Source organism: Loxodonta africana, chromosome 4 (genome assembly GCF_030014295.1).
Source record: "Loxodonta africana isolate mLoxAfr1 chromosome 4, mLoxAfr1.hap2, whole genome shotgun sequence".
NCBI lineage: Eukaryota > Metazoa > Chordata > Mammalia > Proboscidea > Elephantidae > Loxodonta > Loxodonta africana.
The window spans coordinates 93,870,213-93,942,301 of record NC_087345.1 but is presented as its reverse complement, the minus strand read 5'-3'; the positions used below and the strand labels follow the sequence as shown (position 1 = coordinate 93,942,301).

Genomic DNA, 72,089 nt, shown 5'->3' with positions numbered 1-72,089 from the left:
AGGCCACCGTGTAATCCATGCTTCAGCGACTCAACCAAATAGCCTATTAGATCCTTTCCTAACTTCTCCAGCTGAGACATTCAAGAATCTGTATGAGGGAAAGAGAAAGGGAGGGAGGAAAGAAGGAATGAGGAATGAAGAAAGAAGGAATGTGAGAAGGAAGGAGGGAAAACCTTGAGAGGTGGGAAAGACAGACAATTGTATCACAGAATTATTGCCTAACCCGTCTCTAACCTCCAATGTCCAGAAATATCTCTATAAGGATCTCACCTGTACCACTCCTGATTTTCAGGCGAGGCACACATTCTCCCAGCTGAGCTAGGCATCCCTTCATAATCTTATCACATTTTTAATAAAAATGTTTCACTCTCCCATTCCACCCCCACGTGTCTGTCAGTTTGTCGTACTGTGGGGGCTTCTGTGTTGCGGTGATGCTGGAAGCTATGCCACCGGTGTTCAGATACCAGCAGGGTCACCCATGGAGGACAGGTTTCAGTTGAGCTTCCAGACTAAGACAGACTAGGAAGAAGGACCCGGCAGTCTACTTCTGAAAAGCATTAGCCAGTGAAAACCTTATGAATAGCAGCGGGACATTGTCTGATATAGTACTGGAAGATGAGCCCCCCAGGTTGGAAGGCACTCAAAAGATGACTGGGGAAGAGCTGTCTCCTCAAAGTAGAGTCGACCTTAATGACGTGGATGGAGTAAAGCTTTCGGGGCCTTCATTTGCTGATGTGGTGCGACTCAAAATGAGAAGAAACAGCTGCAAACATCCATTAATAATCGGAACCTGGAATGTATGAAGTATGAATCTAGGAAAATTGGAAATCATCAAAAATGAAATGGAACACATAAAGATCGATATCCTAGGCATTAGTGAGCTGAAATGGACTGGTATTGGCCATTTTGAATCAGACAACCATATAGTCTACTATGCTGGGAATGACAACTTGAAGAGGAATGGTGTTCCATTCATCGTCAAAAAGAACGTTTCAAGATCTATCCTGAAGTACAATGCTGTCAGTGATAAGATAATGTCCATACGCCTACAAGGAATACCAGTTAATACTACTATTATTCAAATTTACGCACCAACCACTAGGGCCAAAGATGAAGAATTAGAAGACTTTTATCAGTTGTTGCAGTCTGAAATTGATCAAACATGAATCAAGATGCATTGATAATTATTGGCGATTGGAATGCAGAAGTTGGAAACAAAGAAGGATCAGTAGTTGGAAAATATGGCCTTGGTGACAGAAACAATGCCGGAGATCGAATGATAGAATTTTGCAAGACCAATGACTTCTTCAATGCAAATACCTTCTTTCACCAACATGAACGGTGACCATACACATGGACCTTGCCAGATGGAACACACAGAAATCAAATTGACTACATCTGTGGAAAGAGACGATGGAAAAGCTCAATATCATCTGTCAGAACAAGGCCAGGGGCCGACTGTGGAACAGACCATCAATTGCTCATATGCAAGTTCAAGCTGAAACTGAAGAAAATCAGAGCAAGTCCACAAGAGCCAAAATATGACTTTGAGTATATCCCACCTGAATTTAGAGACCATCTCAAGAATAGATTTGACACATTGAACACTAGTGACCGAAGACCAGACGAGTTGTGGAATGACATCATCCATGAAGAAAGCAAAAGGTCACTGAAAAGACAGGAAAGAAAGAAAAGACCAAGATGGATGTCAGAGGAGACTCTGAAACTTTCTCTTGTCCGTCGAGCAGCTAAAGCAAAAGGAAGAATTCATGATGTAAAAGAACTGAACAGAAGATTTCAAAGGGCCTCTCGAGAAGACAAAATAAAGTATTATAATGACATGTGCAAACAGCTGGAGATGGAAAACCAAAAGGGAAGAACACGCTCGGCATTTCTCAAGCTGAAAGAACTGAAGAAAAAATCCAAGCGTCGAGTTGCAATAGCTCAACTTTCTGTGAGATAGATTCCGTTATACAATCACTATCTTCCTACAAGGGTACAATCTAGTAAGATGAGATTTAGATATGCTCATTGTAAAAAAGTTTTTCATCTCTTGCTCTAGAAAACCAAAAGGGAAGAACATGCTCAGCACTTCTCAAGCTGAAAGAACTGAGGAAAAAATTCAAGCCTCGAGTTGCATTAGTGAAGGATTCCATGGGGAAAATATTAAATGACACAGGAAGCATCAAAAGAAAATGGAAGGAACACACAGAGTCATTACACCAAAAAGAATTAGTCGATATTCAACCATTTCAAGAGGTGGCATACGATCAGGAACCGATGGTACTGAAGGAAGAAGTCCAAGCTGCTCTGAAGGCACTGGCAAAAAACAAGGCTCCAGGAATTGATGGAATATCAATTGAGATGTTTCAACAAACAGATGCATCACTGGAGGTGCTCACTGGTCTATGCCAAGAAATATGGAAGACAGCTTCCTGGCCAACTGACTGGAAGAGATCCATATTTCTGCCTATTCCCAAGAAAGGTGATCCAACCGAATGTGGAAATTATAGAACAATATCACTAATATCACACGCAAGCAAAATTCTGCTGAAGATCATCCAAAAACGGCTACAGCAGTATATCGACAGGGAACTGACAAAAATTCAGGCTGGTTTCAGAAGAGGACGTGGAACCAGGGATATCATTGCTGATGTCAGGTGGATCCTGGCTGAAAGCAGAGAATACCAGAAGGATGTTTACCTGTGTTTTATTGATTATGCAAAGGCATTTGACTGTGTGGATCATAACAAACTGTGGATAACACCGCGAAGAATGGGAATTCCAGAACACTCAATTGTGCTCATGAGGAACCTTTACATAGGTCAAGAGGCAGTTGTTTGGACAGAACAAGGGGACACTGATTGGTTTAAAGTCAGGAAAGGTGTGAGTCAGGGCTGTATTCTTTCACCATACCTGTTTAATCTGTATGCTGAACAAATTATACGAGAAGCTGGACTTTACGAAGAAGAACGGGGCATCAGGATTGGAGGAAGACTCATTAACAACCTGCGTTATGCAGATGACACAACCCTGCTTACTGAAAGTGAAGAGGACTTGAAGCACTTACTAATGAAAATCAAAGGCCACAGCCTTCAGTATGGATTACACCTCAACATGAAGAAAACAAAAATCCTCACAACTGGACCAGTGAGCAACGTCATGATAAATGGAGAAAAGATTGAAGTTGTCAAGGATTTCATTTTTCTTGGATCCACAATCAACAGCCATGGAAGCAGCAGTCAAGAAATCAAAAGACGCATCGCATTGGGCAAATCTGCTGCAAAGAACCTCTTCAAAGCATTGAAGAGCAAAGATGTCACCCTGAAGACTAAGGTGTGCCTAACCCAAGCCATGGTATTTTCAATTGCATCATATGCATGTGAAAGCTGGACAAGGAATAAGGAAGGCTGAAGAAAAGTTGACGCCTTTGAATTGTGGTGTTGGTTAAGAATATCGAATATACCGTGGACTGCCAAAAGAACGAACAAATCTGTCTTAGAAGAAGTACAACCAGAAAGCTCCTTAGAAGCAAGGATGGCGAGACCGCGCCTTACATACTTTGGACATGTTGTCAGGAAGTATGAGTCCCCGGAGAAGGACATCATGCTTGGCAGAGTACAGGGTCAGCAGAAAAGAGGAAGACCCTCAAGGAGGTGGATTGACACAGTGGCTGCAACAATGAGCTCAAGCATGACAACGATTGTAAGAATGGCACGGGACTGGGCAGTGTTTCCTTCTGTTGTGCATAGGGTCGCTGAGTCGGAACCGACTCGACGGCACCTAACAACAACAACAACAACAACATCCCATTCCTAATAATTTACTACTCCATAGGCTTTAAGGAGTCCTTTTGATGCAACGGCCTTGTTAAAATATGTTCTTTGGTTCAATAAGATGCAGGTTATGGGTTCAAATTGGCATAAAATGCCTATTTCCAAGGCCCAAGGAGAAATGTGCCGATTTTTGTTGAAATCCTTTTGAATCCTCCAGAAAACATAGCAGTGACCCATCTGTCAGCTTTGCATCAGACTTTGTTCTTTAGGGATTCTCCCCAATGTCAATTTCAGACTCTTTTAATATTCAGGACAGTCTCCTGCCACATTCATGGCTTTGGTGGGTGACAGTGGAATATGTTGTTGTAACACTCAGTGTTGCGTTGCTTGGACACTACCATGCCTGCCCATCTCACGCATCCAAGTGGCTACCTCTAGAGGGCAGACCAAGGCATCCATCTTGGCATTCTAGTTCTTCTCTGAGCCAGTAATTTGTCTCTTTTGGTGGGCATCCACATGATCAACTTTTTTTTCCTGAATTGCCATAGGCCTTCCACAATTGCACTTTCCACATCACAGTAGTCTTTAACTGTCCATTCATTAAGCATTCATAAGCCAGACCATATGGCAATGCCATTGGCTGTGGCCTAGGAATCCGCGAATATCAAAAACAAACAAACAAAAAAACCCGTTGCCGTTGAGTCGATTCTGACTCATAGCGACCCTGTAAGACAGAGTAGAACTGCCTCATAGAGTTTCCAAGGAGCGCCTGGTGGATTTGAACTGCGAACTGCCACCCTTTTGGTTAGCAACTGCAGCTCTTAACCGCTATGCCACCAGTGTTTCTGTGAGTGTTCCAGACATCTTTAATATAGTATTTTATATCACTTAGAACTTTGCCTGAAGAGAAAAATGAAGTTCTTTTTGTATTGTTATGTACACTGCTTTCAGTTCAGCCTATCGGGCAGATTTAACTTTGCCTTTTTCAACTAGGATTTTACTGTATGGTGGAAAAAAAGCAGCAGACTTCCACATAAAATCTACAATACAGAAACTCCGATTGGTGAGGTGAATAGCCTGTTACACTTCAGTGGAAAGACAGTCATAAGGTTCAAACTATTCAACAACAGGAGAGGGTTGGTTGTTCCTTAGGCTGTTCTGTCATTAATCCTAGAGTTGGAAAGAGGCTACCTGCTCATAGATATGATGCACCCACTCCCATTCCCATTGCTGTTGAGACGATTCCAACTCATAGCAACCCTATAGAACAGAGTAGAACTGCCCATTAGGGTTTCCAAGGCTGTAATCCGTTTTTTTTTTTTTTTTTTAAATTGTATTTTAGATCCAAGTTTACAGAACAAACTGGCTTCTCATTAAACAATTAGTACACACACTGTTTTGTGACATTGGTTGCCAACACCACAACATGTCAACACTCTCCCTTTCTTGACTTTGGGTCTCCTCTTACCAGCTATCCTGTCCCCTTCTGCCTTCTCGCCCTTGTGCCTGGGCTGGTGTGCCCATTTAGTCTTGTTTTGTTTTATGGGTCTGTCTAATCTTTGGCTGAAGGGCAAACCTCAGGAGTGACTTTATTACTGAGCTAAAAGGGTGTTGGGGGGCCATATTCTCAGGGTTTCTCCAGTCTCTGCCAGACCAGTAAGTCTGGTCCTTTTTTTTTTTTTCTTTGGTGAGTTAGAATTTTGTTTTACATTTTTCTCCAGCTCTGTCTGGGACCCTCTTTTGTGATCCCTGTCAGGGCAGTTAGTGGTGGTAGCTGGGCGCCATCTAGTAGTGCTGGACTCAGTCTGGTGGAGGCTGTATTACTTGTGGTTCATTAGTCATTTGGACTAATCTTTCCCTTGTGTCTTTGATTTTCTCCGTTCTCCCTTGCTCCAGATGTAGTGAGACTAGTGGAGCATCTTAGATGGCCCTTTACAAGCTTTTAAGACCCCAGATGCTATTCATCAAAGAAGAATGTAGAACATTTTCTTTATAAATTATGTTATGCCAGTTGAGCTAGGTATTCCCTAGGACCATGGTCCCCACAGCTCTCAGTACAGTAATATGGTGCCTCTGGGAGTTTGGATGTGTCTCTGGAGCTTCCATAACCTTGCCTCCAAGGCTGTAACCGTTATGGAGGCAGACTGCCACATCTTTCTCCTGAGGAGTGGCTGGTGGGTTTTAGCCATCGACCTTTCAGTTTGCAGGAGAGGGCTTAACCACTGTGCCACCAGGGATCCTGCACCCACTCCACGTTAGCATATTCCTGAATTTAACATTTACACTTTATCAAAGAACTTTGTTGTACAGCTCCTTATTTGAATGCCTTTCTGACATTACTCATAATAAGATACATATCTTGGTAGAAAGATGTCCTTCAGCCATATGAGCTTTTTCCACCAGAGCTCAAGAGCATGCTAGTAAGTGTGTCTTGGATGGGTTGTACGTAGTCAAGCATGAGGGAGTTTTGCAATTCAAAATCCCAGGAGCTGCCATTGGGTGGCAGAATTAGACTTTTGCCAAGAACTCCAGTCTGCCTCGTTTTAGTAACAGGCACATCTAAAATCATTGGTCCATTAGGATTATATAGTCTCAGAGTACAGTTCATGCTATTACTCCTGGCATATATCTGAAAAGTTGCCTTTGTTCAAGATCCCATCCAAATTTAGTTCTTTTTTTCTAGGAACTGTACATATTGGGGACAACAGGATGCCCAAATGCATTTACCAGAATCTATATAGCTCCAAAAGACTTTGTACCTTTTTATTAGTAGTACCCAGAAGGGATAGTAATTTCTTTGTGAAATGTCCCTAGAGACCTCAATCTGGGATATTCCCAGCTATTTGACTGATTGCCCTTGGTCCTGAATCAGTCATAGGTGACTACCTCTGTGCGCTACAATTTTCAAGTGTTCTTGGCTTTCTCTTCCAAAGAGGAAATTATCATGATATCTTCAGTGTAATTAGTCAATTTACTTTTTACAATGTTGTTGTTGCTGTTAGGTGCCGTCGAGTCGGTTCCGACACATAGCGACTCTATGTACAACAGAACGAAACACTGCCTGGTCCTGCGCCATCCTCAAAATCGTTGTTATGCTTGAGCTCATTGTTGCAGCCACTGTGTCAATCCACCTCCTTGAGGGTCTTCCTCTTTTCCGCTGACCCTGTGCTCTGCCAAGCATGATGTCCTTCTCCAGGGACTCATCCCTCCTGACAACATGTCCAAAGTATGTAAGGCGCAGTCTCACCATCCTTGCTTCTAAGGAGCATTTTGGCTGCACTTCTACCAAGACAGACTTGTTCGTTCTTTTGGCAGTCCATTGTATATTCAATATTGTTCACCAACACCACAATTCAAAGGCGTCAACTCTTCTTTGGTCTTCCTTATTCCTTGTCCAGGTTTCACATGCATATGATGTGATTGAAAGTACCATGGCTTGGGTCAGGCACACCTTAGTCTTCAGGGTGACATCTTTGCTCTTCAATGCTTTGAAGAGGTTCTTTGCAGCAGATTTGCCCAATGCGATGCGTCTTTTGATTTCTTGACTGCTGCTTCCATGGCTGTTGATTGTGGATCCAAGTAAAATGAAATCCTTGACAACTTCAATCTTTTCTCCACTTATCATGACGTTGCTCATTGGTCCAGTTGTGAGGATTTTTGTTTTCTTCATGTTGAGGTGCAATCCATACGGAGGCTGTGGCCTTTGATTTTCATTAGTAAGTGCTTCAAGTCCTCTTCACTTTCAGTAAGCAGGGTTGTGTCATCTGCATAACGCAGGTTGTTAATGAGTCTTCCTCCAATCCTGATGCCCCGTTCTTCTTCGTAAAGTCCAGCTTCTCGTATAATTTGTTCAGCATACAGATTAAACAGGTATGGTGAAAGAATACAGCCCTGACTCACACCTTTCCTGACTTTAAACCAATCAGTGTCCCCTTGTTCTGTCCAAACAACTGCCTCTTGACCTATGTAAAGGTTCCTCATGAGCACAATTGAGTGTTCTGGAATTCCCATTCTTCGCGGTGTTATCCATAGTTTGTTATGATCCACACAGTCAAATGCCTTTGCATAATCAATAAAACACAGGTAAACATCCTTCTGGTATTCTCTGCTTTCAGCCAGGATCCACCTGACATCAGCAATGATATCCCTGGTTCCACGTCCTCTTCTGAAACCAGCCTGAATTTTTGTCAGTTCCCTGTCGATATACTGCTGTAGCCGTTTTTGGATGATCTTCAGCAGAATTTTGCTTGCGTGTGATATTAGTGATATTGTTCTATAATTTCCACATTCGGTTGGATCACCTTTCTTGGGAATAGGCAGAAATATGGATCACTTCCAGTCAGTTGGCCAGGAAGCTGTCTTCCATATTTCTTGGCATAGACCAGTGAGCACCTCCAGTGATGCATCTGTTTGTTGAAACATCTCAATTGATATTCCATCAATTCCTGGAGCCTTGTCTTTTGCCAGTGCCTTCAGAGCAGCTTGGACTTCTTCCTTCAGTACCATCGGTTCCTGATCGTATGCCACCTCTTGAAATGGTTGAATATCGACTAATTCTTTTTGGTGTAATGACTCTGTGTGTTCCTTCCATTTTCTTTTGATGCTTCCTGTGTCATTTAATATTTTCCCCATGGAATCCTTCACTAATGCAACTCGAGGCTTGAATTTTTTCCTCAGTTCTTTCAGCTTGAGAAGTGCTGAGCATGTTCTTCCCTTTTGGTTTTCTAGAGCAAGAGATGGAAAACTTTTTTACAATGAGCATATCTAAATCTCATCTTACTAGATTGTACCCTTGTAGGAAGATAGTGATTGTATAATGGAATCTATCTCACAGAAAGTTGAGCTATGCTTGAACTTCTTTCCATGAACGGGATACAAAAGCCAGGTCACCTTTAGCAGTCACTGTTAACCTACTGAACTCTTAAAATGTTTTCCTCACATCTGGCATAGCAAAGACTATTGAGAGGGAAATTTTATTTAAAATTCAACTGTCAGCCTTTAAGAGCTATGCAATTTTTTTCATAAACCATGCAGGATTATACAGTTTTCTTAATGAGGGCTGAGATTACCACTGTCCTCTTGGATTTGGGTACTGCTTCGTAATTACTATTGAGGAAGGTGTAGGCAATGCTAATGGATTCCATTTAGTACATAATTAGAACCCTTCAAAGGGTGAACTTACCCAGCATTTGGCTACAAGCTGGTAATGGCAAGGCCCTCAACTCATGACTCACCTCTTTTCCGTTTATACATTGGTGTCAATGCGATACCACCACTGGATATCTCTCACTTTCTCAGTTCTGTATCTGTACTTTTACTAAACTCTTGATACTATTTGCCACAGAATCAGCATACCATTCCAAGGTTTACTTTCAGTCCCTTAATATTGCCTTCTTAAATTTCCTGCACATATTGTAAACATTGTACACAAAATCTCTAGGGAAATTAATATGTTTTCAGTGTGAAACGCATGGAGATTATGATGTTCCTAATTTGGGGATGACAGACCGGCTCCTAACCAAAAGGTCGGCAGTTCGAATCCACCAGCCGCTCCTTGGGAACCCTATGGGGCAGTTCTACTCTGTCCTATAGGGTCGTTATGAGTCAGAATAGACTCCACGGCAATGGGTTTGATCTTTTTTTTTTTTTTTGGTATGGACAAATCTAGAAACCCTGGTGGTGCAACAGTTAAGCGCTTGGCTGCTAACTGGGAGCTCTGTGGGAGAAAAACCTGGCAATCTGCTTTGATGAAGATTACAGCCTATAAAACCCTATGAGGCAACTCTGCTTTGTCACATAGGGCCACTAAACCAAAGCAAACCCTCTAGAAGCAATGAGGAGTTTTGAATCTGGGTCATGAGGAAAACTGTCATCTTTTTGCAAACTATAGAAGTTAATTTTTTAGTAAACGAAAACAACCAAACCAGTTGCCACGGAGTTGATTTCAACCCATGTTGACCCAATGTGTTGCAGAGTAGAACAGCACTCCATAACGTTTTCAAGGCTGTGTTGTCTTGGAAGCAGATCGCCAGGCGTTTCTTCCATGGTGGCCCTGGGTGGATTCAAACTGCCAACCTTTTGGTTAGTAATCTAACACTTAACCATTTTCACCACCCAGGGACTACAAAATTGACTCTGGTTAGTTGAAGCAGAAATTTGATCTATTAGCATTTATTAGCTAGCTCACAGAATCTGGTACTTGACTGGAGAAATCAGGTTAAAACAACAGCTTCCAAAACAACTCTGGTAGCCACACCATAATTGTACTCTAACCAGATAGTAGCCATCACCACTGCCAACCCCAGAACTATGCCTCTCGTGCTACCACCTATATTAGTTTTCTATTGTCGTGTAGCAAATTACTACAAATTTAGAGGCTTAAAACAATACGTATTTATTACCTCACAGTCTGTTGGTGAAGAGTCAGATCACAACTTAGCTGGTCCTCCACTGAGAGTCTCACAAGGCTGCATTTGTGATGTTAGCCAGCTTGTGTTTTCATCTGGAGACTCAACTCAGGTTTTTGGCAGAATGCTTTTCTTTGCAGTTTCATGACTGAGGGCTCCAGCCTTTTAATGGCTGGTGGCCACCCTTAGCTCTGTGAAGTTGCCATCAGCTCACAGAGGCCACCAGCAATTAACATTGCCCCCTTTAAAGACAGTCACAATGTGGAAGTTTGCTTCTTCAAGATCAGCAGGAGAGCATCTCTGTTCACAAAAAGACCCAGTCCCTCTTCTAAGGGCTGAATATGTCAGACCATCCCATGATAATCTCCCTCCTCATCAGCTCAAAACAACTAACTGGGAACCTTAATTGCCTCTGAAAAATCGCTTCATCTTTGTCATATGATGAAACCTAATCAAGGAAGTGATGTCCATCATCTTTGTCTTATTCCATATGTCACATGTTCTGCCCACAATCAAGGGGAAGAAATTATACAAGGGTATAACTCACTCCATATACCATGAACTGCCAAAAGAATGAACAAATCTGTCTTGGAAGAAGTACAACCAGAATGTTCCTTCGAAGCAAAGGATGGCGAGACTACATCTTACACACTTTGGACATGTTGTCAGGAGAGATCAGTCCCTGGAAAAGGACATCATGCTTGGTAAAGTAGAGGGTAGGCCAGAAAGAAGAAGACCCTCAAGGAGATGGATCAACACAGTGCCTGGATCAATGGGCTCAAGCATAACAATTGTGGGCATGGTGCAGGACCGGGCAGTGTTTCGTTCTGTTGTACATAGGGTCGCTTTGAGTCAGAACCAACTCAATGGCACCTAAACAACAACAACAACACACAACATAACTCACTGAGGAGCCTTGGTGGTGCAATGGTTAAAAGCTCAGCAGCTAACTGAAAGGTCAGCATTTCGAACCCACCAGCCACTCTGTGGGAGAAAGATATGGCAGCCTACTTCTGCAAAGATTTACATTCTTGGAAACCCTGTGGGGTGGTTCTACTGTGTCCTGTGGAATCAATATAGGGTTTCTATGAGTCAAAATTGACTCAACAATGTCTTAGAGCAAAACAGCAGAGTTTTGAAATTAAAAATAAAGAGCTTTTATTGAGAGACAGGGCAATTGTAAATTGATAACCACAAGGTCCAGAGGGTTCCACACTAAGTGATCTGAGGAGGAGACAGTTCATGGAGTTTTTATAAGAAAATATAAAGAACTTCGGTAAAAATTCAATGGTTGGTTAACATTTAGGTAATGGTTACAATGAACTTCAGTAAAAATTCAGTGACTGGTTGATATTTAAGTAAAGGTTACAAAATTCAGTGAGGGTACATCTGATTGGTAGAAGATTACATACATGTCTAAAATTTTTTTTTTTAAGTTACAAGAAATAAAAAAATAAAAACCAAACCCATTGCCTTCAAGTCGATTTTGACTCAGTAACCCTATAGGACAGAACAGAATGGCTCCATAGGGTTTCTCAGGAGCAGCTGGTGGTATGAAACTGCTGACCTTTTGGCTAGGAGCTGAGCTCTTAACCACAGCACCACCATGGCTCTTAAAAGTTACAAAGAAATCATTAAACTGGGTATATGTGGCCTCAAAACAAACATGAGACCCTTCTTGTGGAACCACAGGGAAGACATGCGTTCTAAGGTTCTATCTTGAGTAAGCATCTGGTCTGAGAATTGTTTTGGATCCGGTTTCCTGAGCAGGTATATTCTTAAACAAGTGAAACCCTTAAGCAAAGGAAATCACATTGTTCTCTAAAATTATTTACCAAGTAATTTTCTCAGGGTACAGTGGAGAGTTACAGAATTACAGACTGCATTCTTGATGCAGAAGTATTTTCGATTCAAAATGGAGCTTTGGCCTAGGAACTTAACATAGCCACCATCTCATGTCGGGATCCCTAAGTTAATTTGAGGTGCTTTTACTCAATGGCAACAGGTTTTCTTTTTTTTTGGCTTGTGGCTCATTGGGGGTCAGTCACCTTAGGGTATTTCTGCCACACCACCATTGCTAGAAAAGGAGTTCCCTGCATTCAGTCTGTTTCCTCATCTTTATTTCTGGGTCAAAATATTGGGTTGCATTTGATGGTAGAATTTAAGTCTCATGCTTGCATCCTAGTTTCAATGGAAGTTAGATAATGTATTTTTTATATCATAATTTGGGAAAGCAGGACTTACAATGTAGAAATTATCAAAATGTAGAGAATACTTCAAAATGATGAGCTGTCACTGATGACATATCTACCACAAACGTAAATTATAATTGTCAAATGTATGAATAATATGCAATGTGTGATTTAATTGTGGCCGGAATGTTGCAACTCTGTGCTTATTTCCAGCGATGCCAAAGGCCAAGATTGATCAATCTAAAAGGAGTATACTAACCTGTGATTTATGTATTTTTGTGCTACTTTTAAAACAAACATATTGTAGGAAAACATGTGCCAGCTTATCGGCATCGTTTATAGAAAATGTACAGATTGAAGGTTTGCACTTGATTTTTGTTATGTTATCTTGAGCATGGTCATGCAGCCTGGTTTGAGCTGTGTGACCAAAAGGTATAAAAGACCATTTCTTGGATGAGGCTGTGACTTCTCTGAGGCCAATTTATCTTACCTATATCTTTCTGGGTCGTGGTTTGACGATAAAGCCTGTCCTGTGTGGTTGAGAAAGGACTTTGGAAACCACGCCTGGAATTCTTGGACCACTCGGATGTTTAGCTGTCCTTTCTTTCTCCTGCTGTGCTGTATTTTTTACGTTTATTGAAACATCGTATGCATGTACACTGTAGAGTTTTTTTTTTTTTTGCCCTTGCAGTAATCCATGTAGGCATAATTAACAAAATTGGTATAATTAATACATAACCAAAACCAAACCCACTGTCATCAAGTCAATTCCGACTCACAGCAATCCTGTAGGACAGAGTAGAACTCCTCCATAGGGTTTTCAAAGCTGTAATCTTTACGGAAGCAGACTGCCACATCTTTCTCCCAAAGAGCGACTGGTGGGTTCGAACTGCTGACCTTTCAGTTAGCAGCTGAGTGCTTAACCACTGCACCACCAGGGCTCCTAATTAACACATAAAGGGAGTGTTAAACGCTATAAAAGAATCACTTCCATAAAAGGTTTTATAGCTAGATAGATGATATACTGGTGAGTTATTTAGAAATTTAAAGGAGATAGTGATTCCTATTTTATAAAACTAATTTCAGGATATATTAAGTATGAAATGAGATTCAAGACATTTTATGAAGCAAGCAAAAAACAAATAAGACTGACAGAAATACAAAAGTAAATTATAATAAAAATCATACAAATGTTAATGAAAAATTCTTCATGTAATAGTTACAGCTAGATCTATCTACATTCAAATGACTTTATCAAGTAAAGATTACTCCAGAGATGGAAGAGATGATATGATATTAAAAAATCAATTACTATAACATTACATTAATACCTTAAACAGAAAAAAATATAAACAATGGAGGAATAAAAATATTCATTAAAATTTGAAATCCATATTTGGCACTAAGTATCTAGAATTAGAGGACTACCGTCTCAATGGGATAAATCATTTTATATTAAGCTGAAAATCAACATCAGACCTAATGCCAAACAAAGACCCTCCTATTAAGTTAAGAAACTTAAAAAGAATGCCAAGTATCCTCACTAATATTTAGAAATTCTGGATATTCTGGCTACTGCAACAATCCACACACAAAAAGATACTATGTCTCTTGAAAAGTGAAGACAGGGTTATAATTATATTCATATATGACTCTCTACTTTTAAAATCCAATAGAATAAATGGTAGAATTCCTGGATTTAATGAGAATTTAGTAAAATGACTGGAGAGACATCATCGGAGAAGAGTCAGAGCAAGGCCTTCTTATCCACAGGGCCCAGGTAGGGGCTTCTCTTGCCCAGGTCTTTGGGGGAACTTCTCATTTGTCATCTTCACATTAAGTCCCATCCTCCCATCCTGACCCCTTTACTTAGATAGCAACTCTTCCTGAACTGCCCATCCTGCTGACCATGCATTATTTTTTTTTCTCCAAAGCACTCTTCATCTCCTAGTGTACTGTGGCATTTTTTGTGCATTATGCTTGCTTTCCGTCTTTGCCAACAGGAATGTAAATTTCATAAGAGCAGAGATTTCTGTGGGTTTTGTTGATACCCAAAAAACAGTGCCTAGCACATGGTAGACACGAAAAAATTTGTTGAATGGATGTTTGTTAAATGAATACAAGAGTGGAGAATATAAATAATGAATAAATGTAATGCAATTTAGTAAGAATTTAAATTGCTATTTACATTAAATAGCAAAAGAACTATAAATATTTGAGTGACTATTGAGTGAATAAGAATGCATGCAGAAATTCAAAACAATAAAAGAATCAAAAGGACAAAATTACCATATTTGGTACCTAAAAATTAAATTCCTGCATGTGTCACTAGATATTATAAACATGATTAAAAAAAACCCTAAAGCTATTTGAAAATAACATAGCAATGATGTGGGATAAAATGTTTAGAAATAAACACATAGACATACCAAAAGTATTCAAAGAACACAATCCTGTAACACACAGAAGAAAAATTACAAATGGTCAATAAAAACATGAAAAAAAATTTACAGTAAATGATAATGAAATTAAAATGCAATTTCAGATTTAAAAAAATTAAGCATATTCATAGTATTCAATGTTGGTCAAACTCCAGAGGTAGGTAAATTCATATGCTGAAGGCAAAGGTATAAATGGTTGGACATTTCTGGAACATAATATGGCAACATGTTTCCGGACGTACAGCAAAGTTTACATTGTTTCCCCCAGTATTTCCAAATCTAAGGAAGTAATCAGAAATGACATCAAGTTTTATGTACAAGACTGCTTGTCATAGTACTATTCATAAAACACAACAAAAATTAGAAATTAACTGTTCTGTATGAGTAATTCATGCATAATACACCCAAGCAATGGAATATTAAATTTCAGATTTAGATTCATATTTTTGATAGTTATTCAATAAAAATGAATATCTTAAAATGTTAAGGGAAAACAAATGCAATACTTTATACATAGTATAACATCAATTATGAGGAAAAAAATAGTTATATTGGAAGGAAATTTACCAAAATATAAGTAGTATTTTTCTCTCAAGGTTGGAAAATAATTTATTTTACTTTCTTATTTATATTTCTGTATATCTGGGTGGCACAAATGATTAAGCACTTGATTATTGGCTGCAAGGGTGGCAGTTCAAACCCACCCAGAGGCACTCAGAAGATACGCCTGGTGATCTGCTTCTGAAAGGTCACTGCCTAGAAAACCCTATGGAGCGGTTCTACTCTGCACACATGAGGTTGCCATGAGTCAGAATAGACTTGACAGCAAATAGTAGCAACACGTTCTATTCAATTATGTATTACTTTAATTTGAATTTTTTTAAATAATAGACCAATGTATAAATAATAGAGGGAAAAGAAAAGATAATAAAAAGTATACCTAACACCATTTGAAGCCCTGGTGGCACAGAGGTTAAGAGCTCAGGCTGCTAATGAAAAGGTCGGCTGTTCGAATCCACCAACCGCTCCTTGGAAAACCTATATGGCAGTTCTACTCTGTCCTACAGAGTTGCTAAGAGTCAGAATTGACTTGATGGCAATTGATTTGGTTTTGGTTTTAACACCATTTACTTACTGTGTAAAGATCAAAGGCTACAGCCTTCGGTATGGATTACACTGCAACATAAAGAAAACAAAAATCCTCGAAACTAGACCAATAAGCAACATCATGATAAACAGAGAAAAGACTGAAGTTGTCAAGGATTTCCTGTTACTTTGATCCACATTCATTGCCACTGGAAACAGCAGTCAAGAAATCAAACAACATACTTCTTTAGGCAAATCTGCTGCAAAAGACTTCTTTAAATTGTTGAAAAGCAAATATGTCACTTTGAGGACTAAGGTGTGCTTGACCCAAGCCATGATATTTTCAATTGCCTCATATGCATGCAAAAGCTGGGCAGTGAATAAGGAAAATTGAAGAAGAATTGATGCCTTTGAATTATGGCATTGCTGAAGAATATTGAATATACTGTGGACTTCCAGAAGAGGGAACAAATCTGTCTTGGAAGAAGTACAGCCAGAATGTTCCTTAGAAGCAAGGATGGCAAGATTTCATCTCATGAACTTTGGACATGTTTTCAGGAGGGACCAGTCTCTGGAGAAGGACATCATGCTTGGTAGTGGGTAAGCAAAAGAGAGAAAGGCCCTCAACGAGATGGATTGACACGGTGGCTACAACAAAGGACTCAAGCATAACAATGATCATAAGGATGTCACAGAGTGGGACAGTGTTTCATTCTGTAGTACACAGGGTCACCATGAGTTGCAACCAACTAGATGGCACCTAACAGCAACATCATTTGCCTGGAAATAATTCATATCTTACTCTGGGCTCCTCAAGAAGTGGACAGTGAGGCAAGGATTTTGGTTCAGGTAGTTGACTTGTGTGATGGTTAATTTACCTGTTAACCTGGCTAGGCTATGGTTCCCAGCTGTTTGGTCAAACACTAGTTTAGATGCTATTATGAAATAGTTCACCGTAACCAAATCCATTGCCACCAAGTGGAGCCATCGAGTGGGTTCCAACTCATGGTGACCCCATGTGTTACAGAGTAGAACTACTCCATAGGGCTTTCTTGGCTGTATTCTTCACGGAAGCAGATCTCCAGGCCTTTCTTTTGTGAAACCACTGGCTGAGTTATAACCACCAGCCATTAGATTAGCAGCTGTCAGCAAACTGCTAGCACCACCTAGGCTCCTAAAAATATTATAAACCCCAAACCCGTTGCCTTCGAGTCCATTTCAACTTATAGCGCCCATATGCGACAGAGTAGAACTGCACAACAGGGTTTTTAAGGCTGTAATCTTTATCTAAGCACACCGCCATATCTTTCTTCCAAGGAGCAGCTGGTGGGTATGATAACCGACCTTTTGGTTAACAGCCAAATGCTTTAAGCACTGTGCCACCAAGGCTCCTTAACAACACTACAGCACATCATAAATAAGTAAGTGGAAATTTTGGCTTATTATAGCAATCTACTGTGACTCAAGGAGGCCTGGCAGTCTGATTGGAAACCCTAAGCAGCAGTTCAACTCTGTCCTATAGGGTTGCTATTGGATTTGCTTTAAATTTGTTATTTTTATTCACTCGTTTGATCATAAACTCACACATACACAGCAAATTAACCTGGGTAAAATAATCGTAGAGAGAAAACAAAACATTTAGTGTCGGCTAAAAAATATTTACTTCTTATAAAGAGAACAGTTAAATACCCATTGCTTTCTCTGTCTCCTATGAACTTTTTTATCAGGAGTTCACATTGGATTGTCCTAGTCGTGGCTTCAACCCAGAAGTTCCAAAGACAGCACTTATAGAGAACACTACTGGTATTTATAAAATTGCTTCATTCTTGACTACAGTGTCTGACTTCAAGTTGTGACTACAGGGAATAACCAGCATTGCCTCAGCCAACCTCTGGGCCACCACTGGTGCCTATGAGTCCAACCACAAGCTTCCTAAGCACAGCTGCTCTGAGGGTTAGTTAGACCATAGTATCCTATATATGGCAGGGACAAGAAAAGCAGAGGAACAAATGAAGAGATGCCAGAGTGATGGTGTTTGAAACCATATGAAAAAGAAAGAGCTCGCATGTGGCCATTTCACTTCAATAGTGAAGAATCCAAGAAAACATTTCGTTATTACCAGAATTTTATAACGTCAATCATAGCCAGGTATAGAAAATACATTCTCAACAAATTTTATTCTAGTAATTGAATCAAATACAAGACCATGCAGCCACATAGAGGAGTAGGTTGTCTTTTGGAGAAGATGTGCAGGTCTTATGTATTTGAGTTATGGGAAGGGAATAGGGATGTTTTGCTGCTTGAACAATTGAAAAGTAGGAACTCAAAGTTCCCCCTGGCTAGGTTTTGGGATTATTGTGAACAGGGCAGCAAAGGAATGGCCAGGACCAGGAAATGGACTTGGCTACCATGGTAAACCCTACGGGTGACCAAAAAGTACGATCTTGCACAACAGATCACAGCTGGAACTGATGGTTAAACACTTAGTATTCAAAATGGCAGAGCATTTTATAAACCAGACCTGAAAGTTGGGGCAAAACCAAACTCAACAGATGCGGAAGAGTCCAGCCCTCGAATACTGAGAAAAGATTCTTGGGATGAAAGTCAGAGGGTGAATGCAAATATCTGCACAACTGAGATATATAGAACTGAATGTTCTATATCCATCTATTTTACAAGGGCGTCTTAGATTCTGTAAAGAAAAATTATTCATTAAGAACCTCTTTCTGTAGGGGCAGGGAGCAGCAGCTTCTGATGATTCCATAATAATTTAGGTGTCCTGGCAAGCTATCAAAGTTCTAGGAGCACGGGTTCCTGAAATTCTACTCCTTCTTTCCTTCTTTCCCATTCTTCTGGGTAAGTGGTCCATGTCATGGTACTATCTCAAAGCCCCTCCTCCTTATTTGCCCCGGGGCTTGGCCCTTTACAAGGTACACTTTCTTTTCAGAAAGTGATTTCATGCCAGACTTAGGGGGTCCATCTTCTCTTTCCCTTGTCCTCTCTTGAGACTGGCTGCCCTTTACTTCTCGGTGACATTACCCTCAGTATAACTTCAAGGTACTTAGTCCTAAAGGGAAGGCTCCATTTGGATACCAAATGCCAAACTGCCTTTCAGTTGGGGAGGAAGGAAAAGGAGAGGAGCGATTTCAAGTGCTTTATTGTACCCCTTTCCCTAGAAAGAAACAATAATGGCAAGAACAGCTTTAACTCTGGCAGAGGATTATCCTGCATGGGGATTTATGATATTTCTTAGGCTACAATTACAATTTCAAATAATAATGATGACAATTTACAGTGAGCAATATTGTAGAGGTTTTTAAAATGTACTTTATATATGTTATCATATTTAATTCTCATAAAACCTAACAGGGTGGTATATTATTCCAGTTTTCAGAATGTAAACAAAGATCCAAGAGCTTGCATCCTTAATCATTGCACCACATTGTCTACCCACACTTTGGGCTCCAGTTATTGAGAAATGCGCATGTTCTATCAAACATACCTCGGTATTTCTCAATCCGGATACTTTGAATAGGCTGCTACCTCAATATAAATGTGCTTCCATTGCCTGGCTCCTTTGAGATATCATACTCACCTTTAAAATTTTTGCTCAGCTACCTTCAGTGTACTGCCATTACTGACTTGTTCTAAATCATACTTGGAGCTCCCATTACAGTTAATCACACTTTGATTTAATTGTTGTTTTTATTTTTGTGTTCTTCTTTGAACTATGATTTTTTTTTTAAGTATAGCTATTTTATCTTATCCATCTTTATGTTCCCAGTGACTGGCACAAAATCTGGCCCATATTTACTGGATGATTGTAATTTTAAATGAGAATCAGTGTAGTATGAAAATTGGTTGGAGTACAATAGAAATTTCACTGCCATGTTTTTCTGCATCATTTTTAGGGATAAAACTTTGTAAATGGCCTTGACGAACCACAGCACCATCACTGAATTCATCCTTCTTGGGCTGTCTGCTGACCCCAAGATCCAGCCTCTACTCTTCGTGTTCTTCCTGGGGATTTACCTCCAGACCATCCTGGGGAACCTGATGATGCTGCTGGTCATCAGGACTGATTCTCACCTCCACACACCCATGTACTTCTTCCTGAGTCACCTCTCTTTTATTGATCTCTGCTTCTCTACAGTCACCGTGCCCAAAATGCTGGAGAACCTTCTGTCTCAGAAGAAATCCATCTCAGTAAGGGGCTGCCTGGCTCAAATATTCTTTGTGTTTATTACTGGAGGGACTGAAATCTGTCTTCTCTCAGTGATGGCCTATGACCGCTATGCTGCCATCTGCCACCCTCTGCTCTATGGCCAGGTGATGAGTAAACAGCGGTGTATGCAGCTTGTATGTGGCTCATGGGGTCTAGGATTTCTGGACACACTAATCAATGTCCCTCTGGTGATGAAAATGGACTTCTGTGATACCTACATCATTCCACACTACAGCTGTGAGTTGCCCTCTATCTTCCTTCTGTCTTGCTCTGATGTCTCCACCAACCTCCTTATCATGCTCTGCTCTATTATCCCACATGCACTTATAACTTCCATTTTAATATTTTTCTCTTACATCTGCATCATCTTCACCATCCTTAGTATCACCTCCACCTCCGGCAGAAGCAAGGCCTTCTCCACGTGCTCCTCCCACCTCACTGCAGTGATCTTTTTCTATGTGTCAGCTCTTCTCCGCTATTTCATGCCAACCTCAGGCTCGTCCCTTGAGTTGACCTTCTCTGTGCAGTATAGTGTGATCACACCCATGCTGAACCCCCTCATCTATAGCCTAAAGAACAGGGAGGTGAAGGCAGCTGTGAGAAGACCACTGGCAAAGTGTTTACAACGTTTTCAGTGATAGAATAAAGGCCATGATGGGGAATTCAGAGAGAAATTCTTGTAGCAAGACACAGAGGAAAACATGCTGACTGTTCATTATATCAAATTTGGCAAAATAAATCAGAAATTCCTAAGAAAGCAACACAGACCTATTATAGAATTATCATTGAGTTCAAGCCCACTAGAGGCAAAAAAAATGTGCATGTTTGTTTTGTGTGCCTGTGTGTTTGCATATGTGTGTGTGTATGAAGTTTGGTTTGGTGTAAATTACCTGTTACTATTTGTAGTTAAGTTTGGGAAAGGCACTGAAAATTATAGTTTTTCTAAATAGAAAAGCACCTAAATCTTTTGAGGTGAAAGATTATAATGAGTTTATAGAGGCATAGGGTAATGTGATAAGGTTAGAGCCGCAGAAAGAGAAATTAAAGAGTCAACCTAATAGCAATGAAACCCTCCCAGATGTTTGCTGTTACATAGAGCTTAATCTGGGAAGTAATGCCTTTGGAGAAAACCACTCCTAGCATAACTGACCTCGTTGTACTCATTTGCCTGTCTTAGGTAGGCCCACAGCCTCAGGAAGAAGGAAGCTCTTAGGAAAACAGGACAGAAAGAACAGAAATACCAAGATAATGCAGAATCTGAGTGGATCTCATGTAATCACTTGACCAATGACTGAGTCTTCAGCTGAAGGACTGAAGTTCTTTTCAGAAGTGTTAAATAAGGCTCAAAGATGGGACTTGGGATGAAAGGAATGTGTGGGAGTATTTCCAGATAAGCAGATACAGGTTAGATTCTCAGCAGATTTGCAAAATAGGACATGTTTGGTGGCCTCTGCCTTCTCTTTTTGAATCCTTCCCAGTCTTTGATGCTCCTGCTCCTATCTAAGTGCCCAGGAACACACTATGTCCTTGTAGGAGTCTTACATTTTCTAGGTGCCCAAACCAAAAAAACTAAAAACAAAAAACTAGCCCTTTGCCATGAAGTCAATTTTGACTCAGTGACACTATAGGACAGAGTAGAACTACCGCACTGGGTTTCCAAGGCTGTAATCTTTATGGAAGCCAACTGCTACATCTTTCTCCCAAGGAGCACTTGGTGGATTCATACCTCTTTCAGTGCGCGGCTGAACACTTAACCAGTGGACTACCAGGGCTCTTTTCTAAGTTGCCGCATTGTTCAATAGCAGTTTGTTGAAACTGTGAATTTTCTAAACATCCTTTATCCTAATTATACATTTCTTTATAGCAATACTTTTATCTAGACTGTATCATCAAAACTTTTCCAAATCTCATATAGGAGAGAATTAGTTTAGTATTTTGGGGTATTTTTCTCTTCCTTTTTGGAGAATTTGAGAGATTATCAGTCAATTGATTCAAAGGCATTTCACCTTGAAATCGTGATTTTTATTATATTATTTTAAAATTTTTATTGTGTATTAGGTGAACGTTTAAAGAGCAAATGAGTTTCCTGTTCGGTAGTGTTTACAAAAAGTTTTCCCTGACATTGGTTTCATCCCCCGCAATGGGTCAGCTCTTTCTCCATTTTGGTCCTAGATTCCCAGATTCCTTTCGTCTTGATTTCTACCCCTCCTTCCCTTCTCATCTTTGCTTTTGGGCAAATGTTGCCCTTTGGGTCTCGTATAATTGATTACTCTAAGGAGCATGTTCTTCTCAGCTGTTATTGTATATTTTATGGGTCTGTCTACGGTTTGGCAGAAAAGTTGGTCTCTGGGAATAGCTTCAGTTCCAGCTCAGAAGGGTGTCTTAGGGCCATAGTCTCGGAGGTTCCTCCAGTCTCTGTCAGAATAGTAAGTCTGATCTTTTTGTGTGTGTGCGTGCTTTAAGTGAAAGTTTACAAATCAAATCAGTCTCTCTTACAAAAAGTTACACACACCTTGCCGTGCCTGCTCTCCTCCTAATGACACAGCACATTCCTCCTCTCCACCCTGTGTTCCCTGTGTCCATTCAACCAGTTCCTGTGCCCCTCTTCCTTCTCATCTTGCGTCCTGACAGAAGCTGTCCACATAGTCTCATGTGTCTGCTTGAGCCAAGAAGCTAACTTCTCACCAGTATCATTATCTATCTTATAGTCCAGTCCAATCCCTGCCTGGAGAGTTGGTTTCAGGAATGGTTCTAATCTTTGGGTTAACAAAGGGTCCAGGGACCATGACCTCCAGGGTCTCTCTAGTCTCAGTTAGACAATTAAGCCTGGTCTTTTTACGAGAATTTGAGATCTGTAGCCCACTGTTCTCCTGCCCCATCAGGGATTCTCTGTTGTGTTCTCTGTCAGGACAGTGACCGGTGGTAGCTGGGCCCCAGCTAGTTATTCTGGTCTCAGGCTAATGGAGTCAAGTCTGATCTTTTTTATGAATTTGATTTTTTGTTCTACAATTTTTCTTCCACTCTGTCTAGGACCCTCTATTGTGATCCCAGTCAGAGCAGTTGGTAGTGGTAGTCAGGCACCATCTAGTTCTTCTGGTCTCCAGGTCATGTAGGGTGGGGTTCATGTAGTCCATTAGTCCTATGGACTAATTACTCCTTTGTGTCTTTGGATTTCTTCATTCTCCTTTGCTCCAGATGGTAAGACACCATTAGCCGCGTCTTACATGGCTGCTCTTAAGCTTTTTTTTTTTTTAATTAACTTTTATTAAGCTTCAAGTGAACGTTTACAAATCCAATCAGTCTGTCACATATAAGTTTACATACATCTTACTCCCTACTCCCACTTGCTCTCCCCCTATTGAGTCAGCCCTTTCAGTCTCTCCTTTCGTGACAATTTTGCCAGCTTCCCTCTCTCTCTATCCTCCCATCCCCCCTCCAGACAAGAGTTGCCAACACACTCTCAAGTGTCCACCTGATTTAATTAGCTCACTCTTCATCAGCATCTCTCTCCCCGCCACTGACCAGTCCCTTTCATGTCTGATGAGTTGTCTTCGGGGATGGTTTCTGTCCTGTGCCAACAGAAGGTCTGGGGAGCATTGCCTTCGGGATTCCTCTAGTCTCAGTCAGACCATTAAGTATGGTCTTTTTATGAGAATTTGGGGTCTGGATCCCACTGATCTCCTGCTCCCTCAGGGGTTCTCTGTTGTGCTCCCTGTCAGGGCGGTCATCGATTGTGGCCGGGCACAAACTAGTTTTTCTGGTCTCAGAATGATGTAGGTCTCTGGTTCATGTGGCCCTTTCTGTCTCTTGGGCTCTTAGTTGTCGTGTGACCTTGGTGTTCTTCATTCTCCTTTGATCCAGGTGGGTTGAGACAAATTGATGCATCTTAGATGCCCACTTGTTAGCATTTAAGACCCCAGACGCACAGTTCAAAGTGGGATGCAGAATGTTTTCATAATAGAATTATTTTGCCAATTGACTTAGAAGTCCCCTCAAACCATGGTCCCCAGACCCCCGCCCCTGCTCCGCTGACCTTTGAAGCATTCATTTTATCCCAGAAACTTCTTTGCTTTTGGTCCAGTCCAATTGAGCTGATCTTCCATGTATTGAGTGTTGTCTTTCCGTTCACCCAAAGCAGTTCTTATCTACTGATTAATCCATAAAAAACCCTCTCCCTCCCTCCCTCCCTCCTTGCTTCGTAACCACAAAAGTATGTGTTCTTCTCAGTTTTTACTATTTCTCAAGATCTTATAATAGTGGTCTTACACAATATTTGTCCTTTTGCCTCTGACTGATTTTGCTCAGCATAATGCCTTCCAGGTTTCTCCATGTTATGAAATGTTTCACAGATTCGTCACTGTTCTTTATCGATGCGTAGTATTCCATTGTGTGAATATACCACAATTTATTTACCCATTCATCCGTTGATGGACACCTTGGTTGCTTCCAGCTTTTTGCTATTGTAAACAGAGCTGCAATAAACATGGGTGTGCATATATCTGTTTGTGTAAAGGCTCTTGTATCTCTAGGGTATATTCCGAGGAGTGGGATTTCTCGGTTGTATGGTAGTTCTATTTCTAACTGTTTAAGATAACGCCAGATAGATTTCCAAAGTGGTTGTACCATTTTACATTCCCACCAGCAGTGTATAAGAGTTCCAATCTCTCCGCAGCCTCTCCAACATTTATTATTTTGTGTTTTTTGGATTAATGCCAGCCTTGTTGGAGTGAGATGGAATCTCATCGTAGTTTTAATTTGCATTTCTCTAATGGCTAATGATCAAGAGCATTTTCTCATGTATCTGTTAGCTGCCTGAATATCTTCTTTAGTGAAATGTGTGTTCATATCCTTTGCCCACTTCTTGATTGGGTTGTTTGTCTTTTTGTGGTTGAGTTTTGACAGAATCATGTAGATTTTAGAGATCAGGCGCTGGTCGGAGATGTCATAGCTGAAAATTCTTCCCCAATCTGTAGGTGGTCTTTTTACTCTTTTGGTGAAGTCTTTAGATGAGCATAGGTGTTTGATTTTTAGGAGCTCCGAGTTATCTGGTTTCTCTTCATCATTTTTGGTAATGTTTTGTATTCTGTTTATGCCTTGTATTAGGGCTCCTAGGTTGTCCCTATTTTTTCTTCCATGATCTTTATCGTTTTAGTCTTTATGTTTAGGTCTTTGATCCACTTGGAGTTAGTTTTTGTGCATGGTGTGAGGTATGGGTCCTGTTTCATTCTTTTGCAAATGGATATCCAGTTATGCCAGCACCCTTTGTTAAAAAGACTATCTTTTCCCCAACTAACTGACACTGGTCCTTTGTCAAATATCAGCTGCTCATACGTGGATGGATTTATATCTGGGTTCTCAATTCTATTCCATTGGTCTATGTGCCTGTTGTTGTACCAGTACCAGGCTGTTTTGACTACTGTGGCTGTATAATAGCTTCTGAAATCAGGTAGAGTGAGGCCTCCCACTTTCTTCTTCTTTTTCGGTAATGCTTTGCTTATCCGGGGCTTCTTTCCCTTCCATATGAAATTGGTGATTTGTTTCTCTATTCCCTTAAAACAGGACATTGGAATTTGGATCGGAAGTGCGTTATATGTATAGATGGCTTTTGGTAGAATAGACATTTTTACTATGTTAAGTCTTCCTATCCATGAGCAAGGTATGTTTTTCCACTTAAGTATGTCCTTTTGAATTTCTTGTAGTAGAGCTTTGTAGTTTTCTTTGTATAGGTCTTTTACATCCTTGGTAAGATTTATTCCTAAGTATTTTATCTTCTTGGGGGCTACTGTGAATGGTATTGATTTGTTTATTTCCTCTTCGGTGTTCTTTTTGTTGATGTAGAGGAATCCAAGTGATTTTTGTATGTTTATTTTATAACCTGAGACTCTTCCAAACTCTTCTATCAGTTTCAGTAGTTTTCTGGAGGATTCCTTAGGGTTTTCTGTGTATAAGATCACGTCATCTGCAAATAGTGATAACTTTACTTCCTCCTTGCCAATCCGGATACCCTTTATTTCTTTGTCTAGCCTAATTGCCCTGGCTAGGACTTCAAGTACGATGTTGAATAAGAGCGGTGATAAAGGGCATCCTTGTCTGGTTCCCGTTCTCAAGGGAAATGCTTTCAGGTTCTCTCCATTTAGAGTGATATTGGCTTTTGGCTTTGCATAGATGCCCTTTATTATGTTGAGGAATTTTCCTTCAATTCCTATTTTGGTAAGAGTTTTTGTCATAAATGGGTGTTGGACTTTGTCAAATGCTTTTTCTGCATCAATTGATAAGATCATGTGGTTTTTATCTTTTGTTTTATTTATGTGATGGATTACATTAATGTTTTTTCTGATATTAAACCAGCCTTGCATAAAAAAACTGGTATAAATCCCACTTGATCATGGTGAATTATTTTTTTGATGTGTTGTTGGATTCTATTGACTAGAATTTTGTTGAGGATTTTTGCATCTATGTTCATGAGGGATATAGGTCTATAATTTTCTTTTTTTGTAATGTCTTTACCTGGTTTTGGTATCAGGGAGATGGTGGCTTCATAGAATGAGTTGGGTAGTATTCCGTCATTTTCTATGCTTTGAAATGCCTTCAGTAGTAGTGGTGTTAACTCCTCTCTGAAAGTTTGGTAGAACTCTGCAGTGAAGCCGTCCGGGCCAGGGTTTTTTTTGTTGGAAGTTTTTTGATTACTGTTTCAATCTCTTTTTTTTGTTATGGGCCTATTTAGTTGTTCTACTTCTGAATGTGTTAGTTTAGGTAGGTAGTGTTTTTCCAAGAATTCATCCATTTCTCCTAGGTTTTCAAATTTGTTAGAGTACAATTTTTCGTAGTAATCTGAAATGATTCTTTTAATTTCATTTGGTTCTGTTGTGATGTGGTCCTTCTCGTTTCTTATTCAGGTTATTTGTTTCCTTTCCTGTATTTCTTTAGTCAGTCTAGCCAATGGTTTATCAATTTTGTTAATTTTTTCAAAGAACCAGCTTTTGGCTTTGTTAATTCTTTCAATTGTTTTTCTGTTCTCTAATTCATTTAGTTCAGCTCGAATTTTTATTATTTGTTTTCTTCTGGTGCCTGATGGGTTCTTTTGTTGCTCACTTTCTATTTGTTCAAGTTGTCGGGACAGTTCTCTGATTCTGGCTCTTTCTTCTTTTTGTATGTGTGCATTTATCGATATAAATTGGCCTCTGAGCACTGCTTTTGCTGTGTCCCAGAGGTTTTGATAGGAAGTATTTTCATTCTCGTTGCATTCTATGAATTTCCTTATTCCCTCCTTGATGTCTTCTATAACCCAGTCTTTTTTCAGGAGGGTATTGTTCATTTTCCAAGTATTTGATTTCTTTTCCCTAGTTTTTCTGTTATTGATCTCTAGTTTTATTGCCTTGTGGTCTGAGAAGATGCTTTGTAATATTTCGATGTTTTGGACTCTGCAAAGGTTTGTTTTATGACCTAATATGTGGTCTATTCTAGAGAATGTTCCATGTGCGCTAGAAAAAAAAGTATACTTTGCAGCAGTTGGGTGGAGAGTTCTGTATAAGTCAATGAGGTCAAGTTGGTTGATTGTTGTAAGTAGGTCTTCCGTGTCTCTATTGAGCTTCTTACTGGATGTCCTGTCCTTCTCCGAAAGTGGTGTGTTGAAGTCTCCTACTATAATTGTGGAGGTGTCTATCTCACTTTTCAATTCTGTTAAAATTTGATTCATGTATCTTGCAGCCCTGTCATTGGGTGCGTAAATATTTAATATGGTTATGTCTTCCTGATCAACTGTCCCTTTTATCATTATGTAGTGTCCTTCTTTATCCTTTGTGGTGGATTTAACTCTGAAGTCTATTTTGTCAGAAATTAATATTGCTACTCCTCTTCTTTTGTGCTTATTGTTTGCTTGATATATTTTTTTCCATCCTTTGAGTTGTAGTTTGTTTGTGTCTCTAAGTCTAAGGTGTGTCTCTTGTAGGCAGCATATAGATGGATCGTGTTTCTTTATCCAGTCCGTGACTCTCTGTCTCTTTATTGGTGCATTTCGTCCATTTACATTCAGCGTAATTATAGATAAGTAAGTTTTTAGTGCTGTCATTTTGATGCCTTTTCGTGTGTGTTGTTGGCCATTTCATTTTTCCACATACTTTTTTGTGCTGAGACGTTTTTCTTAGTAAATTGTGAGATCCTCATTTTCATAGTGTTTGACTTTATGTTAGTTGAGTCGTTACGTTTTTCTTGGCTTTTATCTTGAGTTATGGAGTTGTTATACCTCTTTGTGGTTACCTTATTATTTACCCCTATTTTTCTAAGTAAAAACCTAACTTGTAACGTTCTATATCGCCTTGTATCACTCTCCATCTGGCAGTTCAATGCCTCCTGTATTTAGTCCCTCTTTTTGATTATTGTGATCTTTTACCTATTGACTTCCATGATTCCCTGTTATGTGTATTTATTTATTTATTTTTAATTAATCTTAATTTGTTTGTTTTTGTGATTTCCATATTTGAGTTGATATCAGGACGTTCTGTTTTGTGACCTTGTATTGTGCTGGTACCTGATATTATTGGTTTTCAGACCAAACAATATCCTTTAGTATTTCTTGTAGCTTTGGTTTGGTTTTTGCAAATTCTCTGAACTTGTGTTTATCTGTAAATATCTTAATTTTGCCTTCATATTTCAGAGAGAGTTTTGCTGGATATATGATCCTTGGCTGGCAGTTTTTCTCCTTCAGTGCTCTGTATATGTCGTCCCATTCCCTTCTTGCCTGCATGGTTTCTGCTGAGTAGTCTGAACTTATTCTTATTGATTCTCCCTTGAAGGAAACCTTTCTTTTCTCCCTGGCTGCTTTTAAAATTTTCTCTTTATCTTTGGTTTTGGTGAGTTTGATGATAATATGTCTTGGTGTTTTTCTTTTTGGATCAATCTTAAATGGGGTTCGATGAGCATCTTGGATAGCTATCCTTTCGTCTTTCATGATGTCAGGGAAGTTTTCTGTCAGGAGTTCTTCAACTATTTTCTCTCTGTTTTCTGTCCCCCCTCCCTGTTCTTGGACTCCGATCACACGCAAGTTATCTTTCTTGATAGAATCCCACATGATTCTTAGGGTTTCTTCATTTTTTTTAATTCTTTTATCTGATTTTTTTTCAGCTATGTTGGTGTTGATTCCCTGGTCCTCCAGATGTCCCATTCTGCATTCTAATTGCTCGAGTCTGCTCCTCTGACTTCCTATTGCATTGTCTAATTCTGTAATTTTATTGTTAATCTTTTGGATTTCTACATGCTGTCTCTGCATGGATTCTTGCAACTTATTAATTTTTCCACTATGTTCTTGAATAATCTTTTTGAGTTCTTCTACTGTTTTATCAGTGTGTTCCTTGGCTTTTTCTGCAGTTTGCCTTATTTTGTTTGTGATGTCTTGAAGCATTCTGTAAATTAGTTATTTATATTCTGTATCTGATAATTCCAGGATTGTATCTTCATTTGGGAAAGATTTTGATTCTTTTGTTTGGGGGGTTGTAGAAGCTGTCCCGGTCTGCTTCTTTATGTGGTTTGATATGGACTGCTGTCTCTGAGCCATCACTGGGAAACTAGTTTTTCCAGAAAATCCGCTAAAAAAAATGCAGTCAGATCCCTATCAGAATTCTCCCTCTGGCTCAGGCTATTTGGATGTTAATGAAGCCGCCTGGGGAGGGTGGGGGAGGGATCAGAGAGATAGGAGAGTAGCACCTCAGAATATAGCCAGAGTTGCTTGTCTTGCTTGGAATGACTATTATATCTGAGATTTCCGCGGGGCGCATCGCCTATGTGTGCTGGCTGTGTGGAGATTGCCCCCGGGGGGTCTGGCCCACTGGAGTCACGGTCAGATCCTCTGCTGTCAGCCCCACGCCCAAGGTTAAGGTTCCCCTACTGGGACGGTGCACTCCCGACTCCAAAATCAGTCGCTGCCCCCTGGGGACTCCCCGTCCCGCCAGCCGCGTCACCGCTCCGCCTCCGCGAACCAGCTGGGCTCCCCCCTGGGTCGGCTCAGGAGAGTGGACCAGCTCCCCGCGCCTGAGCCGCGACCGCGCGTCCTGGCTGGGACTTCGCTCTTCCCGCTCCAAGACCAGTCACTGTCTCCCGGGGACTTCTCCCACCGGCTGCGCCGCCACACCGCCCGCGCGAACCGGCTGGGCCCCCCCCCGGGGTCAGTTCAGGGGGGTGGAGCAGCTCCCCGCACCCGCTCCCCTCCTAAATCCCGGCGGGACGGCTCCCCGTCTGGGTCGCTGCTCTCCCTGCTCCAAGACCAGTCACTGCCTCCCGGGGACTTCTCCCACCGGCTGCGCCGCCACGCCACCTGCTCGAACTGGCTGGGCCCCCTCCCGGAATGAGTTCGGGGGCTAGGGCTGGGCCCCTTGTCTGTGCCGTCTGCGCCCCTGGGCTCTGCCCCAAATCGGGCACTGAAGGTCACCTGACTGGTACGCTGGCTCCAGGCTCTGAAAACAATTGCTGCCTCCCCGTATTTGTTCGTTCTCCATCTCTAAATCTTTGTTTTTTGTTCAGAGTTCGTAGATTGTTATGTATGTGATCGATTCACTTGTTTTTCCGAGTCTTTGTTGCAAGAGGGATCCGCAGTAGCATCCACCTAGTTCGCCATCTTGGCCCCGCCTCCTGCTCTTAAGCTTTTAAAACACGAGACACAACTCACCAAAGTAGGATGCAGAGCTTTGTCTTTATGAGATATGTTGGGCCAATTGAGAGAGATGTCCACTGAGTCTATGGTCCTTCACCTCTGAGCCTAGGAACTTCCTCCAGCAAGGTGTGAAGTCATAACTTTTAAATGCTTATCAGTGTGCTATCTTTAATATAATATTCGTCAAGCATATATTTTTAATAATGGTTGCTTCCCTTTTTGCTACTTCTACTCATATTTGTATACATTTTACCACATTAAAAATTATGGGTCATTTTGGCACCTGCTCAGTATTCAATTTTGAATAATAAGGTATTGCTCTGTCAACAGCAAGTGTAACAGTATGGCAGAGATACAATACAATACAATATGGCATTTGTTGTTCACTTTCAGTTACTTTTTCACTGTATTAAAAACAAAAGTTAACTAAGTCATGTTGTACTCATTAATGTTAGCCAATATTTTCCAATTTTAAGGAAATTGAATTTAAATTATCAAAAGTTTACATACACAGAAATGATACATCAATCTTTCCCGCTTTTGCAAAATCTTGTATTTATGAGTAATTTCCTTGGCTCCTCCTTTCCTTGATTTCAGGGAGGGAAGTCACCCATCTCTCTCTCACAAGGAGGGGAGGAAATTACAAACGTACCCCAATACCCCACAAGGGCTAGGGCATCAAGAGTCCCTCTCTCTCCTCTAGTCCCTAGAATTCCTTTTATGTACTGTTAAGTAAGTGTCAGGTAGTGATTCCAGCAGTAGATCTATTGTACCACCTGGGAATAAGCCAAGGGGATGAGTGTCTGGCCACAGTTGTTGGCAGTTCTATTTAAAATGGGGAAACTCAACATCTCTTTCACTGTTAGCCCTATTACCAATTCCAGTCCTATTACCAATTTTGCCTTTTTATGCCTAATAAAATCATACAGATGTACAATTTTATATGCAGATTTTTTACCTAAGTTATATTGTGAGTACTTTCTTGGTTAATGAAACCCTTTGTAAATACCAGCTTTAATTATATTAAGAATCTATTAAGCATATATTCCAAAGTGTATTTAGCAATTTTCCATCATTGTAAATATTTTAATAGTTTAGTATTAAAATTTATTTCCTCAAATATTTTAGAATACAGCTCAAGGTAGCATTTTCAGTTTTTAAAATAGCAACATATAAAATATCTTAGAATAAAGATTTTTTTGGTGTTTGTAATTAAACTGAGATTTGGGATTATTGGCACAGAACATACAATGTTTGTTAAGCATCTTGACAAATATTGGCAGATTATTTTGCAAAGAGTTTTGTTTATCACCTTTCTATGATGCAAGCAATGTATGTAAATCCTCGATTTCCCCACTGTACCTTTATTAGATATACTGCATTCAAAACACAGACATGCCAATCAAATGTTTGCAAGAGATACAAATACACAATTCACAAAAGAAGAAACAGAGTTGTCCAGCAAAAATATAAAAAACATTCACTCACGTGGATGTAAAATTAAGTTAAAATGTAATATAAGTTTTGATCAATAATTTTAAAGGATAAATATACCACCAGTAGTCAGTGTTGGTGAGATTCTAAAGAGATAAGCATATTCATAAGTTTTAGGCAAAAGTGTTAACTGGTTCAACAGTTCTGGAAATGAGGTGATAGTATGTATAAGGAGCTTTCACAAAGTGCATATTCTTTACCCCGAAATTACTAGGTTAAAAAAAGTATTCAGACATTCCATCTAATTTCAGGTACTGCCCTATTTATCAGAGAGTTAGTGATTCATGATAACACAGAAACCTATGTACTGAACTCCGTACTATAATCCATAATTAAGAAAAACATTTAGAAAGGTATTTAATGTGAGGAAAGTCTACATATCAAAATGCTAATTTAAAAAGATACAAAACTAAATTCAGATTTAATCCATTGGTTATCAATATTTCATGCACATATGAAATTCCTGGGACTGTGACTGAATGTAAATCCATATTCAGTAAATCTGGAGTGGGGCCTAAGACTCTGCATTTCTAACAAGTTCCCAGCTGGTGTTAATGATGCTGGTCTGTAGACTATATCAAGGGTATAATCAATTTTAAGAATGAAATTAAGCAGATACACAGACAGATAGGCAGATAGACTAATAGATATATAGACAGAAAGACAGGTTTAAGGAAAAATGCCTAAATACAGGAATATTCTCTAAATGTGATAAATAAGAGGGCATTTTATTTTATTTACAGGTTTCTTTTACTTGAGCCTGTGCTACTTTTGTTCTAACAATTTTTTTCTTAATTTCATAGATACTCACTATAGAAACCTAGAGAATTCTCCTGAAAAGAGTAAATAATAGAAATAATATGTAGTACTGCCAATTCAAAGATAACTACTATTTATACTTACTACATATTTTTCATATACAGGTATATGCAGGCACACACATAAAAATATATAAATGTGTGTACAAGATTCATATATAATACTTTTAGATTTTATATATGTATATAATTTTTATAATGAGATAATTAAAATAAAACGAATTTAAATTTTGCATAGATTTCCTATAGAGAAACAATGTTTTACATCTGAGATGTTCAGTGGGATTGCTACTAACCATTTGTGGCAGTCTGCTCCATAAAGACTTGCTGTTGTTGTTGTTAGATGCAGTCAACTCATAGCAACACTATATACACCAGAACGGAAAAGTGCCTGGTCCTGCACCATCCTCAAAATCATTATTAAGCTTGAGCCCATTGTTGCAGCCACCTTGTCAGTCCATCTCCTTGAAGGTTTTCCTTTTTTCTCTGACCCTCTACTTTACCCAGCATGATGTCCTTCCTCAGGGTCTGATACCTTCTGATAACATGTTGAAAGTACATGAGACCAATTCTCACCATTCTTGCTTCTAAGGAGCATTCTGGTTATACTTCTTCAAACTCAGATTTGTTCATTCTTCTGGCAGCCCATTGTACAGTCAATATTCTTGGCCAACACCATAAATCTAAGGCATCAATTCTTCTTTGGCCTTCCTTATTCATCGTCCATAAAGATTTACAGCCTTGGAATTTCTATGGGGCAGCTCTACTCTGCCCTACTGGATCAGTACGAGTTGGAATCGACTTGACAGCAGTGGGTTTTTTAAAGTGACTCAAGACATGATACACCAGTAAATACTTCTCTAAATAAATCTTAATCGCTAAGCATGCAAATTTGTACAGAGCTATTGTGTAACTTGAAATATATGTGGATTCATTATACAAGAATGATTTGATTGCTAGGTTTAGGCAAATGACTGGTTATTGGATTTCTTTCTGTTACATTTTTTTTTAATTTTTTTTTTATTTACTCATAAAGTCACATGTACACAACAAATTAACCTGGGTGAAATTGCCTAAGAATTACAGAGAGAAAACAAAACACTCACTGTGTCAACTGAAAAATATTTATTTCTTATAAAGAGAACAGCTAAATACCCATTGCTTTCTCCGTCTCCTAGGAACTTTTTAATCAAGAGTTCACATTTGATTGTCCTAGTCATTGCTTCAATCCAGAAGTTCCAAAGATCACACTTATATTAACCCTACTGGTATTTATAAAATTGCTTCCTTCTTGACTACAGTGTCTGACTTCAGGTTATCACTACAGGGAATAGCTAGCATTGCCTCAGCCATCCTCTGGGCTATGAGTCAACCCACAATTTTCCTAAACACACCTGCTCTGAGGGTTAGTTAGACCATAATATCCTATATATGGCAGGGACAAGAAAAGCAAAGGAACAAATGAAGAGATGCCAGGGTGATGATGTTTGAGACCATTTGGACAAAAAAGAACTCTCATGTGGCCATTTCACTTCAATAGTGAAGAATTCAAGAAAACATTTCATTATCACCAGAATTTTATAACCTCAATCATAAAGCCAGGTATAGAAAATGCATTCTCAACAAATTTTATTCTAGTAATTGAATCAAATACAAGACCGTGCAGCCACAGAGAGGAGTAGGCTGTCTTTTGGAGAAGGTGTGCAGGTAATACGTATTTGAGTTATGGGAGGGGAATGGGGATGTGTTGTTGGCTGAACAGTTGAAAAGTAGGGACTCAAAGTTCCCTTGGCTCGATTTTGGGATTCCTGGGAACAGGGCAGCAAAGGAATGGCCAGGACCAGGAAATGAACTTGGCTACCATGATAAATCCTTCAGGTGACCAAAAGGTGTGATTCTTGCATAACAGGTCACAGCTGAAACCGATGGCTAACATTTGGTGTTCAAAACGACAGAGCATTTTATAAACCAGACCTGAAAGTTGGGGCAAAACCAAAGTCAAGGGACATGGAAGAGTCCAGCCCTTGAATACTGAGAAAAGAGTCTTGGGATGAAGGTCAAAGGGTGAATGCAAATATGTGCACTTCTGAGATATATAAGGCTGAATGTTCTATCCCTCTCTTTTAAGAAGGTGTCTTAGATTCTGTAAAGAAAAATTGTTTGTTAAGAACCACTTTCGTAGGGGCAGGGAGCAGGAGCTGCTGATTTTGGAATAATTTAGGTGTCCTGGCAAGATATCAAAGTTGTAGGAGCACAGGTTTCTGAAATTTTACTCCTTCCCCACTTTCCTATGCTGGGCGAGTGGTCCATGTCATGGTATCACCTCATATCCCCTCCCCCTTATTTGCCTAGGGGCTTGGCCCTTTACAAGGTGCAAATCCATTCCAGAAAGAGATTTCAGTGCTAGAGTTAGAGGGTCCATCTTCTCTTTCCCTTGTCCTCTCTTGAGACTGGCTGCCTTTTACTAATGAGTGACATTACCCTCAGCAACTTCAAGGTATTTAGTGCTTCTAATGGAGCCCTGGTAGCACAGTGGTTAAGAGCTTGGCTGCAAACCAAAAGGTCAGCAATTCAAATCCACCAGCAGCTCTTTGGAAATCCTATGGAGCAGTTCTACTCTGTTCTAGAGGTTTGCTATGAGTCGGAATTGACTTGATGGCAATGGGTTAATAGGAAGGCTCCGTTGAGATTACAAATGACAAACTGCCCTTCAGCTGCGGAGGATGAAAAAGGACAGCATCCACCTTTAGTATTTTCAAATGAGTATTACACCACTTTCCCTAAAAAGGAAACCCTCGTGGCGGAGTGGTTAAGGGCTACAGCTGCTAACCAAAAGGTGAGCAGTTCGAATCCACCAGGCACTCCTTGGAAACTCTATGGGCAGTTCTACTCTGTCCTATAGGGTAGCTATGATTTGGAATCGACTCAATGTAGCAGTAGTAGTAAGAACACTTTTATCCTGATAGGGGATTATCCTGCATGAGGATTTATTAATAATGATGATAATTTACACTGAGCAATATTGTACAGGTTTGTAGAATGTACACTATATATGTTATCATTTTTAATTCTCATAAAACCCTAAGAGAGTGGTATATTATCCAATTTTAAGAATGTAAACAAAGACCAAAGAGCCTACATCCTTAGTCGTTGCACCACATTGTCTACCCACGTTTTGGGCTTCTTTGTTGAGAAATACCCATGTTTTATCAGATACATGAGACCAAATGGCCAGCTCCTGTAGCGAGGCAGGATGAGAAGGCAGGAAAGAACAGGAACTGATTGAATGGACACAGGGAACCTGGGGTGGAAAGGGGAATGTGCTGTCATATTGTGGGGATTGCAACTAATGTCACAGCACAATAGGTATATACATTTTTGTATGAGAAATTAACTTGAACTGTAAACTTTCACCTAAAGCACAATTAAAAATAATAATAAATAAAAATAATTGCCTATGTAATTGAAATAACTTAAATATTCATTAAGAACGACTTTAGCAGCTTTGAGCAAAATAAAAAAAAAAAAGAAATACCCATGTTTTATCAAAAATACCTTGCTATTTCTCAATCCTGATACTTTGACTGGACCACTACCTCAATATAAATGGGCTTCCATTCCCTGACTCCTTTGAGACATCATCCAAACACGTTGCCATCCAGGTAATGACCCTTAAAAATTTGATAAGCTATTTTCAGTGGGCTGACATTACTGACTTGTTCTAAATGACATTTGGAGCTCCCTTTACAGTTAATCACACTTAGGTTAATTGCTTGTTTTTATTTTTGTGTTCTCCTTGGAACTATGATTTTTTTTTTAATTATAGGCATGTATCTTATTAATCTTTATGTTCCAAGTGACTGCCACAAAACTTAGCCCATATTTCCTAGATGATTGTGATATTTAATGAGAATCAATGCAGTGTGGAGATTGGTTGGAAGACAATAAAAATTTCACTGCCGTGTTTTTCTGTATTCTTTTTAGGGATAAAACTGTGTAAATGGCCTTGAGGAACCACAGCACCATCACCGAGTTCATCATCCTTGGGCTGTCTGCTGACCCCAAGATCCAGGCTCTACTCTTTGTGCTCTTCCTGGGGATTTACCTCCTGACCATGCTGGGGAACCTGATGATGCTGCTGGTCATCAGGACTGATTCTCACCTCCACACACCCATGTACTTCTTCCTGAGTCACCTCTCTTTTATTGACCTCTGCTTCTCTTCAGTCACCGTGCCCAAGATGCTGGAGAACCTTCTGTCTCAGAAGAAATCCATCTCAGTAAGGGGCTGCCTGGCTCAGGTATTCTTTGTGTTTATCACTGGAGGGACTGAAATCTGTCTTCTTTCGGTGATGGCTTATGACCGCTATGCTGCCATCTGCCACCCTCTGCTCTATGGCCAGGTGATGAGTAAACAGTGGTGTGCGCAGCTTGTGTGGGGCTCATGGGGTCTAGGGTTTCTGGACACAGTCATCAATGTCCCTCTGGCAATGAAAATGGACTTCTGTGATACCTACATCATCCCACACTACAGCTGTGAGTTACCCTCTATATTCCTTCTGTCTTGCTCCGATGTCTCCACCAACTTCCTTGTCATGCTCTGTTCCACCATCCCACATGCACTTATAACTTTCCTTTCAATCTTTTTCTCTTACATCTGCATCATCTTCACCATCCTTAGCATCACCTCTACTTCCGGCAGAAACAAGGTGTTCTCCACGTGCTCCTCCCACATCGCTGCAGTGATCTTCTTCTATGGGTCAGTTTTTCTCCGCTATTTCATTCCAACCTCAGGGTCGTCCCTTAAGTTGATCTTCTCTGTGCAATACAGTGTGATCACTCCCATGCTAAACCCCCTCATCTACAGTCTGAAGAACAAGGAGGTGAAGGCAGCTGTGAGAAGAACACTGGAAAAGTATTTACAATATGTTCAATGGCAGAATAAAGGGAAAGGATGATGGGGAATTCAGATAGAAATACTTGTAGCAAGACATTAAAGACAACTTCCTGAGTGCTCATACAGCATTTGGCAAAACAATTCAGAAATACCTAAGAAGGAAACACAGACCTAATATAGAGTAGATCGAGTTCAATTCCACTCAGAGGCATAAGAATGGTTTAAATATTTATGTCAACCATAAAATTTCATTATGAGCATGTTCACGAATAATTCTTTTATATGTGTGTGTTGTGTGTTTGTGCATGTGTGATTGTGTGTGTGTGTTTGAGTAAGCATGTGTGTGTGTGTGTGTGTGTGCATGTGTATGAAGGTTGGCTTTGTATAAATTACCTGACCACTATTTGTAGTTAAATTTGGGAAAGGCGATGAAAGCTATAGTTTTTTTTAAATGAAATGGGGCCCATATGTTTTAAGGAGAAAAGTCCTAATGAGTTCGTAGGGGCACAGGGTAATGAGTACTGGTTAGAGTTGAAGGATGAGAAATGAATGAGTCACCTATTAGAGTATTCCTCTTAGACGAATGAAACCTTCTCAGGTGTTTGCTGTTACATAGAGCTTAACCTGGGAACTAAGGCCTTTGGAGAAGACCACTCCTACCATAGCTGACCTGGTTGTACTCATTTCCCAGTTTTAAGTAGGCCCACAGCCTCTGGAAGAAGGACACTCTTAGGAAAACAGGACAGAAAAGAAGAGAAATACCAGGACAATGCAGAACCTGAGTGCATCTCAGGCAATCACTCCACCAGGGTCTTTATGGGTTTTCAACTGAAGGACTGAAGTTCTTTTCAGAACTCTTACATAGGGCTCAAAGGTGAGATGTGGGATGAAAGGAATGCGTGGGAATGTTTCCAAATAAGCAGATACAGGTTAGATTCCAGGCAGAATTGCAAAATAGGACATATTTGGTGGCCTCTGCCTTCCCTTTTTGCATCCTTCCCAAACTTTGATGCTCCTGCTTCTATCTAAGTGCCCAGGGCCACACTATTTCCTTGTGGCCACACTATTTCCTTAGGTGCCCAAACAAACAGAGAAACCTTTTGCCATTGAGTCTATTCTGATTCATAGTGACCCTATGGGACAGAGTAGAACTGCCCCATAGGGTTTCCAAGTTTTTTGGGTTTTTTTTTTTAATCTTTATGGAAGCCAACTGCCACATCTTTTTCCCAAGGAGTGGCTGATGGGTTCATACCTCTGTCTTTTTGGTTAGCAGCTCAGTGATTAACCACTGCACCACCATGACTCTTTTCTTAGTTGGCCAATTTTCCAATAACAATTTGCTGAAACTGAATTTTCCTAAATGTCCTTTATCCTAAGTATACATTTCTACAGTGATACATTTATCTGGACTCTATCATCAGAGTGTTTCCAAATTACATATAGGAGAGAAACATTTGAGCCCCTTTAATATTTTGAGGTATTTTTCTCTTCCCTTTTGGAGAATTTGAAATATTATTAGACAATTGATTCAAAGGCATTTCACCTTGAAATCACAAATTTTATTTTAAAATTTTTATTGTGCATTAGGTGATAGTTTACAGAGGAAATTCATTTCCCATTGCATAGTGTGTACAAAACATGTTCCCTGACATTGGGTTCATTCCCCACAATGTGTCAACTTTTTCCCGATTTCAGTCCTAGATTTCAAATTTCCTTTCATCTTGATTTTCTATCCCTTCCTCTTTTTTCACCTTTGCTTTTGGGCAAATGTTGCCGTTTGGATCTTATATAATTTAATGTGCAAAGGATCACGCTCCTCTTCAGTGTTATTGTTTATTTTATGTGCCTGTGTATGGTTTGGCAGAAAGGAGGTCTCTGGGAATAGTTTTAGTTCTGGATCAGAAGGGTGTCTTAAGGTCATAGTCTCAGGGGTTTCTCCAGTCTCTGTCCAACCAGTAAGTCTGATCTTTTTTTGTGAATTTGATTTTTTGTTCTTCTTCCTCCCATGAGGTTGAAGTCATAATTTTTAAATGTTTATCAGTATGCTATCTTTGATATAATATTCACCAAGCATACTTTTTTTAATAATTTTTATTGTGCTTTAAGTGAAAGTTTATAAATCAAGTCAGTCTCTCACACAAAAACCCATACAAAATTTGCTACATGCTCCCAATTACTTCCCCCCCATGAGACAGCCCGCTGCCTCCTTCCACTCTCTCTTTTCGTGACCATTTTGCCAGCTTCTAAGCCCCTTTACCCTTGAATCTCCCCACCAGGCAGGAGATGCCAACATTGTCTCAAGTGTCCACCTAAACCAAATAGCTCACGCCTCACCAGCATCCCTCTCCAACCCATTGTCCAGTCCAATCCACGTCGACGAGCTGGCTTCAGGGATGCTTCCTGTAGTGGGCCAACAGAAGGTCTGGTGGCCATGACCACCGGGGTCCTTCCAGTCTCAGTAAGACCATTAAGTCTAGTCTTTTTATAAGAATTTGGGGTCTGCATTCCACTGTCCTCCTGCTCCCTCAGAGGTTCTCTGTTGTGTTCCCTGTCAGGGCAGTCATCAGTTGTGGCCAAGCACCATCTAGTTATTCTGGTCTCAGGATGATGTAGTCTCTGGTCCATGTAGCCCTTTCTGTCTCTTGGGCTCATTATTATCCTGTGTTCTTGGTGTTCTTCATTCTCCTTTGATCCAGGTGGGTTGAGACTCATTGATGAATCTTAGATGCCGTTTGCTAGCATTTAAGACCCCAGATGCCACTCTTCAAAATAGGATGCAGAATGTTTTCTTAATAGTTTTATTATGCTGATTGACTTAGATGTCCCCTGAAACCATGGTCCCCAAACCCCTGCCCCTGCTACGCTGACCTTCAAAGCATTCAGTTTATTGAGGAAACTGCTTTGCTTTGGTTTAGTCCAGTTGTGCTGACCTTCACTGTGTTGAGTGTTGTCCTTCCCTTTACCCAAAGTAGTTCCAAGCATACATTTAAAAAATTTTTTTGGATAATAAAGTATTGCTCAGTCTACAGCAAGTGTGACAGCATGGCATAGATACAATACAGTATGGCATTTGTTGTTCTCTTTCAGTGATCGTTTTCACTACATTAAAAACAAAAGGTTAACTAGGTCATATTGTCCTCATTAATGTTAGCCAATATTTTCCAGTTTTAGAGAAATCGAATTTAAATTATCAGAAGTTTACATACACTGAAGTGATGTGTCAATCTCCCCTGCTTTTTTGAAATCTTGTATTTATGAGTAATTTTCTTGGTGCCTTGTTTAACTTGACTTCAGGGAGGAAAGTCACCCATCTCTCCCCCACAAAAAAAAAAGGAGGGGCGGAAATTGCAAATGTACCACAATACCCCACAAGGGCTAGGATATCGAGACTCCCTCTTTCAGGAAATTGCAAATGTACCCTAATACCCCAAGAGGGCTAGGATGTCAAGACTCCGTCTTTCTCCTCTAGTTCTTAGAATTCCTTTTATGTACTGTTCAATATGTTTCGGTGCAGTGATTCCAGTAGTAGATCTATTGAACTACCTAGGAGTAAGCCAAGGGGATAAGTGTCTGGCCACAGTTGTTGGCAGTTCTATTTAAAATGGGAAAATTCAACATCTCTTCCACTGTGAGCCTTATTACCAATTCCAGCCCAACAGGAGAATTCCCACTGACATATTATTTTACTTTCTTAGAGCTAATAAAAGTCATACAACACGTACAATTTTATATGCAGATTTTTTACTTAAACTATAGAGTTGGTACTTTTTATGTTAATGAACCCCCTTTTTAAATACCAGTTTTAATTATTTTAGTAATCTATTAAGCATATATTCCAAAGTGTACTTAGCAATTTTCCATCAATTTTAATAGTTCACTCTTAAAATTAACTTCCTCAAATATTTTAGAATACAGTTCAAGGCAGCATTTTCAGATTTTAAAATAACAATATACAAAAAAGCTCAGTATAAAGAGATTATTTTGGTATTCGTAATTAGACTGAGAATTGGAATTATTGGATCGGTACATATAATGTTTGTTAAGCTTCTTGACAAATATTGGTAGATTAATTTGCAGAGTGTTTTATTTACCACTTTACTGTGATTCTAACAATGTCTATAATCCTCAGTCTCCCTACTGTAACCTGTATTAGATATACTGCATTCAAAACACAGACATGCCAATCATATGTTTGCAAGAGATACAAATACACAATTTGCGAAAGGGGAAACAGTTGTCCAGTAAATATACAAAAGTATTCACTCTAGTGTATGTAAAATGTAAGTTAAAATGTAATATAATTTTTGATCAATAAATTTTAAAGAATAAGTTTACCAGTGTAGCCGATATTAGTGAGAATCTAAAGAGATAAGCCTATGCATAAGTTTTAGGCAAAAGTGTAAACTGGTTCAACATTTCTGGAAATGATGTGATACTATACATCAAACTTTATGTTCTTTACCCCAGAATTACTAGGTTAAAAAAAGTGTTCAGACGTTCCATCAAATTTTAGGTACAGCACTGTTTATCAGAGAGTTACTCATGATAGCAAAGAAGCAGATATACTGTACTCTTTAACTGTTTATCTGTTTGATTAAGTAGTTTGATTAAGGTAAACACACTCTATTGTATATTATAATCCATATTTAGAAATAAGATTTGGAAAGCTATTTAATGTGAAGAAAGTCTACATATTAAAATCCTAATTTAAAAAGATACAAAACTAAGTTCAGAGTTAACCCACTGTTTATCAATATTTAATGTGCATATGAAATGCTTGGGACTGTGACTGAATGTAAATCCGTGTTCAGTAAATCTGGCCTGGGGCCTAAGAGTTTGCATTTCTAGCAAGTTCCCCAATGTGTTAATAATACTGGTCTGTAGACTATATTTGAGTATCAAGGGTTAATCAATTTTGAGAAGAAAATTTAGTAGATAGACAAATAGACAGAAAGATAGATAGACAAATAGGTTTAAAGGAAAAATAACTAAACACCAGAGTATTCTCTAAATGGGATAAGTTAGAGAGCATTTTATTTTATTTATGAATTTCTTTTACTTGAGCCTGTGCTACTTTTGTTCTAACACTTTTTTCTTAATTTAGTAGATACTCAATATAGAAACATAGAGAATTTTCTTGAAAAGACCAAATAATAGAAATGATACATAATACTGTCCATCCAAAGATAACTGCTATTTATTCTTAGGACATATTTTTTCATATACACATATATACAGACACACTTACAAAAAAAATAAATGTGTGTACATGATTCATATACAACATTCTCAGATTATATATATATAACTTTTATAATGAGATAAATGAGTGAAATAAAAATAATTTAAATTTTGCATAGGTTTCCTATAGAAAAACAATGTTTTAGATCTGTTTGATGGGGTAGCTACTAACGATTTGTGACTAATTAAAGATGTGACAGTCTGTTTCTACAAAGATTTGTTGTTGTTATTGTGCAGCCAACTCGTAGTGACCCTACGTACAACAGAAGGAAACAGTGCCTGGTCCTGCATCATCCTCAAAACCATTGTTAAGCTTGAGCCAATTGTTGCACCCACTTTGTCAATCCATCTCCTTTAGGGTCTTCCTCCTTTGCACTGATGCTCTACTTTACCCAGCACGATGTCCTTCCCCAGGGAATAGTACCTCCTGATAGCATGTTGGAAGTGTGTGAGAGGAACTCTCACCATTCTTGCTTCTAAGGAGCATTCTGGCTGTAGTTCTCCAAACTCAGATTTGTTCAGTCTTCTGGCAATCCACGATATAGTCAATATCCTTGGCCAATACCATAATTCTAAGGCATCAATTCTCCTTCGGTCTTCCTCACTCATTGTCCGCAAGGATTTAAAGACTTGGAAACTGTATGGGGAAGTTCTACCGTCCTATAGGATTGGTTTGAGTCGGAATCGACTCAACAGCAGTGGGTTTTTTTATTATGACTCAATACATGATACACTTCATTAGAAGTTTCTCAAAATAAATTTTAATCACTAAGCATACAAACTTGTGAAGAGCTATTGTGTAATTTGAAATATATATGGATTCATTGTACAAGAAATATTTGATTGCTAGGTTTAGACAAATGACTGGTTATTGGATTTCTTTCCTTTAAATTTGTTATTCTTATTTACTCATAAACTCATATGTACACAACAAATTAACCTGGGTGAAATTGCCTAAGAATTACAGAGAGAAAACAAAACACTCAGAGTATTAGCTGAAAACTATTTCTTATAAAGAGTACAGTTAAATATCCATTGTTTTCTCTGTCTCCTAGAAACTTTTTAATCAAGATTTCACATTTGATTGTCCTAGTCTTTGCTTCAACCCAGAAGTTCCAAAGATCACACTTAAAAGAAGCCTACTGGTATTTAAAAATTGCTTCATTCTTGTCTACAGTGTCTGACTTCAAGTTGTGACTCCAGAGAATAACTAGCACTGCCTCAACTGTCCTCTGGGGTACCACTGATACCTACAAGACAAACCACAAGCTTCCTAAGCACACCTGCTCTGAGGGTTAGTTAGACCATACTATCCTATATATGGCAGGGACAAGAAAAGCAGAGGAACAAATGAAGAGATGCCAGGATGATGGTGTTTGAGACCACTTGAAAAAAAAAAAAAGAACTCTCATGGCCATTTCACTTCAATAGTGTAGAATCCAAGAAAGCATTTCATTATCACCAGAATTTTATAACCTCAATCATAAAGCCAGTTATAGAAAATACATTCTCAACAAATTTTATTCTAGTAATTGAATCAAATAAAAGACCATGCAGCCACATCAATGTCTTTTGGAGAAGATGTGCAGGTAATATATATTTGAGTCATGGGAAGGGAATAAGGATGTGTGGCTGGCTGAACAGTTGAAAAGTAGGAACTCAAATTTCCCCATGGTTGGGTTTTGGGATTATTGGAAATAGGGTACCAAAAGAATGACCAGGACTAAGAAATGGACTTGGCTACCATGATAAATCCTACAAATGTCCAAAAGGTGTGATTCTTCCACAATAGAACCCAGCTTGAACTGATGGCTAACATTCAGTGTTCAAAAAGTCAGAGCATTTTATAAACCAGACCAGAAAGCTGGGCCAAAACCAAAGTCAAGGTATAGAAGAGTCCAGCACTTGAATACTAGAAGAGTCTTGGGATGAAGGCCAAAGGGTGAATGCAGATACCTGAACAAATGAGATATACAGGACTGAATGTTCTATCCTTCTATTTTAAGAAGGTGTCTTGGATTCTGTAAAGAAAAATTATTTACTAAGAACCTCTTTCTGTGGGGACAGGGAGCAGACTCTCCTGGTGATTCCCTAATAATTCAGGTGTCCTGGCAAGCTATCAAAGTTCTAGGAGCACGGGTTCCTGAAATTCTACTCCTTCTTTGCCTTTTTCGTACTCTGCTGGGTGAGTGATCCATATCATGGTACCACCTCAAATCCCCTCCTCTTATTTGCCTAGGGGTTCAGCCCTTTAGAGGATATACATGCATTCCAGAAAGTGATTTCATTGCTGGACTTAGGGGGGTCCATCTTCTTTTTCCCTTGCCCTCTCTTGGGACCGGCTACCCTTTACTTCTGAGTGACTTTACCCTCAGTAGCTTCAAGGTACTTATTCCTTCTACAGGGAAGGTTTCATTGCAATTCCAAATGCCAAGGTGCCTTTCAACTGGGGAGGAACGAAAAGGAGAGCAGGGATTTCAAGTGCTTTATTGTACCCTTTTCCCTAAAAGGTAGTAATAATGGCAAGAACAACTTTAACTCTGATAGAGTATCATCCTGCATGGGGATTTACTCTTTTTCTTAGGCTGCAATTATGATTTCAAATAATAATGATGACAATTTACAGTGAGCAATATTGTAGAGGTTTTCAAAGTGTACTTATTATATGGTATATTTAATTCTTATAAAACCTAACAGGGTGGTATATTATTCTAGTTTTCAGAATGTAAGCAAAGATCTAAGAGCCTACATCCTTAGTCATTGCATCACATTGCCTACCCAAGTTTTGGGCTACAGTTATTGAGAAATGCGCATGTTTTATCAAACGTATGTTGCTATTTCTCAAAACTGATCCTTTGAATGGCCTGCTACCTCAATATAAATGTCCTTCCATTCCCTGGCTGCTTTGAGACATCATTCTCACCTTTAAAATTTTTGCTCAGCTACCTTCAGTGTGCTGACATTACTGACTTGTTCTACATCACACTTGGAGCTCCCATTACAGTTAATCACACTTTGATTTAATTGCTTGTTTTCATTTTTGAGTTCTTCATACCAAAACCAAACTCACTGCCCCTGAGTTGATTCTGACTCATAGCAACCCTATAGGACAGAGTACAGCTTCCCCATGGAGTTTCCAAGGAGCACCTGGCGGATTTGAACTGTCGACCTTTTGGTTAGCAGCGGTAGCACTTAACCACTACGCCACCAGGGTTTCCGCGTTTCTCTTAGAACTATGATTTTTTAAGTATAGATGTTGTATCTTATCCATCTTTATGTTCCAAGCTACTGGCACAAAACCTGGCCCATATATTCTGGATGATTGTGATATTAGATGAGAATCAATGTAGTGTGAAAATTGGTTGCAAGAAAATAGAAATTTCACTGCCATGTTTTTCTGTATCATTTTTAGGGATAAAACTTTGTCATTGGCCTCAAGAAACCACAGCACCACATCACAGAGTTCATCCTCCTCAGGCTGTCTACTGACCGCAAGATCCAGGCTCTACTCTCTGTGCAGTGTGGTGTGTTCACTCCCATGCTAAATCCCCTCATCTATAGCTGGAAGAATAAGGAGGTGAAGGCAGCTGTGAGAAGAACACTGGGAAAATATTTAGAAAGTTTTCAATGATAGAATAAAGAAAGGTCACGAAGGGGGATTCAGAGAGTAGTTCTTGTAGCGAAACACTAAGGAGAACGTCCTGACTGCTCATTATATCAAATTTGGCAAAATAAATAAGAAATCCCTAAGAAAGCAACACAGACCTATTATGGAGTGTGTCATTGAGTTCAGCCCCACTCAGGCAAAAAAAAAAGTACATGTTTGTTTCTGTGCTTGTGTATTTGCATTTGTGTGTCTGTCTGTGTGTCTGAAGTTTGGTTTGGTGTAAATTATCTGTCATTATTTGTAGTTAAGTTTGGGAAAGGCACTGAAAGCTATAGTTTTTCTGAATAGAAAAGTGCCTGAATCTTTGTAGGTGAAAAGTCATAATGAGTTCATAGGGGCATAGGGTAATGAGGCCTGGTTAGAGTTGCAGGAAGAGAAATCAATGAGTCACCCTGATAGGAATGAAACCCTCCCAGATATTTGCTGTTACAGAGAGCTTAATATGGGAACTAAGGCCTTTGGAGAAAACCACTCCTGGCATAATTGACCCGGTTGTACTCATTTCCCTGTTTTAAGCAGACCCACAGCCTCAGGAAGAAGGACACTTCTTAGGAAAACAGGAAGGAACAGAAGAGAAATACCAGGACAATGCAAAATCTGAGTGGATCTTATGTAATCACTTGACCAATGACTACCTGAGTCTTCAGCTGAAGGACTGAAGTTCTTTTCAGAACTTTTCCATAAGTCTCAAAGATGGGACTTGGGATGAAAGGAATTTGTGGGAGTGTTTTCAAATAAGCAGATACAAGTTAGATTCTGGGCAGACTTGCAAAATAGTACACATTTGGTGGCCTCTGCCTTCCCGTTTTGAATCCTTTCCAGTCTTTGATGCTCCTGCTCCTATCTAAGTACCCAGGGACACACTATTTCCTTGTAGGAGTCTTACATTTCCTTAGGTAACCAAACCAAAAAACCAAACCCATTGCCACTGAGTTAATTCTGACTCGTAGTGACCCTATAGGACAGAGTAGAACTGCCCCATAGTGTTTCCAAGGCTCTCATCTTAATGGAAGCCAACTGCCACATCTTTCTCCCAAGGAGTGGCTGGTGGGTTCATACACCTTTCAGTTAGCAGTCAAACGCTTAGCCATTGCACCACCAGGGCTCCTTTCCAAGTTGCATGATTGTCTAATAAAAATTTCCTGAAACTGAGTTTTTCTAAATGTTCTTTATCCTAATTATACATTTCTATAGCAATATATTTATTTAGATTCTATCATTGAAACATTTCCAAATATCATATAGGAGAGAAACATTTGAGCCCATTTAGTATTTTGGGATATTTTTCTCTTCCCTTTTTGGAGAATTTGAGAGATTATTGGTCAATTAATTCAAAGGTCTTTCACCTTGAGAGTATAAATTTTTCCTTTTACTTTAAAATTTTTATTATGCGTTATGTGAACGTTTACAGAGAAAATGGGTTTCCTGTTTGATAGTGCTTACAAAAAGTATTCCCTGACATTGGTTTCATTCCCCACAATGTCAGCTCTTTCCCAACTTTGGTCTGAGATTCCCAGATTCCTTTCATCTTGATTTCTACCCCTCCTTCCCTTCTCATCTTTGCTTTTGGGGAAATGTTGCCCTTTGGATCTAGTATACTTGATTATTCTAAGGAGCATCTTCTCCTTAGCCGTTATTGTATATTTTATGGGCCTGTCTAAGGTTTGGCAGAAAAGTCGGTCTCTGTGAATAGCTTCAGTTCCAGCTCAGAAGGCTGTCTTAGGGTCATAGTCTTGGAAGTTCATCCAGTCTCTGTCAGACTAGTAAGTATGATCTTTTTTCTGAATTTGATTTTTTGTTCTACAATTTTTCTCCCACTCTGTCTGGAACCCTCTGTTGTGATCCCAGTCAGAGGGGTCAGTAGTGATAGCCAGGCACCATCTAGTTCTTCTGGTCTCTGTGTTGTATAGGGTGTGGTTCACATGGCCCATCAGTACTTTGGACTAATTACTCCTTTGAGTCATTGGCTTTCTTCACTCCCCTTTGCTACAGATGGTAAGAAACCCATAGTTGTATCTTACATAGCTGTTCTTAAGTTTTTAAGACCCCAGATACAACTCACCAAAGTAGGATGCAGAACTTTGTCTTTTGAAATACGTTCTGCCAATTGACATAGATGTCCCCTGAGTCTATGGTCCCTTGCATTTGAGCCTAGGAACTTCCTTCCATGCTTTTGAAGTCATAATTTTAAAATGCTTATCAGTATGCTATCTTTAATATAATATTCACCAAGCATATATTTTTTGAAAAATTGTTGCTTCCTTTTTGGCTACTTTTACTCGTATTTGTATACATGTTACCACATGAAAAATTGTGGATCAATTTGGCACCTGCTCAATATTCAATTTTGAATAATAAGGTATTGCTCTGTCGACAGCATGGCACGGATATGATACAATACAGTAGGCATTCGTTCTTACCTTTCAGTTAGCTTTTCACTACATTAAAAACAAAAGTTTAACTAAGGTCATGTTGTACTTATTAATGTTAGCCAATGTTTTCCAATTTTAAAGAAATTGCTTTTAAATTATCAAAAGTTTACATACACAGAAGTGACATGTGAATCTTCCGTGCTTTCACAAAATCTTGCATTTATGAGTAATTTTCTTGATGCTTCCTTTACTTGACTTCAGGGAGGGAAGTCACTCATCTCTCCCCCACAAGGAGGGAAGGAAATTGCAAAGGTACCTCAGTACCCTACAAGGGCTAGGGCATCAAGACTCCCTTTTTCTCCTCTTGTCCCCTAGTATTCCTTTTATGTACTGTTAAGTATGTGTTGGGGTAGTGATTCCAGTAATAGACCTACTGTACCACCTGGGAGGAAGCCAAGGGAATAAGTGTCTGACCACAGTTGTTGGCAGTTCTATTTAAAATGAGAAAATTTAACATTTATTCCACTGTGAGTCCTTTTACCAATTCTACCACAACAGGAAAATTCCCATTGACATATTATTTTGCCCTTTTATGCTTAATAAAATCATACAACATGTACAATTTTATATGCAGATTTTTAACTTAAATTACATTGTCAGTACTTTCTATGTTAATGAAAACTCCTTGTAAATACCAGTTTTTTTAATTTTGAGAAACTATTAAGCATATATTCCAAAGTCTACTTAGCAAATATCCATCATTGTAAATATTTTTAAGAGTTCACTATTAAAATTTTTTTCTCAAATATTTTAGAATACAGCTCAAGGTAGCATTTGCAGTTTTTTAAATAGCAACATATAAAATATTTTAGAATAAAGAGTTCTTTTTGGTATTTGTAATTAGACTGAGATTTGGGATTATTGGCTCAATATATGTAATTGTGAAGCATCTTGACAAGTATTGGCAGATTATTTTGCAAAATTTTTCCTTATCACTATACTGTGATGCTAGCAATGTGTGTAAATCCTCAGCCTCCCCACTGTACCTGTATTAGATACACTGCATTCAAAACACAGACATGCCAGTCAAATGTTTGCAAGAGATATAAATACACAATTCACAAAAGAAGAAACAGAGTTGTCCAGTAAATATATAAAAAATATTCATCCTAGTGAATGTAAAATGTAAGTTAAAATGTAATATAATTTTTGATCAATAATTTCAAAGAATAAATATTCCAATGTAGTCAATGTTGGTGAGAATCTGAAGAGATGGGTTTATTCATAAGTTTTAGGCAAAAGTGTAAACTGGTCCAACATTTCTGGAAATGATGTGATACTACATATCAGGAGCTTTCACAAAGTTCATATTCTTTACTCCAGAATTACTAGCTTAAAAAAGGTATTTAGATATTCCATCTAATTTTAGGTACAGCACTATTTATCAGAGTCAGTTATTCATGATAGTAACGAAACCTATATACTCTACTCTTAACTGTTTACCAGTTTAAGTAGTTGCTTGAAGGTAAACGCATGCTATTGATTACTATAATCCATATTTAGAAATAACATTTAGAAAAGTATTTAATGTGAGGGAAGTCCACATATTAAAATGCTAATTTAAGAAGATACAAAACTAAATGTCAGAGCTAACCCACTGTTTATCAATATTTAATGTGCGTATGAAATACCTGGGGCTGTGACTGAATGTAAATCCATATTCAGCAAATCTGGCTTGGGGCCTAAGAGTCTGCATTTCTAACAAGTTCCCAGATGTGTTAATAAGGCTGGTCTGTAGACTATATTTGAGTATCAAGGGTGTAATCGATTTTGAGAACAAAGTTAAGTAGAAAGGCAGATAGACAGACTGGTACATCAAAAAAAAAAACCAAACTCAGTGCCGTCGAGTCGATTAAGACTCATAGTGACCCTATAGGACAGAGTAGAACTGCCCCATAGGGTTTCCAAGGAGCGGCTGGCTGGTTCAAACTGCCGACTTTTTGGTTAGCAGCTGTAGTACTCAACCACTATGCCACCACGGTTTCCAGACTGATACATAGACAAATAGATATATAGACAGATAGACAGGTTTAAAGGAAAAATACCTAAATTCCAGAGTATTCTCGAAATGTGATAAGAGGGCTTTTTATTTTCTTATTTATACATTTCTTTTACATAAGCCTGTGCTATTTGTTCTAACACCTTTTTCCCCTTAATTTAGTAGATAATATAGAAGCATACAGAATTCTCTTGAAAAGGGTAAATAATAGAAATAATGAATAATACTGTCCACTCAAACATAACTACTAGTTGTACTTAGTATATATTTTTCATATACAGGTATCTGCAGACACACGTATAAAAATACATATACATGTGTGTGCATGATTCATATACAACACTTAGATTTTGTGTATATGTATATATAACTTTTCTAATGAGGTAGATAATTGAAATAAAACTAATTTAAATTTTGCCTAGGATTCCTATAGAGAAACAATGTTTTAGATCTGAGCTGTTCGGTGTGATACATACTAACCATTTCTAGTTATTTAAAGATGTGGCAGTCTGGTTCCATAAAGATTTGTTGTTGTTAGACGCAGTTGACTCATACCAACCCTACGTACAGTAAAATGAAACACTGCCCAGTCCCACACCATCCTCAAAATTGTTGTTAAGCTTGAGCCCATCATTGCAGCCACTTTGTCAATCCATCTTCTTAACCTTCTACTTTACCAAGCATGATGTCTTTCCCCAGGGACTGGTACCTCCTGATAATGTGTCAAAAGTATGTGAGACAAATTCTTGCCATTCTTGCTTCTAAGGAGATTTCTGGCCGTGCTTCTTCAAACTCAGATTTGTGCATTCTTCTGGCAGTCCATGGTATAGTCAATACTGTTGGCCAACACCATAATTCTAAGGCATCGATTCTTCTTTTGTCTTCCTTATTCATTGTCCATAAAGATTTAAATCCTTGGAAATGCTATGGGGCAGTTCTACTCTGTCCTATAGGATTTGTATGAGCCAGAATTGACTCGACGGCAGTGGGTTTTTTATTGTGACTCAAGACATGATAAACTTAAGTTAATGCTTCTCTAAATAAATCTTAATAACTAAGCAAGCAAATTTGTATAGAGCTATTGTATAACTGGAAATATATGTGGATTCATATACAAGAAATATTTGACTGCTAGGTTAAGGCAAATGACTGGTTATTGGATTTCTTCCCATTAAATTTGGTATTTTTTTTAATTTGTTATTTTTATTTACTCATAATGTCACGTGTATGCAGCAAATTAACCTGGGTGAAATTGCCTGAGAATTACAGAGAGAAAACAAAACACTCACTGTGTCAACTGAAAAATATTTATTTCTTATAAAGAGAACAGTTAAATACCCATTGCTTTCTCTGTCTCCAATGAATTTTTTTATCAGGAGTTCATATTTGATTGTCTTAGTCATTGCTTCAACCCAGAAGTTCCAAAGACCACATTTAAAAGAACTCTACTAGTATTTATAAAAATGGTTCATTCTTGACTACAGTGTCTGACTTCAGGGAATAACCAGCATTGCCTCAGCCATCCTCTGGGCTACCTATATCTACGAGTCAACCCACGATCTTCCTAAACACATCTGACCTGAGGGTTAGTTAGACCATAATATCCTCTATATATGGCAGGGACAAGAGAAGCAGAAGAGCAAATGAAGAGATGCCAGGTCGATGGATGATGTTTGAGACCAACTGAGAGAAAGAAATCTCATGCAGCCATTTCACTTCAACAGTGAAGAATCCAAGAAAACATTTCATTATCATCAGAATTTTATAACCTCAATCATAAAGCCGGGTATAGAAAATACATTTTCAACAAATTTTATTCTAGTAATTGAATCAAATACAAGACGGTGCAGCCACATCGAGGAGTAGATTGTCTTTTGGAGAAAATGTGCAGGTAATATGTTTTTGAGTTATTGGAAGGGAATGGGGATGTGTTGCTGCCTGAACAGTTGAAAGTAGGGACTCAAAGTTCCCCTTGGCTGGGTTTTGGGACTCCTGGGAACAGGGCAGCAAAGGAATGGCGAGGACCAGGAAATGGACTTGGCTACCATGATAAATTCTACTGGAGACCAAAAGGTGCAATTCTTGCACAAAAGATCACAGCTGAAACTGATGACTAACAATTGGTGTTCAAAACAGCAGAGCATTTTATAATCCAGACCTGGAAATTGACACAAAACCGAAGTCAAGGGACATGAAAGAGTCTAGCCCTTGACTACTGAGAAAAACCTTGGGTGAAGGTCAAAGGGTGAACGGGAATATCTGCACAACTGAGATATGTAGAACTGAATGTTCTGTATCCTTCTATTTTAAGAAGGTGTCTTAGATTCTGTAAAGAAAAATTATTTATTAAGAACCTCTTTCTGTAGGGGCAAGAAGCTGCAGCTGCTGGTGATTCCCTAATAATTCAGGTGTCTTGGCAAGCTATCAAAGTTCTAGGAGCACAGGTTCCTGAAATTCTACTCCTTCTTTCCTTCTTTCCTACTCTGCTGGATGAGAGGTCCATGTCATGGTATCACCTCAAATCCCTTCCTTTTATTTCCCTAGGGGCTTGTCCCTTTACAGGGTACATATCCACTCCGGAAAGTGATTTCAGTGCTGGACTTAGGGGGGCCATCTTCTCTTTCCCTTGTTCTCTTTTGGGACTGACTGCCCTTTAGTTCTGAGTGACATTACCCTGAGTAATTTCAAGTTGTTTAGTGCTTCTAAGGGGAAGGCTCCGTTTAGATTCCAAATGCCAACTGCAACTAGGAGGATGGAAAAAGAGAGCAGCCAATTTTAGGAAATTCAAATGAAATTCCCTAAAAAGTAACAGTTTTAGCAAGAACAGCCTTAATCTGATAGGGGATTATCATGTGTGTTGTTGTTGTTAGGCGCCATCCAGTCGGTTCTGACTCATAGTGACCCTGAGCACGACAGAATGAAACACTGCCCAATCCTGCATCACCCTCACAACTGTTACTATGCTTGAGCCCACTGTTGTAGCCCCTGGTCAGTCCGTCTCATTGAGGGTTTTCCTCTTTTTCACGACTCTCTATTTTACCAAGCATGATGTCCTTCTACAGGGGCTGATCCCTCCTGACAACATGTCCAAAGTATGTGAGACAAGGTCTCACCATCCTTGCTTCTAAGGAGCATTCTTAGTTGTACTTCTTTCAAGACAGATTAATAAATCCCGCATAAGGATTTATGAATAATGACTATAATAATAGTGAGCAATATTACATAGGTTTTTAAAATATATTTTATATATGTTATATTTAATTCTCATAAAACCCTAACAGGGTGGTATATTATTCCAATTTTCAAAATGTAAACAAAGACCAAAGAGCCTACGTCCTTAGTCGTTGCACTACATTGTCTACCCACATTTTGGGCTTCAGCTATTAAGAAATACCCACGTTTTATCAGATACAGGAGACAACATGACCAGCTCCTGTAGGGAGGCAGGATGAGAAGGCAGGAAAGGACAGGAACTGATTGAATGGACACAGGGAACCTGGATGGAAAGGGGGAGTGTGCTGTCATATTGAGGGGATTATACCTAATGCCACAAAACAATAGCTTTATAGATTTTTGTATGAGAAATTAACTTCAACTATAAACTTTCACCTAAAGCACAAAAAAATAATAAAAAAATAATGGCCTATGTAATTGAAATAACTCAATAATATATTCTTTAAAAACAACATTAGCAGCTTTGAAAAAATAAAAAGGAATACCCATGTATTCCTTGCAAAATACCTTGCAGTTCCTCAATCCTGACACTTGGACTAGAATGCTACCTCAATATAAATGGGCTTCCATTCCCTGACTCCTTTGAGACATCAGCCTAACACGTTGCCATCAAGGCAAAGACCCTTAAAAAATTTGGTTAGCTATCTTCAATGTGCTGACATTATTGACTTGTTCTAAATCACATTTGGAGCTCCCATTACAGTATTAATCGCACTTTGGTTAATCTCTTGTTTTTATTTTTGTGTTCGTCTTTGAACTATGATTTTTTTTTTAAGTATGGCCATGTATCTTATTCATCTTTATGTTCCAAGTGACTGCCAAAAAATTAGCCCATATTTTCTAGATGATTGTAATATTTAATGAGAATCAAAGTAGTGTGAATATTGGTTGGAGAACAATAGAAATTTTACTGCCATGTTTTTCTGTATCATTTTTAGGGATAAAACACTGTAAATGGCCTTGAGAAACCACAGCACCATCACCGAGTTCATCCTCCTTGGACTGTCTGCTGACCCCAGGATCCAGGCTCTACTCTTTGTGTTCTTCCTGGGGATTTACCTCCTCACGATGTTGGGGAACCTAATGATGATATTGGTCATCATAACTGATTCTCACCTCCATACACCCATGTACTTCTTCCTGAATCACCTCTCTTTTATTGATCTTTGCTTCTCTTCGGTCACTGTGCCCAAAATGCTGGAGAACCTTCTGTCTCAGAAGAAAGCCATCTCAGTAAGGGGTTGCCTAGCTCAAATATTTTTTGTGTGTATCACTGGAGGGACTGAAATCTGTCTTCTCTCAGTGATGGCCTATGACCGCTATGCTGCCATCTGCCACCCTCTGCTCTATGGCCAGATGATGAGTAAACAGCGGTGTGTGCAGCTTGTGTGGGGCTCATGGGGCCTGGGCTTTCTGGACACAGTCATCAATGTCCCTCTGGCAATGAAAATGGACTTCTGTGATATCTACATCATCCCACACTATAGCTGTGAGTTGCCCTCTATCTTCCTTCTGTCTTGCTCTGATGTCTCCACCAACTTCCTTGTCATGCTCTGTTCCACCATCCCACATGCACTTATAACTTTCCTTTCAATTTTTTCTCTTACATCTGCATCATCTTCACCATCCTTAGCATCACCTCTACTTCCAGCAGAAGCAAGGCATTCTCCACGTGCTCCTCCCACCTCACTGCAGTGATCTTCTTCTATGGGTCAGTTTTTCTCCGCTATTTCATTCCAACCTCAGGCTCAGCCTTTGAGTTGATCTTCTCTGTGCAGTATGGTGTGATCACTCCCATGCTGAATCCCCTCATCTATAGCCTGAAGAACAAGGAGGTGAAGGCAGCTGTGAGAAGAACACTGGCAAAGTATTTACCATGCTTTCAGTGGCAGAATAGAGAGAAAGGATGATGGAGTGTTCAGATAGAAATACTTGTAGCAAGGCATTAAAGACAACTTCCTGAATGCTCATATGAAATTTGGCAAAACAAATCAGAAATACTTAAGAAAGAAAGAAACACAGACATAATACAGAGTGGATCAATGAGTTCAGTCCCACTCAGAGGCAAAAGAATGGATTAGATATTCATGTGAAGCCATAAAATTTCATTATGAGCATGTTCACCAATAATTCTTTTATATGTGTGTGTTGGTGTGCATTTGTGATTGTGTTTGTGTGTGTTAAAGTATGAATGTGCTTGTGTGTGCTTGTGTGTGTGTGTGTGTGTGTGTGTGTGTGTGTACGAAGGCTGGCTTGGTGTAAATCATCTGTCCATTATTTGTAGTTAAATTTGGGATAGGAGCTGAAAGCTACAGTTTGTCTAAATAAAAAAGTGCCTGTATGTTTTGAGGAGAAAAGTCATTATGAGCTCATAGGGGCACAGGATAATGAGTTCTGGTTAGATTTGCAGAAAGAGAAATGAACGAGTCACCTAGTAGAGTATTGCTATTAGTGGGACGAAACCTTCCCAGGTGTTTGCTGTTACATGGAGCTTAACCTGGGAACTAAGGCCTTTGGAGAAGACCACTCCTACCATAGCTGACCTGGTTGTACTCATTTCCAGTTTTAAGTAGGCCCACAGCCTCTGGAAGAAGGACACTCTCAGGAAAACAGGACAGAAAAGAAGAGAAATACCAGGACAATGCAGAACCTGAGTGCATCTCAGGCAATCACTCCACCAGGGTCTTTATGGGTTTTCAACTGAAGGACTGAAGTTCTTTTCAGAACTCTTACATAGGGCTCAAAGGTGAGATGTGGGATGAAAGGAATGCGTGGGAATGTTTCCAAATAAGCAGATACAGGTTTGATCTGGGTAGAATAGCCAAATAGGACATATTTGGTGGCCTCTACCTCCCCTTTGTGAATCCTTCCCAATCTTTGTTGCTTTTGCTCCTATCTAAGTGCCCAGGGCCACACTATTTCCTTGTGGAAGTCTTACATTTCCTCAGGTGCCCCCCCCAAAAAAAAACCCTTTGCCACCAAGTCGATTCTGACTTATAGTGAACCAACAGGACAGAGTAGAATTTCCCCATAGGGTTTCAAAGGCTGTAATCTTTATGGAAGCCGACTGCCACATCTTTCTCCCAAGGAGTGGGTTCATACCTCTGTCCTTTCAGTTAGCTGCCAAGCTTTTAACCACTGCACCACCAGGGCTCCTTTCTAAGTTGCCCAATTGTCCAATAACAATTTGCTGAAAATGAATTTTCCTAAAATTCCTTCATCGTAATTATACATTTCTATAGTAATACATTTATCTAGGCTCTATCGTCAAAGTGTCTCCAAATTGCATATAGGAGAAAAACATTTGAGCCCCTTTAATATTTTGAGATATTTTTCTCTTCCCTTTTGGAGAATTTGAAAAAAATATTATCCAATTGATTCAAAGGTATTTCAACTTGAAATCATAATTTTTATTCTTTTATTTAAAATTTTTTTTTGTGCATTAGGTGAAAGCTTACATTGTAAATTTGTTTCTCATTCGATAGCGTATACAAAACATGTTCCATGACATTGGTTTCATCCCCTACAATGTGTCAGCTCTTTCCCAATTTCGGTCCTAGATTTCCAGTTTCCTTTCATCCTGATTTTCTACCCCTTCCTCCCTTCTTGACTTTGCTTTTGGGCCAGTGTTGCCCTTTGGAGCTTATATAATTGAATATTCAAAGAAGCACGTTCTTCTTCAGTGTTATTGTTTATTTTGTAGGCCTGTCTATGGTTTGGCAAAAAGGTGGTCTCCAGGAATAGTTTCAGTTCCAGGTCAAAAAGGTGTCCTAAGGTCATAGTCTCAGGGGTTTCTCCAGTCTCTGTCATACCAGTAATTCAGATCATTTTTGTGAATTTGATTTTTTGTTCTACACCTTTTCTCCTGTTCTGCCTCGGACCCTCTGCTGTGATCCAGAGTGGTCGGTAGTGATGGCCACGTACCATCTGGTTCTTCTGGTCTCCAGGTCATGTAGAGTGTGGTTCATGTAACCCATTAGTCCTTTGGACTAATTACTCCTTTGAGTCTTTGGCTTTCTTCACTCCCTTTTGCTCCAGATGGTAACACACCAATAGTTGTGTCTTCCATGGCTGCTTTTAAGCTTTTAAGACCCCAGACAGAACCCACCAAAGTAGGATGCAGAACTTTGTCTTTATGAAATATGTTGTACCAATTGACATAGATGTCCCCTGAGTCTATGGTCCCTTTTCTTTAAGCCTAGAAACTTCCTCCCACAAGGCTGAAGTCACCCTATCTTTAATATAATATTCACCAAGCATGTATTTTTTAAAATTGTTGCTTTCTTTTTTTGCTACTTTTATTTATATTTGTATATGTTTTACCAGATAAAAATTACAGATCATTTGGCACCTGCTCAATATTCAATTTTGAATAATAAGGTATTGCTCTGTTGACAGCAAGTGTGACAGTATGGCATGGATATAATACAATACAGTTTGGCATTTGTTGTTCCCTTTCAGTTACCTTTTCACTATATTAAAAACAAAAGTTAACTAGGTCATGTTGTACTCATTGATGTTAGCCAATATTTTCCCATTTTAAAGAAACTGAATTTAAATTATCAAAAGTTTACATACACAGAAATGGTATGTTAATATTCCCTGCTTTAACGAAATCTTGTGTTTATGAGTAATTTTCTTGGTGCCTCCTTTCCTTGATTTCAGGGAGGGAAGTCACCCATCTCTCCCCAACAAGTAGAGAAGGAAATTGCAAATGTACTGTAATACCCCACAAGGGTTAGGGCATCAAGACTCCCTCTTTCTCCTCTAGTCCCCTAGAATTCCTTTTATGTACTGTTAAGTATATGTTGGTGTAGTGATTCCAGTAGTAGATCTACTGTGCCACCTGGGAGTAAGCCAAGGGGATACGTGTCTGGTCACAGCTGTTGGCCATTCTATTTAAAATGGGAAAATTCAACATCCCTTCTGCTGTGAGCCCTATTACCAATTCCAGCCCAACAGGAAAATTCCCATTGGCATATTATTTTGCTTTTTTATACCTAATAAATGTCATACAACAGATAAAATTTTATATGCAGATTTTTTACTTAAATTGCATTGTCAGTACTTTTACATTAATGAAAATCCTTTGTAAATACCAGTTTTAATTATTTTAAGAATCTATTAAGCATGTATTCCAAAGCATACTTAGCAATTTTCCATCACTGTAAATATTTTAATAGTTCACTATTAAAATTTATTTCCTCAAATATTTTAGGATACAGTTCAAGGTAGCATTTTCAGTTTTTAAATTAACAATATATAAAATATCTCACTACAAAGATTTTTTTTTTTGGTATTTGTAATTAGACTGAGAATTGGAATTATTCGATCAGTGCATGCAATGTTTGTTAAGTGTCTTGACAAATATTGGCAGATTATTTTGCGAAAAGTTTTGTTTATCACTTTTCTATGATGCCAGCAATATATGTATATCCTGCCTCCCCACCTTAGCCTGTATTAGATACACTGCATTCAAAACACAGACATGCCAATCAAATGTTTGCAAGGGATACAAATACACAATTCATAAAAGAGAAACAGAATTGTCCAGTAAATATACGAAAAGATTTCATGCTTGTGAATGTAAAGTGTAGGTCAAAATGTAATATAACTTTTGATCAATAAATTTTAAAGAATAAGTATACCAGTAATAGTCAATGTTGGTGAGAATCTAAAGAGATAAGCACATTCATAAGTTTTAGGCGAAAGTGTAAACTGGTTCAACATTTCGGGAAATGATGCAATACTATGTATCAGAAGCTTTCACAAAGTTCATTTTCTTTACCCCAGTGTTACTAGGTTAAAAAAGGTATTCAGACATTCCATCAAATTTTAGGTACAGCACTATTTATCAGAGAGTAACTCATGATAGCAAAGAAACCTATATACTATACTCTTAAAGTGTTCACCAGTTTGATTAAGTAGTTTGATTAAAGTAAACACATGCTATTGAGTACTATTATCCATATTTAGAAATAACATTTAGAAAAGTGTCTAATATGAGGAAAGTCTACATATTAAAATGCTAATTTAAAAGATACTAAACTAAATTCAGATTTAATCCACTGTTTATCAATACTTAATGTGCATATGAAATGCCTGGGACTGTGACTGAATATAAATCCATGTTCTGTAAATCTGGCCTGGGGCCTAAGAGTCTGCATTTCTAACATGTTCCCCGATGTGTTAATAATGCTGGTCTGTAGACTATATTTGAGTATCAAGGGTGTAATCGATTTTGAGAACAAAATTAAGTAGATAGACAGGTAGGCAAATAGATACATAGACAGATAGATAGGCTTAAAAAAAAAATACCTAAACAACAGAATGTTCTGTAAATGTGATAAATAAGAGAGAATTTTATCTTCTTATTTATGGGTTTCTTTTACTTGAGCCTGTGATACTTTTGTTCTGACATCTTTCTTCTTAATTTAGTAGATAATATAGAAATATAGAGAATTCTCTTGAAAAAAGTAAATAGAAATAATAGATAATACTGTCCGTTCGAAGATAACTGTATATTTATATTTGGTACATGTTTTTCATATACAGGTATATGCAGACACACATAAAAATATATAAATGTGTGTACATCATTCATATTCAACAGTTTTGGATTTCATTTACATATATAACTTTTATAATGAGATAAATAAGGGAAAAAAATAATTTCATTTTTGCATAGATTCCCTATAGAGAAAAAGTATTTTAGATCTGAGCTGATTGATGGGGTAGCTCCTCACATTTCGTGCCTAATTAAAGATGCGACAGTCTGCTTCTATAAGAAGAGTTGTTGTCAGATGCAGTCGACTAGTAGCCACCGTACGTACAACAGAAGGACAGTGCCTTCTCCTGCGTCATCCTCAAAATCATTGTTAACCTTGAGCCAATTGTTACACACACTTTGTCAATCCATCGCCTTGAGGGTCTTCCTCTTTTTCTCTGACCCTCCACTTTATCAAGTATGATGTCCTTCCCCAGGGACTTGTACTTCCTGATTGCATGTTGAAAATGTGTGTCACCATTCTTGCTTCTAAGGAGCATTCTGGCTGCACATCTTCAAACTCAGATTTGTTCATTCTTTTGTTCAGTCCATGGTATACTCAATATTCTTGGCCAGTACCATAACTGTAAGGCGTCAATTCTCCTTTGGTCTTCCTTATTCATTACCCATAAAGATTTAAGCCTTGGAAACACTATGGGGAAGTTCTACTTTGTCCTACAGCATCGGTATGAGTTGGAATCAACTGAACAGAAGTGGGTTTTTTATTGTGACTCAGTATACGATATACTTCAGCAAGTGCTTCTCTAAATAAATCTTAATCACTAAACATGCAAATTTGTATAGAGCTATTGTGTAATTTGAAATATATATGAGTTCATTATACAAGAAATATTTGATTGCTAGGTTTAGGCAAATGACTGGTTGTGGGATTTCTTTTCTCTAAATTTGTTGTTTTTATTTACTCCTAAACTCACATGGTAACAGCAAATTAACCTGGGTGAAATTGCTTAAGAATTACAGAGGGGAAACAAAAAACTCAGAGTGTCAACTGAAAAATATTTGTTTCTTATAAAGAGAACAGTTAAATACCCATTATTTTCTTTGTCTCCTAGGAACTTTTTAATGGAGAGTACACATTTGATTGTCCTAGTCACTGCTTCAACCCAGAAGTTCCAAAGGCCACACTTATAAAGAAGCCTACTGGCATTTATTAAATTGTTTCATTCTTAACTACAGTGTCTGACTTCAAGTTGTGACTCCAGGGAATAACTAGCATTGACTCAACCATCCTCTGGGGTCCCACTGATGCCTACGAGTCAACCCACAAGCTTCCTAAGGACACCTGCTCTGACGGTTAGTTAGACCATAGTATCCTGTATATGGCAGGGACAAGAAAAGCAGACGAACAAATAAAGAGATGCCAGGGTGATGGTATTTGAGGCCATTTGCAAGAAAAAGAACACTCATGTGTCCATTTCACTTAAACAGTGAAGAATCCAAGAAAACATTTCATTATCACCAGAATTTTATAACCTCAATCGTAAAGCCATTATAGAAAATACAGTCACAACAAATTTCATTCTAGTAATTGAATCAAATACAAGACCATGCAGCAACATGGAGGTGTAGATTGTCTTTTGTAGAAGATGTGCAGGTAATATGTATTTAAGTTATGGGAAGGGCATGGGGATGTGTGGCTGGTTGAACAGTTGAAAAGTAGGGAATCAAAGTTGCCCTTTGGTTGGGTTTTGGGATTATTGTGAACAGGGCAGCAAAGGAATGGCCAGGACCAGGAAATGAACTTGGCTACCATAATAAATCCTACAGGTGAGTATAAGGTGTGATTCTTGCACAACAGATCACAGCTGGAACTGTTGGCTAACATTCAGTGTCCAATAAGGCAGAGCATTTTATAAACCAGACCTGAAAGTTGGGGCAAAACCAAAGTCAAGGCACATGGAAGAGCCCAGCCCTTGAATACGGAGAAAAGAGTCTTGGGATGACGGTCAAACTCTGAATGCAAATATCTACAGAACTGAGATATACAGAACTGAAAATTCTAGGTCCCTCTATTTTAAAAAGACATCTTAGATTCTGTAAGGAAAAATTATTTATTAAGCACCTCTTTCTGCAGGGGCAGAGTGTAGCAGCTGGTGATTCCGTAATAATTTAGCTGTCTTGGCAAGCTATCAAAGTTCTAGGAGCACGGGTTCCTGAAATTCTACTCCTTCTTTCCCTCTTTCCTTCTCTGCTCTGTGAGAGGTCCATGTCATGATATTGCCTCAAACTCTCTGCTCCTTATTTACCTAGGGACTCAGGCCTTTACAAGGTACACATGCATTCCAGAAAGTGATTTCAGTGCTGGACTTAGGGCGTCCATCTTCTCTTTCCCTTGTCCTCTTTTGAGACTGGCTACCCTTTACTTCTGAAGTGACATTACCCTCAGTAACTTCAACGTACTTAGTCCTTCTAAAGGGATGGCTCCAATGCAATTCCAAATGCCAAACTAGCTTTCAACTGGGGAGGAAGGAAAAGGGGAGCAATGATTTCAAGTGCTTCCCAAAAAGTAGCAATAATGACAAGAACAGTTTTAACTCTGATAAAGGGTTATCCTTCATGGGGATTTATTATTTTTCTTAGGCTACAATTATGATTTCAAATAATGATGATAATTTATACTCAGCAATATTGTAGAGGTTTTTAAAATGTACCTTATATATGTTATCATATTTAATTCTCATAAAGCCCTAACAGGGTGGCATATTATTCCAATTTTCAGAACGTAAAGAAAGATCCAAGAGCCTACATCCTTAGTCATTGCACCACATTGTCTACCCACATTTTGGGCTCCAGTTATTGAAAAATACCCATGATTTATTAAACATGCCTTGCTATTTCTCAATCCTGATTCTTTCAATAGACTGCTACCTCAATATAAATGTGCATCCATTCCCTAGCTCCTTTGAGAGATCATACTCACCTTTAAAATTTTCCTTAGCTACCTTCAATGTGCTGACATTAATGACTTATTCTAAATCACACTTGAAGCTCCCATTACACTTAATCACACTTTGATTTAATTGCTCATTTTTATTTTTGTGTTCTTCTTTGAAATATGATCTTTTTTAAAGTATAGGCATTGTATCTTATCCATCTTCATGTTCCAAGTGACTGCTAAAAAATTTACCCCATATGTTCGGACGGTTGTGATATTAAATGAAAATCAATGTAGTATGAGAATTGTTTGGAGGACAATTGAAATCTTACTGTCATGTTTTTCTGTATCATTTTTAGGGATAAAACTTTGTAAATGGCCTTGAGGAATCACAGCACTCACCAAGTTCATCCTCCTTGAGCTGTCTGCTGACCCCCAAATCCAGCCTCTACTTTTTGTGCTCTTCCTGGGGATTTACCTCCTGACCCTGCTGGAGAATCTAATGATGCTGCTGGTAATCAGAACTGATTCTTGCCTCCACACACCCATGTACTTTTTTCTGAGTCACCTCTCTTTTACTAATCTCTGCTTCTCTTCAGTCACCTTGCCCAAAGTGTGGGAGAACCTCCTATCTCAGAAGAAAGCCGTCTCAGCAAGGGGCTGCCTACCTCAAATATTTTTTGTGTGTATCACTGGAGGGACTGAAATCTGTCTTCTCTCAGTGATGGCCTGTGACTGCTATGCTGCCATCTGCCACCCTCTGCTCTATGACCAGATGATGAGCGAACAGCAGTGTATGCAGCTTGTGTGGGGCTCATGGGGCCTGGGCTTTCTGGACACAGTCATCGGTGTCCCTCTGGCAATGAAAATGGACTTCTGTGATACCTACATCATCCCACACTACAGCTGTGAGTTGCCCTCTATCTTCCTTCTGCCTTGCTCTGATGTCTCCACCAACTTCCTTGTCATACTGTGTTCCACCATCCCACATGCACTTATAACTATTCTTTCAATCTTTTTCTCTTACATCTGCATCATCTTCACCATCCTTAGCATCACCTCCACTTCTGGCAGAAACAAGAACTTCTCCACGTGCTCCTCCCACGTCACTGCAGTGATTTTCTTCTATGGGTCAGTTTTTCTCCAGTATTTCATGCCACCCTCAGGCTTGCCCCTTGAGTTGATCTCTGTGCAGTATCCCCGTGCTGAATCCCTTCACCTACAGCCTGAAGAACAAGGAGGTAGGTGTAGGTAGCTTTGAGAAGAACACTGGGAATGTATTTACAATGTTTTCAATGGTAAAATAAAGAAAAGTCATGATGGAGAATTCAGAGAGAAATTCATGTAGCAAGACACTGAGGAGAATGTCCTGACTGCTCATTATATCAAATTTGGCAGAATAAATCAGCAATACCTAAGAAAGCAACATAGACCTATTATAGAGTGTATCCTTGAGTTCAGCCCCACTCAGAGGCAGAGAATGGACTAAATATTCTTGTCAAACAATGTTCATCTATAATTCTGTCATATGTGTGTGCTGTGTGTTTGCTCATGTTTGTGTGCATATGAGTTTATGAATTTGCGTATGTGTATGTGTTTGTGTGTGTGTGAAGTTTGGTTCAGTGCAAATAATCTATCATTATTTGTAGATAAGCTTGGGAAAGGCACTGAAAGCTATAGCTTTTCTAAATAGAAAAGTACCTGAATCTTTTGTGGTGAAAGGTCAAAATGAGTTCATAGGTACATAGGGTAATGAGGTCTGGTTAGATTTTCTGGCAGATAAATGACTGAGTCACCCTAATTAGAATGAAACCTTCCCAGACATTTACTGTTACAGAGAGCTAAATCTGGGAACTAATGCCTTTGGAGAAAGCCACTCCTAGCATAGCTGACCTGATTGTACTCATTTCTCAGTTTTAAGCAGGCCCACAGTCTCAGGAAGAAGGGCACTCTTAGGAAAACAGGACAGAAAGAACAGAAATACCAGGATAATGCAGAGCCTGAGTGGATCTCATGCAATCACTTGACCAGTGACTGAGTCTTCGGCTGAAGGACTGAAGTTCTTTTCAGAACACTTCCATAAGGCTCAAAAGGGGGACATGGGATGAAAAATGCGTGGGAATGTCTCCAAATGAGCAGATATAGGTTAGAATCTGGGTAGATTTGCAAAATAGGGCCAGTTTGGTGGCTTCTGCCTTCCCTTTTTGCATCCTTCCCAATCTTTGATGCTCCTGCTCCTATCTAAGTGCCCAGGGTCACACTGTTTTCTTGGAGGAGTGATTCCAACTCAAAGCAACCCTATGAGACAGAATAGAACTGCCTCATAGGGTTACCAAGGCTGTAGTCTTTACAGAAGCCAACTGCCACGTCTTTCTCCTTAGGAGCGGCTAGTGATTCAAACCATGGTCCTTTCAATTAGCAGCCAAGCACTTAACCACTGCATCATGAGGGCCAGTAACAATTTGCTGAAACTGAATTTTCCTAAATGTCCTTTATCCTAATTATACATTTCTACAGCAATACTTTTATCTAGACTCTATCATCAAAATGTTTCCAAATTTCATATAGGAGAGAAACATTTGAGCCCATTTAGTATTTTAGGATATTTTTCTCTTCCCTTTTGGAGGATTTAAGAGATTATTAGTCAATTGATTCAAAGGCATTTCACCTTGAAATGATAATTTTTATCATTTTATTTTAAATATTTTATTGTGCATTAGGTGAAAGTTTACAGAGCAAATCAATTTCCCATTGGATAGTGTGTACAAAAAGTGTTCCCTGACATTGGTTTCATTCCCCACAGTGTGTCAGCCCTTTCCCCATTTTGGTCCTGGATTCCCAGTTTCCTTTCCTCTTGATTTCTACACCTTCTTCCCTTCTCATCTTTGCTTTTGGACAAATGTTGCCCTTTGGACCTCATATAATTGTTTTATTCTAAGGAGCATGTTCCTCTCAGATGTTATTTTATATTTTATGGGTTTGTCTACGGTTTTTTTGGAAACCCTGGTGGCATAGTGGCTAAGTGCTACAGCTGCTAACCAAGAAGTCAGCAGTTCAAATCCACCAGGTGCTCCTTGGAAGCTCTGTGAGGGCAGCTGTACTCTGTCATATAGGGTCACTATGAGTCGGAATTGACTCGACGGCAATGGGTTTGTCTGTGGTTTGGCAGAAAAAGTGGCCTCCAGGAATAGCTTCAGTTCCAGCTCAGAATAGTGTCTTAAGTCCATAGCCTTGGAGGTTCCTCCAGCCTCTGTCAGACTAGTAAATCCGATCTTTTTCGTATGTATATGCTTTAAGTGAAAGTTTACAAATCAAGTCAGACTCTCATACAAAAAGTTATACACACCTTGCCATGTACTCCTAGCTGCTCTCCCCCTAATGAGACAGCACATTTCTCCTCTCCACCCTGTATTCCCTGTGTCCACTCAACCAGCTCCTGTGCCCCTCTTCCTTTTCATCTCACCTCCTGACAGGAGTTGCCCACCTAATCTCATGTGTCTACTTTAGCCAAAGAAGCTCACTTCTCACCAGTATCATTATCTATCTTATAGTTCAGTCCAATCCCTGTCTGGAGAGTTGGTTTCAGGAATGTTTCCAATCTTTGGGCTAACAAAGGGTCTGGGAACCATGACCTCGAGGGTCCCTCTATTCTCAGTCAGACCATTAAGCCTGGCCTTTTTTCGAGAATTTGAGGTCCATACCCCACTGTTCTCCTGCTCCATCACGGATTCTCTGTTGTATTCTCTGTCAGGGCAGTGATCGGTTTTAGCCAGGCACCATCTACTTATTCCAGTATCAGGCTAATGGAGTCAAGTCTGATCTTTTTTGTGAATTTGATTTTTTCTTCTACAATTTTTCTCCTGCTCTGTCTGGGACCCTCTGTTGTGAACCCAGTCAGAGCAGTTGGTAGTGGTAGTCAGGCACCATCTAGTTCTTCTGGTCCAGGTCATGTAGGGTGTGGTTCATGTAGTCCATTAATCCTTTGGACTAATTACTCCTTTTAGTCTTTTTTTTTTTTTAGTCTTTGGCTTTCTTCATTCTCCCTTGCTCCAGATGATAAGACACCATTCTCTGTGTCTTACATGGCTGTTCTTAAGCTTTTAAACCCCAGACACAACTCATGAAAGCAGGATGCAGAACTTTGTCTTATGATATATGTCAGGCCAATTGAGATAAATGTCCTCTGAGACTATGGTCCTTCACCTTTGAGCCTAAGAACTTCCTCCAGCAAGGCATGAAGTCATAACTTTTAAATGCTTATCAGTATGCTATCTTTAATATAATATTTACCAAGGCTGTATTTTTTAAAAAGATTGCTTCCCTTTTTGCTATTTTTACTCACTTTTGTATACATGTTACCACATTAAAAATTATGGATCATTTTGGCACCTGCTCAACATTCAATTTTGAATAATAAGGTATTGCTCTGCCAACAGCAAGTGTGACAGTATGGCATGGATACAACACAATACAGTATGGCATTTTTGTTGTTCTCTTTCAGTTACCTTTCCACTATATTAAAAACAAAAGGTTAACTAGGTCGTGTTGTACTCATTAATGTTTGCCAATATTTTCCAATTTTAATTAAATCGCATTTAAATTATCAAAAGTTTTCATGCACAGAAATGATATGTCGATCTTTCCTGCTTTCTTGAAATCTTATATTTATGAGTAAATAAAAAATTCTTGTATTTACTCATACAATTCTTGGTGCCTCCTTTACTTGACTTCAGGGAAGAAAGTCACCCATCCCTTCCGCACAAGAAGGGGAGGATGTTGCAAATGTGCTGCAATACCCCACAAGGGCTGGGATATCAAGACTCCGTCTTTCTCCTCTAGCCTTATAGAATTCCTTTCATGTACTGTTAAGTATGTGTCAGCTAATGATTCCACTAGTATATCCATTGTACCACCTGGGAATAAGCCAAAGAGCTAAGTGACTGGCCACAGTTGTTGGCAGGTTATTGGGAAGGCTCCATTGAGGTTACAAATAACAAACTGCCCTTCAACTGGGGAGGATGAAAAAGGAGAGCAGCCAACTTTAGTATTTTCAAATGACTATTACACCACAAGAAAGGAAACCCTGATGTTGGAATGGTTAAGAGCTACCTCTGCTAACCAAAAAGTCGGCAGCTTGAATCTACCAGATGCTCCTTGGAAACTCTATGGGCAGTTCTACTCTGTCCTACAGGGTAGCTATGAGGCGGAATTGACTCAACATAGTGGGTTTGTTTTTTTGTTGTTGTTGTTGTTCCCTAAAAAGTGGCAACTGTAGCAAGAACCCTTTTAACCTGATAGGGGATTATCCTGCCTGAGGGTTTATTAATAAAGATGATAATAATGATGATAATTTACATTGAGCAATATTGTACAGGTTTGGAAAATGTACACTATATACGTTATAATATTTAATTCTCTTGAAACCCTAAGAGGGTGGTATATTATTCCAATTTTAAGAATGTAAACGAAGACCTGAGAGCCTACATCCTTAGTCTTTGCACCACATTGTCTACTCACGTTTTGGGTTCGTTATTAAGAAATACCCATATTTTATCAGATACATGAGACCAAATGGCTGGCTCCTGTAGGGAGGCAGGATGAGAAGGCAGGAAAGGACAGGAACTGATTGAATGGACACAGGGAACCTGGGGTGGAAAGGGGAATGTGCTATCATATTGTGGGGATTGCAGCTAATGTCACAAAACAATAGGTATATAAATTTTTGCATGAGAAATTAACTTAAAGCACAATTGAAAATAATAATAAATAATTGCCTACGTAATTGAAACAACTTAATTAAATATTCATTAAGAACAACATTAGCGAGCAAAATAAAAAAAAGAAATATCCATGTTTTATCAAAAATACCCTTCTATTTCTCAATCCTGATACTTTGACTAGACTGCTACCTCAATATAAATGGGCTTCCATTCCCTGACTCCTTTGAGACATCATCCTAACACGTTGCCATCAAGGCAACAATCCTTAAAAAATTTCCTTAGCTATCTTCAACATGCTGACATTACTGACTTGTTCTAAATCATACTTGGAGCTCCCATTACAGTAAATCACACTTTGGTTAATTGCTTGTTTTTATTTTTGTGTTCTTTGTGCTACAATTTTTTTTAAATATAGGCATGTATCTTATTCACCTTTATGTTCCAAATGAATCCCACAAAACTTAGCCCGTATTTCCTAGATGATTGTGATATTTAATGAGAATCGATGCAGTGTGAAAATTGGTTGGAGGACGATAGAAACTTCACTGCCATGTTTTTCTGTATCATTTTAGGGATAGAAATTTGTAAATGGCATTGAGGAATCACAGCACCATCACTGAGTTCATCCTTCTTGGGCTGTCTGCTGACCCCAAGATCCAGGCTCTACTCTTTGTGCTCTTCCTGAGGATTTACCTCCTGACCATGCTGGGGAACCTGATGATGTTGCTGGTAATCAGGACTGATTCTCACCTCTACTCACCCATGTACTTCTTCCTGAGCCACTTCTCTTTCATTGATCTCTGCTTCTCATCAGTCACCTTGTCCAAGATGCTGGAGAACTTCCTGTCTCAGAAGAAAACCATCTCAGTAAGGAGCTCCGTGGCTCAAATATTCTTTGTGTTTATCACTGGAGGGACTGAAATCTGTCTTCTCTCAGTGATGACCTATGACTGCTATGCTGCCATCTGCCACCCTCTGCTCTATGGCCAGATGATGAGTAAACAGCGGTGTGTGCAGCTTGTGTGGGGCTCATGGGGCCTGGGCTTTCTGGGCACAGTCATCAATGTCCCTCTAGCAATGAAAATGGACTTCTGTGATACCTACAACATCCCACTCTATAGCTGTGAGTTGCCCTCTATCTTCCTTCTGCCTTGCTCTGATGTCTCCACCAACTTCCTTGTCATACTGTGTTCCACCATCCCACATGCACTTATAATTATCCTTTCAATCTTTTTCTCTTACATCTGCATCATCTTCACCATCCTTAGCATCACCTCCACTTCTGGCAGAAGCAAGACCTTCTCCTCATGCTCCTCCCACCTCATTGCAGTGATCTTCTTCTATGGGTCAGTTTTTCTCCAGTATTTCATGCCACCGCAGGCTCGCCCCTTCAGGTGATCTCTGTGCAGCACGGTGTGATCACTCCCATGCTGGATCCCCTCGTCTACAGCCAGAAGAACAAGGAGGTGAAGGCAGCTATGAGAAGCACTCTGGGAAAGTATTTACAATGTATTCAGTGGCACTATAAAGAGAAAGGATGATGGGGAATTTGATAGAAATACTTGTAGCGAGACATTAAAGACAACTTCCTGAATGCTTGTATAGCCTTTGGCAAAACAATTCAGAAATACCTAAGAAAGAAACACAGACCTATTATAGAGTGGATCATTGAGCTCAGTCCCGCTCAGAGGCAAATGAATGGATTAAATATTCATGTTAAACCATAAAATTTTGTTATGAGCATGTTCACCAATAATTCTTTTATATGTGTGTGTGTTGTGTGTTTGCTCATGTGTGACTAAGTGTGTGTTTATGTGTTGGAGTATGCATGTATGCGTGTGTGTATGAAGGTCGGCTTGGTATAAATTATCTGACCGCTGTTTGTAGTTAAATTTGGGAAAGGCGCTGAAAGCTATAGTTTTTTAAATAAAATGGTGCCCATATGTTTTAAGGAGAAAAGTCCTAATGAGTTCATAGCGGCACAAGGTAATGAGTTCTGGTTAAAGTTGCAGAAAGAGAAATGAATGAGTCATCTATTAGAGCATTTCTATTAGAGGAATGAAAGCTTCCCAGGTGTTTGCTGTTACATGGAGCTTAATCTGGGAACTAAGGCCTTTGGAGAAGACCAGTCCAAGCATACTGACCTGGTTGTATTCATTTCCCAGTTTTAAGCAGGCCCACAGCCTCTGGAAGAAGGACACTCTTAGGAAAATAGGACAGAAAAGAAGAGAAGTACCAGGACAATGCAGAACCTGAGTGCATCTCAGGTAATCACTCTACCAGTGACTTTATGGGTTTTCAGCTGAAGGACTGAAGTTCTTTTCAGAACTCTTACAAAGGGCTCAAATGTGAGATGTGGGATGAAAGGAATGTTTG

General features: G+C 39.2%; 2 protein-coding genes and 3 pseudogenes across 2 annotated transcripts; all 5 read left to right on the top strand.

Annotated features, from left to right (window-relative positions):
• The first annotated feature begins 19,662 nt into the window (after window positions 1–19,662).
• LOC135231401 (olfactory receptor 8S1-like) lies at window positions 19,663–21,744 on the top strand. Its single transcript, XM_064285278.1, has one exon. The coding sequence runs from the start codon at window positions 19,830–19,832 to the stop codon at window positions 20,763–20,765; it is 936 nt and encodes a 311-aa protein (XP_064141348.1). The 5' UTR covers window positions 19,663–19,829; the 3' UTR covers window positions 20,766–21,744.
• Window positions 21,745–36,819: 15,075 nt separating this feature from the next.
• On the top strand, window positions 36,820–39,269 carry LOC100659784 (olfactory receptor 8S1-like). Its single transcript, XM_003405400.3, has one exon. The coding sequence runs from the start codon at window positions 37,082–37,084 to the stop codon at window positions 38,036–38,038; it is 957 nt and encodes a 318-aa protein (XP_003405448.2). The 5' UTR covers window positions 36,820–37,081; the 3' UTR covers window positions 38,039–39,269.
• Window positions 39,270–54,781: 15,512 nt separating this feature from the next.
• Window positions 54,782–56,599, top strand: LOC100660070 (olfactory receptor 8S1-like; annotated as a pseudogene).
• Window positions 56,600–64,089: 7,490 nt separating this feature from the next.
• LOC135231325 (olfactory receptor 8S1-like) lies at window positions 64,090–65,300 on the top strand (annotated as a pseudogene).
• A 4,752-nt stretch (window positions 65,301–70,052) lies between these two features.
• Window positions 70,053–71,254, top strand: LOC100660650 (olfactory receptor 8S1-like; annotated as a pseudogene).
• Window positions 71,255–72,089: the final 835 nt, after the last annotated feature.

Coding starts and splice junctions, on each gene's coding strand:
- LOC135231401 (XM_064285278.1), top strand. CDS start 19,830: ATGGCCTTGACGAACCACAGCACCATCACTGAATTCATCCTTCTTGGG.
- LOC100659784 (XM_003405400.3), top strand. CDS start 37,082: ATGGCCTTGAGGAACCACAGCACCATCACCGAGTTCATCATCCTTGGG.